A 72,089-nucleotide genomic window follows, 5' to 3' on the forward strand; every position below is an offset into this window, starting at 1 on the left:
CAGTCTTCATGTCATAGCAGAGAATCAGGCTTCACGTCACCCACCACTGGAACAGGCCACTGTCACACATTTAGGCCCCGGCACCCAGACAGAGGAGAGCGGTCCCGTAACAGAGAATCTGGCCTTATGTCAGCGCAGAATCTGTATTCATGTCATAGCAGAGAATCAGGCTTCACGTCACCCACCACTGGAACAGGCCACTGTCACACATTTAGGCCCCGGCACCCAGACAGAGGAGAGCGGTCCCGTAACAGAGAATCTGGCCTTATGTCAGCGCAGAATCTGTCTTCATGTCATAGCAGAGAATCAGGCTTCACGTCACCCACCACTGGAACAGGCCACTGTCACACATTTAGGCCCAGGCAGAGGAGAGAGGTCCCGTAACAGAGAATCTGGCCTTATGTCAGCGCAGAATCTGTCTTCATGTCATAGCAGAGAATCAGGCTTCACGTCACCCACCACTGGAACAGGCCACTGTCACACATTTAGGCCCAGGCACCCAGGCAGAGGAGAGAGGTCCCGTAACAGAGAATCTGGCCTTATGTCAGCGCAGAATCTGTATTCATGTCATAGCAGAGAATCAGGCTTCACGTCACCCACCACTGGAACAGGCCACTGTCACACATTTAGGCCCCGGCACCCAGACAGAGGAGAGCGGTCCCGTAACAGAGAATCTGGCCTTATGTCAGCGCAGAATCTGTCTTCATGTCATAGCAGAGAATCAGGCTTCACGTCACCCACCACTGGAACAGGCCACTGTCACACATTTAGGCCCCGGCACCCAGACAGAGGAGAGGTTCATTCAACTTTGGGTTGCCCCGCAATATAATGGTAAAATGAAATTAAAAATAGTATTGAATGAGGAAGTGCCCTGGAGTAGAATAATATATTGTTAAGGGGAGGTAGTTAATATCTAATCTGCACAAGGGATGGACAGGTCCTGTGGGATCCATGCCTGGTTCATTTTTATGAACGTCAGCTTGTCCACATTGGCTGTAGACAGGCGGCTGCGTTTGTCTGTAATGACGCCCCCTGCCGTGCTGAATACACGTTCAGACAAAACGCTGGCCGCTGGGCAGGCCAGCACCTCCAAGGCATAAAAGGCTAGCTCTGGCCACGTGGACAATTTGGAGACCCAGAAGTTGAATGGGGCCGAACCATCAGTCAGTACGTGGAGGGGTGTGCACAGGTACTGTTCCACCATGTTAGTGAAATGTTGCCTCCTGCTAACACGTTCCGTATCAGGTGGTGGTGCAGTTAGCTGTGGCGTGGTGACAAAACTTTTCCACATCTCTGCCATGCTAACCCTGCCCTCAGAGGAGCTGGCCGTGACACAGCTGCGTTGGCGACCTCTTGCTCCTCCTCTGCCTTCGCCTTGGGCTTCCACTGGTTCCCCTGTGACATTTGGGAATGCTCTCAGTAGCGCGTCTACCAACGTGCGCTTGTACTCGCGCATCTTCCTATCACGCTCCAGTGTAGGAAGTAAGGTGGGCACATTGTCTTTGTACCGGGGATCCAGCAGGGTGGCAACCCAGTATTCCGCACACGTTAAAATGTGGGCAACTCTGCTGTCGTTGCGCAGGCACTGCAGCATGTAGTCGCTCATGTGTGCCAGGCTGCCCAGAGGTAAGGACAAGCTGTCCTCTGTGGGAGGCGTATCGTCATCGTCCTGTGTTTCCCCCCAGCCACGCACCAGTGATGGGCCCGAGCTGCTTTGGGTGCCACCCCGCTGTGAACATGCTTCATCCTCATCCTCCTCCACCTCCTCCTCATCCTCGTCCTCCTCGTCCTCCAGTAGTGGGCCCTGTCTGGCCACATTTGTACCTGGCCTCTGGTGTTGCAAAAAACCTCCCTCTGAGTCACTTTGAAGAGACTGGCCTGAAAGTGCTAAAAATGACCCCTCTTCCTCCTCTTCCTCCTGGGCCACCTCCTCTTCCATCATCGCCCTAAGTGTTTTCTCAAGGAGACATAGAAGTGGTATTGTAACGCTGATAACGGCGTCATCGCCACTGGCCATGTTGGTGGAGTACTCGAAACAGCGCAACAGGGCACACAGGTCTCGCATGGAGGCCCAGTCATTGGTGGTGAAGTGTGTCTGATCCGCAGTGCGACTGACCCGTGCGTGCTGCAGCTGAAACTCCACTATGGCCTGCTGCTGCTCGCACAGTCTGTCCAGCATATGCAAGGTGGAGTTCCACCTGGTGGGTACGTCGCATATGAGGCGGTGAGCGGGAAGGCCGAAGTTACGCTGTAGCGCAGACAGGCGAGCAGCGGCAGGGTGTGAACGCCGGAAGCGCGAACAGACGGCCCGCACTTTATGCAGCAGCTCTGACATGTCGGGGTAGTTGCGAATGAACTTCTGCACCACCAAATTGAGCACATGCGCCAGGCAAGGGATGTGCGTCAAACCGGCTAGTCCCGGAGCTGCAACGAGATTTCGCCCATTATCGCACACCACCAGGCCGGGCTTGAGGCTCACCTGCAGCAACCACTCGTCGGTCTGTTGTTCTATACCCCGCCACAACTCCTGTGCGGTGTGGGGCCTGTCCCCCAAACATATGAGTTTCAGAATGGCCTGCTGACGTTTACCCCGTGCTGTGCTGAAGTTGGTGGTGAAGGTGTGTGGCTGACTGGATGAGCAGGTGGAAGAAGAGGAGGAGGAAGCTGAGTAGCGGGAGGAGGAGACAGGAGGCAAAGAATGTTGCCCTGCGATCCTTGGCGGCGGAAGGACGTGCGCCAAACAGCTCTCCGCCACCACTACATTTACCCAGTGTGCAGTTAGGGAGATATAGCGTCCCTGGCCGTGCTTACTGGTCCACGTATCTGTGGTTAGGTGGACCTTGCCACAGATGGCGTTGCGCAGTGCACACTTGATTTTATCGGACACTTGTTTGTGCAGGGAAGGCACGGCTCTCTTGGAGAAGTAGTGGCGGCTGGGAACAACATACTGTGGGACAGCAAGTGACATGAGCTGTTTGAAGCTGTGTGTGTCCACCAGCCTAAATGACAGCATTTCATAGGCCAGTAGTTTAGAAATGCTGGCATTCAGGGCCAGGGATCGAGGGTGGCTAGGTGGGAATTTACTCTTTCTCTCAAATGTTTGTGAGATGGAGAGCTGAACGCTGCCGTGTGACATGGTTGAGATGCTTGGTGACGCAGGTGGTGGTGTTGGTGGTACATCCCATGTTTGCTGGGCGGCAGGTGCCAACGTTCCTCCAGAGGCGGAGGAAGAGGCCGAGGCGGCGGCAGCAGCAGAAGAGGCCGAGGCAGCAGCAGCAGAAGAGGTAGCAGGGGGAGCCTGAGTGACTTCTTTGTTTTTAAGGTGTTTACTCCACTGCAGTTCATGCTTTGCATGCAGGTGCCTGGTCATGCAGGTTGTGCTAAGGTTCAGAACGTTAATGCCTCGCTTCAGGCTCCGATGGCACAGCGTGCAAACCACTCGGGTCTTGTCGTCAGCACATTGTTTGAAGAAGTGCCATGCCAGGGAACTCCTTGAAGCTGCCTTTGGGGTGCTCGGTCCCAGATGGCGGCGGTCAGTAGCAGGCGGAGTCTCTTGGCGGCGGGTGTTCTGATTTTGCCCACTGCTCCCTCTTTTGCTACGCTGTTGGCTCGGTTTCACCACTGCCTCTTCCTCCGAACTGTGAAAGTCAGTGGCACGACCTTCATTCCATGTGGGGTCTAGGACCTCATCGTCCCCTGCATCGTCTTCCACCCAGTCTTGATCCCTGACCTCCTGTTCAGTCTGCACACTGCAGAAAGACGCAGCAGTTGGCACCTGTGTTTCGTCATCATCAGAGACGTGCTGAGGTGGTATTCCCATGTCCTCATCATCAGGAAAAATAAGTGGTTGTGCGTTAGTGCATTCTATCTCTTCCACCCCTGGGGAAGGGCTTGGGAAACCCTGGCAGCAGAGTCTTCAAACAGCATAAGAGACTGCTGCATAACTTGAGGCTCAGACAGTTTCCCTGATATGCATGGGGGTGATGTGACAGACCGATGGGCTTGGTTTTCATGCGCCATCTGTGCGCTTTCTGCAGAAGACTGGGTGGGAGATAATGTGAACGTGCTTGATCCACTGTCGGCCACCCAATTGACTAATGCCTGCACCTGCTCAGGCCTTACCATCCTTAGAACGGCATTGGGCCCCACCAAATATCGCTGTAAATTCTGCTGGCTACTGGGACCTGAGGTAGTTGGTTCACTAGGACGTGTGGCTGTGGCAGAACGGCCACGTCCTCTCCCAGCACCAGAGGGTCCACTAACACCACCACGACCATGTCCACGTCCGCGTCCCTTATTAGATGTTTTCCTCATTGTTCCCGTTCACCACAATTTTGAGAATGGCAAATTTGGTAATGGTTTTTCAACCCAGAAAAAAAAGTGTGCCTTTACGGTCACTACAAATAACTTGACCAGCTAAAACAGTAGAGATTTGGTTAAATAGAGATGTGAGGCCTGTTTTTTTTTGCGCTGTGTGACAGGTATAGGTTTAATCACAGAATCAGATTTCTATCAGCACGCTAGCGTGTGTCTTAGGTTTTTCTGAATGACACTATCACTAGCTTCAATGTAAGATATTCTTTTTGGGATAGACTTCAAGTAGGCCTCAAATACCAGAAACTAGTTATTTTGAGAATGGCAAATTTGGGAATGGTTTTTCAACCCAGAAAAAAAAGGGTGCTTTTACGGTCACTACAAATAACTTGACCAGCTAAAACAGTAGAGATTTGGTTAAATAGATATGTGAGGCCTGTTTTTTTTTGCGCTGTGTGACAGGTATAGGTTTAATCACAGAATCAGATTTCTATCAGCACGCTAGCGTGTGTCTTAGGTTTTTCTAAATGACACTATCACTAGCTTCAATGTAAGATATTCTTTTTGGGATAGATTTCAAGTAGGCCTCAAATACCAGAAACTAGTTATTTTGAGAATGGCAAATTTGGGAATGGTTTTTCAACCCAGAAAAAAAAGTGTGCTTTTACGGTCACTACAAATAACTTGACCAGCTAAAACAGGAGAGATTTGGTTAAATAGAGATGTGAGGCCTGTTTTTTTTTGCGCTGTGTGACAGGTATAGGTTTAATCACAGAATCAGATTTCTATCAGCACGCTAGCGTGTGTCTTAGGTTTTTCTGAATGACACTATCACTAGCTTCAATGTAAGATATTCTTTTTGGGATAGATTTCAAGTAGGCCTCAAATACCAGAAACTAGTTATTTTGAGAATGGCAAATTTGGGAATGTTTTTTCAACTCAGAAAATATAGTGTGCTTTTACGGTCACTACAAATAACTTGACCAGCTAAAACAGTACAGATTTGGTTGAATAGAAATGTCAGGTCTATTTTTTAGGCGCTGGGTGACAGGCTCAACTTGCCCCTGATGTAATATATGGCCAAAAAATAACCACACTGTTGATGGTTAAATGCACTTGGGTGTCACAGGCTCAGCCTGCACCAGATGTAGTATATGGCCAAAATATAATCAGACTGTCGATGGTTAAATGCACTTTGGTGACACAGGCTTAGCCTGCAGCTGATGTAGTACATGGCCAAAAAATAACCAGACTGTTGATGGTTAAATGCACTTCGGTGACACAGGCTCAGCCTGCAGCTGATGTAGGATATAGCACAAAATAACCACACTATCGATGGTTAAATACACTTGGTGATAGCTTGTGCTGGCGCACCACAAGTCACAAAATGTCTGCCGATCACCCCAGAAAAAAAGTGATCTAAAAACGCTCTGGGCAGCCTCAAAAAAGTGAGCAAGTCAATAATAGCACTTCAATGATCCACAGCTGCAGATCGATCACAGAATGAAGTCTTTTGGAGGAGTTAATCTGCCTAATCTCGCCCTAACGTCGCAGCTGCAACCTCTCCCTATACTGATCATAGCAGAGTGACGTGCGGCGCTACGTGACTCCAGCTTAAATAGAGGCTGGGTCACATGCTGCACTGGCCAATCACAGCCATGCCAATAGTAGGCATGGCTGTGATGGCCTCTTGGGGCAAGTAGTATGACGCTTGTTGATTGGCTGCTTTGCAGCCTTTCAAAAAGCGCCAAAAAAGCGCCAAACACCGAACCCGAACCCGGACTTTTACAAAAATGTTCGGGTTCGGGTCCGTGTCACGGACACCCCAAAATTCGGTACGAACCCGAACTATACAGTTCGGGTTCGCTCATCCCTACATATGGGGTGTTTCTGTAAACTACAGAATCAGAGACATATATTATGAGTTTGTTTGGCTGTTAACCCTTGCTTTGTACCTGGAAAAAAAAATTAAAATGGAAAATCTGCCAAAGAAGTGAAATTTTGAAATTGTATCTCTATTTTACATTAATTCTTGTGGAACACCTAAAGGGTTAACAAAGTTTGTAAAATCAGTTTTGAATACCTTGAGGGGTGTAGTTTAAAGAATGGGGTCATTTTTGGGTGTTTTCTATTATTTAAGCTTCACAAACTGACTTCAGACCTGAACTGGTCCTTGAAAAGTGGGTTTTTGAAAATTTCTGAAAAATTTCAAGATTTGCTTCTAAACTTCTAAGCCTTGTAACATCCCCGAAAAATAAAATGTCATTCCCAAAATGATCAAAACATGAAGTAGACATTTGGGGAATGTAAAGTAATAACTATTTTTGTAGGTATTACTATGTATTATAGAAGTAGAGAGTGGAAATTTTCTAATTTTTCAAAATTCTTGGCAAATTTGGTATTTTTTTATAAATAAAAATGAATTTTTTTCACTCCATTTTACCAGTGTCATGAAGTACAATATGTGACGAAAAAACTATCTCAGAATGGCCTGGATAAGTCAATGCGTTTTAAAGTTATTCACACATAAAGTGACACTGGTCAGATTTGCTAAAAATGGCCTGGTCCTTAAGGTGAAAATGAGCCCGGTCCCTAAGGGGTTAAGGTCCCAAACAAGACCATCCAAATAATATAGCTTGTATTGGGGGTTTTTTGATTTTTTTTTTACATTTTTGCTGATCTTTAATTACACTTTTTTTTTTTTTTTTGATAGATTTCTGGCAACAGGAGAAAGTTTGACATCCCTCCATTATTAGTTTTGTCTCGGAATATCCAGTTTCCTTGATTGTTAAGGATACGTGCCGTGTTTTGTGGGAGCAGTTGCATGTGGAATTTATGCCACATCCAAATAGGCAACAGTGGATCGAAATTTCAGAACATTTTTGGGAGGCGTGCCAGTTTCCAGTAGACGGGAAACGCATACGTATTATCAAGCCCAAGGCACTGGTTCTGAGTACTTTAACTACAAAAAATATTTTTCATTTATATTAATAGCCATAGCTGATGCCCAGTACCGTTTTGTGGCTATCGATGTTCATATACCTAATGAATATAATCCATTGAGAAAATATTACAAATGAAAAAAGAGGGGATAGGGACATAAATACAAAAGAAAAAAATTTGTATTTATGTCCCTATCCCCCCTTTTTTATTTTGTAATATTTTCTCAATCGATCATGTTCATTAGGTATATCCCATTCAGTCACCTAATTTTTTTCAATTTGTCATTTTTATTTATTTATTTATTCATCTATATATTCAATGATCTACTTAACACATATATATCCTATATGGAATTGTTGTTAGTATATGAGTTTATTTATTTGTTTGCCTTTTTTTATTTTATATTCAAGTTTTATGCATCCATCCCGTATATCTTTCAGGTGATATTTCCTTGCCTGAGCGAGGCGCGCATGGGCCGCGCTCTGTACCCTCCTTACAGTGCGTCTCCATGCCAATGAACGTATCACATGATTCATCATGTAAACTCATGCATCACGGCATGATGCCTGGGGGTGGGATCACGGAGCTTCGGCTGCTGCGCTCGGTGAGGTCATATACATGCTCAGGTGAGTGAAATTCAATATTATCAGGGTCCTCATTGACCAGAGGGAAGTTCAAATAGTGGATTGCGCAGTGATGGCGTTACCCCCGGACGAAGGCGGCCGAAACGCGCGTCGGGGTAACGCCATCCCAGCATACAGATTCCACTGGTGTTTTAGGTGAGCCTGACCTGGCTACTCGCATACTACTCAGGCTGTTATCTCGCATGTCATGGTATTAGGCTATGCTTAGGGGAGATTAGGACTGTATACATTTCATCCACAAATTTTTTTTTGTGTGAGGACCTATGCAGTATTGGCTTTTTTTGCCATTTGTTGGTCCATTTCAGTCCTACCCATGTTACTCATTTTACTAATGCTGAGGGCTCACCTTATAATTAATGAATATGTTATGTATTTCATTTAAGGATTTTTTTTATGGCAACATATACAATATTTTTATCATGTAACAATAAAGTATTTTTCTCAATTGGTTGTTCATGAGCTCTAGTGTCTCTAGTTTCTGTCATATATTTAGTGAGGTTCAAACAAAAAAGAGACTGCGCTGCCGAAAGAATATTCCTTTTCTTTTCCTCTCTCCTCGGATTAAAGGGGAAGAGAACTAGGTTTTCACCAGGTTCACAGGATGTAACAAAATCCTCCTCAGATCTACAAGTGCCTGCAGAGTGCAAATAGAAACTCCATATGGTGAAGTACTGCCACTGTGTTTTACAACCGCAAGGAAGAATTATACTCACAAGATTCCATTCACAGTGTGCGTATTTATCACCACTTGTGTCCCCACATCTCCATAGGCTTCAGCAAACACCTTATCTGGTATTCCTTAATCTTCTCATAAATCCCGGTTTCCTCATAAACCAAAGAAACGCGGAGGATAGTGAAGCACTTAGGGGTGCGATTTAAAAAAAATCATTTATTATACTCACAAAATTAAAACACGGGCGAGTATTTCGCGCGGATGCGATGTGTGAGGTGAACGCATTGCATCCGCACTGAATATCGACCCATTCATTTCTATGGGGCTGTTCACATGAGCGGTGATTTTCACGCATCACTTATGCGTTGCGTGAAAATCGCAGCATGCTCTATATTCTGCGTTTTTCACGCAACGCAGGCCCCATAGAAGTGAATGGGGTTGCGTGAAAATCGCAAGCATCCGCAAGCAAGTGCGGATGCGGTGAGATTTTCACGCACGGTTGCTAGGAGACGATCGGGATGGAGACCCGATCATTATTATTTTCCCTTATAACATGGTTATAAGGGAAAATAATAGCATTCTGAATACAGAATGCATAGTAAAATAGCGCTGGAGGAGTTAAAAAAAAGAAAAAAATTATTTAACTCTTAGTCCACTTGATCGCGAAGCCCGGCTTCTCGTCTGTCTCCTTTGTTGAAAAGGACCTGTGATGAGCATTAATTACAGGAACAGGACCTGTGATGACGTCACTCCGGTCATCACATGATCTTTTACCATGGTGATGGATCATGTGATGGATCATGTGCTGACCGGAGTGACGTCACCACAGGTCCTTTTCCTGTAATTAATGCTCACCACAGGTCCTGTTCAACAAAGGAGACAGACGAGAAGCCGGGCTTCGCGATCAAGTGGACTAAGGTGAGTTAAATTTTTTTTTAAATTTAACCCCTCCAGCGCTATTTTACTATGCATTCTGTATTCAGAATGCTATTATTTTCCCTTATAACCATGATATAAGGGAAAATAATACAATCTACAGAACACCGATCCCAAGCCCGAACTTCTGTGAAGAAGTTCGGGTTTGGGTACCAAACATGCCGATTTTTCTCGCGAGAGTGCAAAACATTGTAATGCGTTTTGCACTCGCGTGAGAAATATTGCGGGTGTTCCCGTAACGCACCCGCACATTTTCCCACAATGCCCGTGTGAAAGGGGCCTAACAAGCATTCAGATCAGCCTGCACAGACGCCCTAGGGGCGTCTGTGCAGGCTGATCTGAATGCTTGTTATATTTTTAATTTTGTGAGTATAATAAATGATTTTTTTTTAAATCGCACCCCTAAGTGCTTCACTATCCTCCGCGTTTCTTTGGTTTATGAGGAAACCGGAATTTATGAGAAGATTAAGGAATACCAGATAAGGTGTTTGATGAAGCCTATGGAGATGTGGGGTCACAAGTGGTGATAAATACGCACACTGTGAATGGAATCTTGTGAGTATAATTCTTCCTTGCGGTTGTAAAACACAGTGGCAGTACTTCACCATATGGAGTTTCTATTTGCACTCTGCAGGCACTTGTAGATCTGAGGAGGATTTTGTTACATCCTGTGAACCTGGTGAAAACCTAGTTCTCTTCCCCTTTAATCCGAAGAGAGAGGAAAAGAAAAGAAAAGGAATATTCTTTCGGCAGCGCAGTCTCTTTTTTGTTTGAACCTTGGCTAAGTGACAATAGCCCACGTCACTATTTGCGGCTTGCAGCGCAGAGGAATTACCGTAAGACAACCAGAGACATTTCTCCTTTGTATTTTGATATATTTAGTGAGCTTTACCAAGTTATTTCTGTGTGGATAGTCCTTACATGTAGCCGCAATAATTACTGGTACTTTTTCGGCAGGGATACCCATGGTCATATGTGTGTTTTTAATGAAAATAGAAACTGTTGATGAGTTAGTAAAGGCATGTGTTGTGTTACACAACTACCTCCTCACAAAAGAACCGCTAAATGTCCAGGAGATTCCTGAAGACAGCGAGTTGGCCAGTATTGAAAGCTTTGGTCCGCGGACCACTGTAGGAGCTTCTAGGATGAGAGACTCCTTTGCTGAATATTTCTGCTCCGATGCAGGAAGAGTAGACTGGCAGGATCAAATAATTTTAATTATTTTTTTTTTTTCCCGAAAAATTAATTCCATTTGAATATATTCTTGATGTAGTTTGGTTGCGTGGTTATGTTGGTGGGTGGATACACTAGTGTGTATTGTTTTTCAAAACCTGTTTTGTAAAATGAGTTTGTTTCATAAACTTTTTTTAAAAACCATACATTGGTTGCATATATTGATCTCCCCACACTGGAGGACCAACAAATACTTGTGCCGCTCTTCCAGCACTGTGATATTGCTCTTCCAGCACTGTGAATACTGCTTGTCAACATAATCTTCCCACACTGGAGGAGCGACAAAAACTTGTGTTGCTCTGCTAGGGCTGGCAGATTATATCAGGCATTTAATCTACACACTACTGGTTGTGAACATAATCTCCCCACGCTGGAGGAGCGACAAATACAGTACTTGTGTCGCTCTGCTAGCGCTGCAAGGTTATGTCAGGACTCTCTTCTACACACTACTGCTTGTCAACATACTTTCCCCACGCTGGAGGAGCGACAAATACTCGTGTTGCTCTGCCCGTGACAGGAAATTTTAAGAGTTCTAAAAGAACCCGTTTTGCATCCACTTGTTTAAAAACCCTTTAAACAAAAAAACGAAAACATTTTCAAATACAAAATTTTTTTATTAAGAATAAATAAAATTTTGGAGAAAATAAATATATAAAAAAACATAAATTTTTAAAACGTATTTACAGTTGCCCATAAAAAGGCCTGGGGGAAGTAGAAGGGTAGAAGATGGAGGGCAGTGCACGGTTTGGGACCCCTCTGTCCTGTTGTTCTTCTGCCACTGTGGACAAATAAGTGCGTGTTGGGGGAAGTGCAACAGAGGGAGTATTTAAAGTTGAGGATTGGGCATGAGATGGAGTTTCCCAAGCTAGAGCAGAGGGAGTGGTGAAAGATTTTGCGGGATAGTAATGAGGAGGGGAGGGAGAAAAGTGGTGAGAAAATAGCTTGGGGGTTTGGGACTGGGATGGGGTATGGGAAGTGGGATGGGGGGATGGGGATGCTGGGAAGGAGGATGCGGCAGCTGGGAAGGGGGATAGGTGTGGGATGGGGGATAGGGCTGGGGCGGGGGAAGGGATGTGGGGCGGTTTTGCACTTGCAACAAGACGCAGTCCACTAGCCTTCTGGCCTGAAACAGTTGGTCGGACGTGAACTATTCCATCACGGGGAGTAACGATATCAAATAGTGATTCACCGGACTCATTTGCAACGTCAACACCGCCACCTCCTGAATACGCCGCAAATTATCCTCCAAAGCGGCAACTCTATTTGTGAATCCCATCAAGGACTCGTAAACAAGCCTTGTGAGATCCTCGTAGTCTGCCTGACGGCTCCTACTTGTCCTCTAGCGACGCATGAGGGCCTCGAATAGTGGGGCTAATGTGGCCATCGTTGCATAGCCAGAGGGCACAGGTAGGGGAACATTGAGGTCCTGACCAATTGCTTGAGCTCGACAAGGGGGACCCGCGGTGGCCGGCTCATCAGGGACCGCCTCCTGAGGAACTTCGGGCGCCCAAGTACTGCTTCATGTTCTGTAAAGCAAAAAAAAAAAAAAACACTATTAGCAATTTTATTTCAATGAAGAAACTCTGGATAGAGGTGAGAAAAGCGACTTCTGATACTACATAGGAAGTTTCATTGCAAAAAAAAAATTCATACAAATAGTGTACATAGATAGAACCCATACATTCTATTAGCGTACAGAGAAGTGTCTATGTACAGTATAAATTTTTTGTGTGAAAGCAACTTCAGATGTATAATCCGAAGCACGCTTCGCTCATTTCTACTCCACAAAATACTATGTGGATGTCCAAGACAGAGTACCAAATGACAGTCTGCCTGGTCCATACACATAGATTGGATAACATAATTCATAATCTCTATAAACATAATATCTTACCTTCACAGCTTTCGGGTTCTTCGTAGGAACCCCAAGGCGGCAGTATAGCTATATGCCTGACTTGAGGTTCCTCCCGAACAACTCGGGCGCCGAAGTTCCTAGTTAAAGTCTTTCTTGTAGCGGTCCCTGATTGACCGCCACCAAACCATGAGTGTCAACCCTGGAACAAAAATAAAAATAAAGGTTAGGCCTAGTTCACACGATAGTTTTTTTTGCGAGTGTACGGGCCGTTTTTTTGTGGTCCGTATATGGAACCATTCATTTCAATGGTTCCGCAAAAAAAACGGAATGTACTCCGTATGCATTCCGTTTCCGTATTTCCGTTCAAAGATAGAACATGCCCTATTATTGCCCGCAAATCACGTTCTGTGGCTCCATTCAAGTCAATGGGTCCGCAAAAAAAACGGAACACATACGGAATGTACTCCGTATGTCTCCCGTATCCGTTCCATTTTTTGCGGAACCATCTATTGAAAATTTTATGCCCAGCCCAATTTTTTCTATGTAATTACTGTATACTATATATGCCATACGGAAAAACGGAACAGAAAAACGTAACAGAAATGGAAACACAACGGAAACAAAAAATGGAACAACGGATCCGTGAAAAACGGACCGCAAAAAACTATTAGGCCCCTTTCACACGGGCGAGTATTCCGCGCGGATGAGATGCGTGAGTTGAACGCATTGCACCCGCACTGAATCCTGACCCATTAATTTCTATGGGGCTGTGCACACGAGCAGTGATTTTCAGGCATCACTTGTGCGTTGCGTGAAAATCGTAGCATGCTCCTCTTTGTGCGTTTTTCACGTAACGCAGGCCCCATAGAAATGAATGGGGTTGCGTGAAAAATCGCAAGCATCCGCAAGCAAGTGCGGATGCGGTGCGATTTTCACGCACGGTTGCTAGGTGACTGTAACGGTCACGTCCACACACACACAGGGGGAAGGGTAGTGACCACTGCGCTCCACCCTCACCCCTGGCCCTGCCTACTTGCCTCACGAGTCCTGATGACAGGGGACAACTGGACGGCAGTCCCTAACTTAGGATATGTGCAGGGAAGACAGACAAGACAAAATACGGAACATGAACGGACCGGGTCAGAACCAAGAGAGCTACGCAGTACAACGGATTAAGCAAAGAATGGTCAGGAGAAGCCGGGGTCAAATACCAGGAGAGTAGCGAAGTACAAGAGGAGTCCTAAGAGAGTAGTCAGGTGGGAGCCGAGGTCACAATACCAGGATGGATGCGCAGTACAGGAGGAGCAGGCAGAGGATCGTCAGGGAACAGGATCAGGTAAGTATTCAGTAGTCCAACAAATAGCCAGGAACCTAGAAATTAACAGGCAACCTGTGACCAGCAGGCTGCCTGTATTTATAGTGGGGAGTGAGGGTCATGTGACGTGGCCAGCGTCACATGACCGACAGACCAACCAGTCGAGCACCGAGTGATCAGCTCGGCGCTCAAGGCAGACTAGGAGCAGGGAGCCACCCAGCCAGCAAAGCTGCACTGGGAATGAGGTCAAGCACAGATCCTCATTCCCAAAGCTAACCAACAGGTCTGCGGGAAATGGGGAACCAAGTGCACCTTCGGAACCCCGTGACAGTGACGATCGGGATGGGGACCCGATCATTATTATTTTCCCTTATAACATGGTTATAAGGGAAAATAATAGCATTCTTAATACAGAATGCATAGTAAAATAGGGCTGGAGGGGTTAAAAAAATAAAAATTAAATTAAACTCACCTTAATCCACTTGCTCGCGCAGCCCGGCTTCTCTTCTGTCTTCTTTTTTGCTGTGTGCAGGAAAAGGACCTGTGGTGACGTCACTCCGGTCATCAAATGGTCCGTCACATGATCTTTTACCATGGTGATGGATCATGTGATGATCGGAGTGACGTCACCACAGGTCCTTTTCCTGCACACAGCAAAAAAGAAGACAGAAGAGATGCCGGGCTGCGCGAGCAAGTGGATTACGGTGAGTTTAATTATTATTATTATTATTTTTTTAACCCCTCCAGCCCTATTGTACTATGCATTCTGAATTTTTCCCTTATAACCATGTTATAAGGGAAAATAATACAATCTACAGAACACCGATCCCAAGCCCGAACTTCTGTGAAGAAGTTCGGGTTTGGGTACCAAACATGCACGATTTTTCTCACGCGAGTGCAAAACGCATTACAATGTTTTGCACTCGCGCGGAAAAATCATGCATGTTCCCGCAACGCACCCGCACCTTTTCCCGCAACGCCCGTGTGAAAGAGGCCTAAAAGCCATACGTTCGTGTGAACTAGACCTTAGTCTTTAAAATACATGATTTGTTGACATCAAAAATACTATTTAATTGAACCAGCCACAACATCAATAAAAATTTATTGTTAAACTATCCGTGGCAGTGACCCACATCAACTAGATAGTAAACCACTTCTGAGCAATAAAACATACGTGTATGCTATCTACAAATGAAATACTGTATACTTAAGGCACTGATCTCGTTGCCTGTCTCTGAGGTCCTGCCAATTTGGCACAATGGCCTCACATATCTCGTGTCAGAGGAGACGGGTTGCTTGGTGGCCTGCGTGGCTGCGGTCGGTGTGGTCCCACAATGGTGGTCACTCCTCCACTATCTGGATGAGGAGGTCATTGTCGATAAAAAAAAAAACTGCCGACATCCTCCTCATCCATTCTGGTGAAGACTCGGTAACCCTAAAAAATAAAAATTAACATAATATTTGATTTAACTTTTTAAATTACAAAGACTTTGATTGAAAATACTCACACGACCCCGACCGCCACGTGCTCCCCAACTTCCTCTGGCAGAGGCTTGACGACCTCTCTGAGAGGCAACGGGACGAAATGGCTGTAAAATACAAAAAAAATTATAATTTAAGAACATACAATAACATGTATCTTTGAGAAAAAAATAAATTTAAACACCTACCATTTGCTGTCCTCCACCCTCGACTTCCTCCTCTGTGGACCTTTCTTGGCCGGGATGCATCTCCTCCAGAGGTGATGACTGAGAAAAAAATAATAATAATTAGAATAATGACACAATATTACAGTTGGGTAAGCTACCCAACTTGACATACCGTATCATGTCGACGACGTTGTCGAGGAGAGCTCCCGGCCTCACTTGAAGAAAATATGCCTATAGAAAAAAAAATTATAATATTTGAACTTTACAGAAGACAACAGACCCACGAAAATATTACTTACTTGTCATTACTTACTTGTCATTCTTGTACGTAAGACTACTACTCCTGGCATCCACTATGTACTTATACTACCTGCAGTCCCTATGCAAAAGTACATAGGGACTACAGGTAGTATACTGTAAGTACATAGTGGATGCTAGGAGCAGCAGTACCTAGGACTACTACCCCTAGCATCCACTATGTATTTATACTACCTGCAGTCCCTATGCAAAAGTACATAGGGACTGCAGGTAGTATAAGTACGTAGTGGATGCTAGGAGCAGCAGTACCTAGGACTACTACCCCTAGCATTCACTATGTACTTATACTACCTGCAGTCCCTATGCAAAATTATATAGGGACTGCAGGTAGTATAAGTACATAGTGGATGCTAGGAGCAACAGTACCTAGGACTACTATCCCTAGCATCCACTATGTACTTATACTACCTGCAGTCCCTATGCAAAAGTACATAGGGACTGCAGGTAATATAAGCACATAGTGGATGTTAGGAGTAGTAGTACCTAGGTACTATTGCTCCTAGCATCATCTATGTACTTATAACATACAGCTACTATGTATAAGTACATAGGAGCTACTTATATTTAAAGGTTTTCTGTCACCCCACTAAAGTCATATTTTTTTTTTTGGCTACTTAAATTCCTTATACTGCGATATATCAGTCTATAATGCTCTTACTCATTTTCGTTCAGTAGTTTAATCAAAAAACGGACTTTTATAATATGTAAATTACCTTTCTACCAGCAAGTAGGGCGGCTACATGCTGGTAGCAGCCGCATCCTCTTCTCATAAAGACGCCCCCTCCTCATGTTGATTGACAGGGCCAGCGAACGCGCTCGTCCTCTGACTGGCCCTGTCTGCAATTCAAATCCCGCGCCTGTCTTCATTCGGCGCAGGCGCTCTGAGAGAAGGACGCTCGCCTCCTAAGTGCGCCTGCGATGATGTCTTCTCTTTCGGTGACGTCATCCACGCAGGCGCACTGAGGGAGTGCTGAGGAGGCGAGCCTCCTTCTCTCAGAGCGCCTGCGCCGAATGAAGACAGGCGCGGGATTTGAATTGCAGACAGGGCCAGTCAGAGGACGAGCGCGTTCGCTGGCCCTGTCAATCAACATGAAGAGGGGGCGTCTTTATGAGAGGAGGATGCGGAAAGTCAATGGGTCCGCAGAAAATCACGGAAAACGGAACAATGGCCACGGATGCACACAACGGTCGTGTGCATGAGGCCTTATAGACAGAGAAGGCTCCTATGATCTTCAGACGCAGTGTAGAAGCAGTTATTTTATCAGGCTGACAATCTCAGCTAGCTCTGAGACACCCCACTTCCTCTCAACTGTCTTCTGAGTCTCTGTAACCAGGGATGGATCTTGTCTGACAACAGACAGTGGACTGCAAGTTAAGTTAAGTTACAGTGAGACCCTGTCACAGCGGACGTGCACAGTATAAAACACACCAACCAAGCTCTGGACGAGAGACAGGGGAAGGGTCACCTCCTAGTTTATCCCTGACCTCTTTCCCTGCACTGCTCAGCCCACAGGCAGACCTTGAAGGTAGGTGTGCTGTGGCCTGAACTGACAAAACCCTGAACTCCCTGAGATGGTGAAGTGGGGAGATAGGAGCAGCCTGCTCGCACAGAACCTGGATGGGATAGATGACATCAACAACCAAACAATTAATGACACTTATCTTCTGAGAGCAGGAACTGACAGCCAACCTTCCCTCCAAACTTCCCAGACCAAAATGATCAGAATAATCCGCTCAGAGCACTTAGCTGGAAACCATTTAAACTAATGACTCCACCCAGTGCACCTGATGACAGGCAGATCCAGCACGGCATCAAAACAAATACTAAACTCGTGCTGCTATCCTGGCCGACCTCCGCACATCGTCAGAGTGGGGCATGACAGTACCCCCCCTTCTACGGGTGACCTCCGGACACCCTGGACCAACCTTATCAGGATGGGACCTATGAAAGGCCCTCACCAGTCGGCTGGCGTTGACATCTGACGCCGGAACCCACATCCTCTCCTCAGGACCGTATCCCCTCCAGTGCACCAGGTACTGGAGGGAACCCCGCAGAACTCTCGAGTCGAGAATCCTGGAGATCTTGAACTCCAAGTTTCCCTCGACTAGAACAGGAGGAGGAGGCAATGGCGATGGTACCACCGGTTTAACATTTTTTTTAGTAAAGACTTGTAGAAGACATCATGGATCCTCCAAGTCTGCGGCAGATCCAGTCGAAACGCCACAGGATTGATCACCGCAGAAATTTTATACGGACCAACAAATCTTGGACCCAGTTTCCAAGATGGCACTCTCAACTTGATATTCCTAGTGGACAACCACACCAGATCACCCACACACAGGTCTGGACCAGTCACACGTCTCCTGTCAGCCATTCGTTTATACCTCTCACCCATCCTCTCCAAATTCCCTTGAATCCTCCGCCAGATAGAGGATAAGGCAGAAGAGAATCTCTCCTCCTCTGGCATCACGGAGGAACCAGACCCAGAAAAGGTACCAAACTGAGGATGGAAACCGCATGCGCCAAAAAATGGCGACTTACCCGTGGACTCCTGCCTACGGTTATTCAATGCAAATTCTGCTAAGGACAAGAATGAGGACCAGTCCTCCTGATTCTCAGCCACAAAGCACCTCAAGTAGGTCTCCAGGTTTTGATTGGTACGCTCCGTCTGACCATTCGACTGTGGATGAAAAGCCGACGAGAAAGAAAGTTGAATGCCAAGTCGAGAGCAGAACGCCCTCCAAAACCTGGAGACAAACTGCGTGCCCCTATCAGAGACCACATCCGAAGGAATACCGTGCAATTTCACAATATTATCCACAAAAATTTGCGCAAGAGTCTTAGCGTTAGGCAGACTTGTTAGTGGTATAAAGTGAGCCATTTTACTGAAACGATCGACTACCACCAAAATCACTGTTCTCCCGGAGGAACTCGGTAGGTCCGTAATAAAGTCCATGGACAAATGCGTCCAAGGACGAGATGGAATAGACAATGGAAGAAGTGAACCAGGCGGTCGAGTATGAGCAACCTTTGACCGAGCGCAGGTTTCACAAGCTGTCACGTAATTCTCAATACTCTTACGCAACCCTGGCCACCAGAACCTCCGGGACACCAGATCACAGGTGGACTTACCACCAGGATGTCCAGCGAGAACAGTATCGTGATGTTCCTTGAACACCTTGTATCGTAGGCCCTCAGGAACAAACAACCTCCCTGGGGGACATGAACCAGGAGCCCCCTCCTGAGCTCCCAATACCTCCATCTCTAATTCAGGGTACAGAGCGGAGACCACCACTCCATCCGCCAAAATCGGCGCTGGATCTTCTGAATCACCTCCCCCAGGGAAGCTGCGAGACAAGGCATCTGCCTTGACGTTCTTGACCCCTGGGCGAAAGGTAACCACGAAATTGAACCTGGTAAAAAAACAATGACCATCTGGCCTGTCTAGGGTTCAGACGCTTTGCAGATTGCAGGTAAGCCAAATTCTTATGGTCTGTATACACAGTAACGGGGTGAGAAGCCCCCTCTAACCAGTGCTGCCATTCTTCAAAGGCCAACTTGATCGCCAACAACTCCCTATCTCCAACATCATAATTCCTCTCGGCGACCAAGAGCTTCCTGGAGAAGAAGGCACAGGGGACCCAGTTGCCAGGAGAAGGACCCTGCGAAAGCACCGCCCCAACCCCCACCTCTGATGCATCAACCTCGACCACGAATGGCTGAGATACAATAATTTGTAAACCCCAAAAACCGCATTAAAGCTTTCTGATTCTCCGGTCGGTTCCACTCCAGAACTGCCCGGACCTTTTCGGGGTCCATACCAAAACCGGAAAGTAGAGGTGGGACGAATCCAATTTTTTCCGAATCTGAATCCGAAAAGGTGCTCGAATATATCGAATCTTTCGAATCTCGAATCCTACGAATCCTGTACATAATTGTGTGAACGCACGGTGTAAGAAACAAAGTCAGACCGCGTCAGTTTGTCTGAACCTCCACCTCCCAGTCACGGTCGCACCCTATATGACCGCGATGACCCCTGCTCCTATCACTACAGAACATACAGGGTAATACAGCCTCATACCTCTTACATCCAGTGACGTCTCTTGTAGATGTTCTCTTTCCTCATCTTCTCCTTTCAGACCAGACACCATTTTTCAGCCATTTTTAGTCTCTGCAGCTTGACAAAAAAAAAAAATCTTAGTTTACTACTTTTCCATCATCCTCCCATCTTCTGGACAAATCATCCTAACACTCCCAATACTGTTCCGCTGTGCTCCCCAATACTATACTGCAGAAACAGATAATACCCCTGATAATACTAGTACCACACAGAGCCCCCCATATAAAATACCCCTTCTTTGTGGCCTCAGTAGATGCCCCCATAGTGCCCCCAATAATGTGCCAATAAGAAGTGGCCCCACAGTGCCACCCAATAATGTGCCAGTAAGTGTCCCCATAGATGCCCCCCTAATCATGTGCCAGTATCAAGTGCGGAGTGCCTCTCTCCTCCCCCCCATGTGCCGGTATCATAGTGCCATCTCCCCCCCCAATGTGCCAGTATCATAGTGCCACCTCCGCCCATAATGTGCCCGTATCATAATGCCACCTCCCCCCATAATGTGCCCGTATCATAGTGCCATCTCCCCCCCAATGTGCCCGTATCATAGTGCCACCTCCCCCCATAATGTGCCCGTATCATAGTGCCACCTCCCCCCATAATGTGCCCGTATCATAGTGCCATCTCCCCCCATAATGTGCCCGTATCATAGTGCCTCCCCCCAATGTGCCAGTAGTATCATAGTGCCTCTCACCTCTCCCCCTGGCATTCACAGATCCCCCCACCCTATAACAGTGCCATCCACAGACCCCCCCACCCTATAACAGTGCCATCCACAGACCCCCCCACCCCATAACAGTGCCATCCACAGACACCCCCCCACCCTATAACAGTGCCATCCACAGACACCCCCCACCCTATAACAGTGCCATCCACAGACCCCCCCACACCATAACAGTGAGATCCACAGACACCCCCCCACCCTATAACAGTGCCATCCACAGACCCCCCCACCCTATAACAGTGCCATCCACAGACCCCCCCCATCCTATAACAGTGCCATCCACAGACCCCCCCACCCTATAACAGTGCCATCCACAGACCCCCCCACCCCATATCAGTGCCATCCACAGACCCCCCCCATCCTATAACAGTGCCATCCACAGACCCCCCCACCCTATAACAGTGCCATCCACAGACCCCCCCACCCCATAACAGTGCCATCCACAGACACCCCCCCACCCTATAACAGTGCCATCCACAGACACCCCCCCACCCTATAACAGTGCCATCCACAGACCCCCCCACCCGATAACAGTGAGATCCACAGACACCCCCCCACCCTATAACAGTGCCATCCACAGACCCCCCCACCCTATAACAGTGCCATCCACAGACCCCCCCATCCTATAACACTGCCATCCACAGACCCCCCCCCACCCTATAACAGTGCCATCCACAGACCCCCCCCACCCCATAACAGTGCCATCCACAGACCCCCCCACCCTATAACAGTGTCATCCACAGACCCCCCCACCCCATAACAGTGCCATCCACAGACCCCCCCACCCCATAACAGTGCCATCCACAGACACCCCCCCACCCTATAAAAGTGCCATCCACAGACCCCCCCACCCCCATTGCCGCTCCAGTAGTTATAAAAGTGTAATTGTGATTAATAATCATGCGTCCCCCTCTGTCTGTAGTATTACATGATCCAATAAATCTTACTTACAGGGCTAGTACTGCTATCGTAACAGCCCGGCCGGGCAGACGAGCGGCAGCGTCACTGACTGACTTCACCTGCCTGAGCCGCCTGCTTTATGAATGAAGCAGGCGGCTCAGGCAGGTGACGTCAGTCAGTGACGCTGCCGCTCGTCTGCCCGGCCGGCCTGTTACGATAGCAGTACTAGCCCTGTAAGTAAGATTTATTGGATCATGTAATACTACAGACAGAGGGGGACGCATGATTATTAATCACAATTACACTTTTATAACTACTGGAGCGGAGGGGCCGGAGCACAGTGAACGCACCGGCCCCCAGCTCCGCCTCCCAGTCCCTCCCACCGGGTTCGTCGGATTTGTTTCAGGCAAATTACGTCGGGATTCGAGTCCACGAATCCCACGAATCCAGCAAGATTCGAGGGATTCGTGGATTCGACGAATCCCCCGTCCCATCTCTACCGGAAAGCATGTATCCCAAGAATGGAAGCTCTTGCACCGCAAACAAACATTTCTCCAATTTGGCGTATAACTTATTCTCCCGAAGGATCGTCAAAACCTGTCTCACATGATTCTGATGGGTCTTCAGATCAGGAGAATAAATTAAAATGTCATCTAGGTAGACTACTACGAACCTCCCCACCAAGTGATGAAAAATATCATTGACGAATTGCTGAAATACCGCTGGCGCATTCGTCAACCCAAAAGGCATTACCAGGTTCTCAAAATGACCCTTGTGCGTATTGAAGGCCGTTTTCCACTCATCCCCCTCCTTGATCCTGATCAGATTGTATGGTCCTCTCAAATCCAACTTGGAGAACACCTTGGCTCCAACAATCTGATCAAAAAGATCAGAGATCAAAGGCAGGGGATATGGATCCCAGACTGTAATACGGTTCAGCTCCCGGAAATCCAAACACGGTCTCAGTGATCCATCTTTCTTCTTCGCGAAGAACAAACCTACCGCCGCTGGAGACTTAGATGGTCTAATATGACCCTTTGCCAAACTCTCGGCGACATACCTTCGCATGACCTCTCTCTCGGGTTGAGAGAGGTTGTAGAGCCGAGACTTAGGCAACTTAGCCGCCGGAATGAGATTCACTGGACAATCATAGTCACGATGAGGGGGCAACTCCTGAGCCCCACCCTCCGAAAACACGTCCGAAAAATCCGAGAGATACTGAGGCAAGGCCGTTACAGACACTTCAGAAATAGATGTGACAAGACAATTATCCGAACAAAACTTGCTCCAACCAATGATTTGTCTCGCTTGCCAGTCAATAATTGGGTTATGTCTAGACAACCATGGCAACCCCAAAACTATTGGAGCTGGCAAATCCTTCATGACGAAACAGGAAATAATCTCAGCATGTGAATCACCCACCCTTAAATGAATACCATGAACAACGTGAGTAAGGCTCCCTTGAGAAAGAGGGGAAGAATCAATAGCAAAAACACGAATCTCGTTCTCTAACGTGCAAGTACTTAGTCCCAAACCCTCAAGAAACAGAAAGTCAATTAAATTTACCCCAGCACCACAATCAAGAAAAACATCAACAAACACATTTCTAGACTCTAGCGCCACCATAGCTGAAAGGAGAAAACGGGAACTGCAGGGAACTTGCATACCAGTCTGCTCCACCACACCATTCATGTTCCACCCCGACTCAGTAGCCCACCTCCTAAACTCTGTGCAGTATACCTCAGCAGTATGTTTACCCTGTAGTAAGTTACGTAATTTTGACTCTGCCATCGAAACTTGATCTGGGTCATCGTAAATCAATCCCAGGGCTTTAAAAAAAAATCCTCCACCGACCGGAGAGCCAGAGAACCGGGCGGCAGGGAAAAAGCCCAGGATTGCGCGTCCCCTTTAAGCAAAGACATGATGATACCCACCCTCTGATCCTCATTACCTGATGAACATGGGCACAATCGAAAGTACAAATTACATGACTCTTTGAAACGAAAAAAAAATCATCAGTACCCCCTGCAAATTTCTCAGGAAGAGCGACTTTAGGCTCCCCAACAATTTGACCTGTACCTGAAGCCAACACCCTCTGACACTGTGTGACCGTACTACGCAGATCCGCAACCTCCAGGGACAAACCATGCATGCGGTCAACCAGTGCATCAATTGACGCCATCACATAAACGCTGAGCAATGGCAGTCACAGTATGGCGGATTATAATGTCACGGCGGACGTGCACAGTAGAAAAGATAACACACCAACCAGGCTCTGGACGAGAGACAGGGGAAGGGTCACCTCCTAGCTTATCCCTGACCTCTTTCCCTGCACTGCTCAGCCCACAGGCAGACCTTGAAGGTAGGTGTGCTGTGTCCTCCAGCCTGAACTGACAAAACCCTGAACTCCCTGAGATGGTGGGGAGATAGGAGCAGCCTGCTCGCACAGAACCTGGATGGGATAGATGACATCAACAACCAAACAATTAATGACACTTATCTTCTGAGAGCAGGAACTGACAGCCAACCTTCCCTCCAAACTTCCCAGACCAAAATTATCAGTATAATCCGCTCAGAGCACTTAGCTGGAGACCATTTAAACTAATGACTCCACCCAGTGCACCTGATGAGAGGCGGATCCAGCACGGCATCAAAACAAATACTAAACTCGTGCTGCTATCCTGGCCGACCTCCGCACATCGTCAGAGTGGGGCATGACAGACCCCTAGTGGGGATAACTTTACAGCTTTTTTCAGGTGGATGCAGGTATATATTTTAAATGAAGTGATTTAGACATTTGCAAATTACACCATTCTCTATTAAAATTAAATTAAATTGTCTGAAAGTACAATGACTCTTTAACCCCTTAAGGACTCAGGGAATCTCAGCACAGGATTAGATGAATGCACTAATGTATTCCTACTATATTGCTTTGTGATACGTAAATAGAAAGACTGTTATACACGACTTTTTTGGAAAATAAAAATATATTCAAAAAAAAAAAAGGACTCAGCCCAATTTCACCTTAAGGACTTGGCCATTTTTTGCTAATCTGACCAATGTCACTTTAAGTGCTGATAATTTTAAAACGCTTTGACTTATCCAGGCCATTCTGAGATTGTTTTTTTTTCGTCACATATTGTACTTCATGACACTGGTAAAATGAAGTAAAAAAAATGCATTTTTATTTATAAAAAAATACCAAATTTACCAAATATTTGAAAAAAAATTCTCTACTTCTATAATACATAGTAATACCTTCAAAAATAGTTATTACTTTACATTCCCCTTATGTCTACTTCATGTTTGGATCATTTTGGGAATGATATTTTATTTTTTGGGGATGTTACAAGGCTTAGAAGTTTAGAAGCAAATCTTTACATTTTTCAGTAATTTTCAAAAACCCAATTTTTAGGGACCAGTTCAGGTCTGAAGTCACTTTGCGAGGCTTACATAATAGAAACCACCCAAAAATGACCCTATTCTATAAACTACACACCTCAAGGTATTCAAAACTGATTTTACAAACTTTGTTAATCCTTTAGGTGTTCCACAAGAATTAATGGAAAATAGAGATACAATTTCAAAATTTAACTTTTTTGGCAGATTTTCCATTTTAATATTTTTTTTCCAGTTACAAAGCAAGGGTTAACAGCCAAACAAAACTCAATATTTATGGCCCTGATTCTGTAGTTTACAGAAACACCCCATATGTTGTCGTAAACCGCTGTACGGGCACACAGCAGGGCGCAGAAGGAAAGGAATGCCATACGGTTTTTGGAAGGCAGATTTTGCTGGACTGGTTTTTTTGACACCATATTCCATTTGAAGCCCCCCTGATGCACCCCTAGAGTAGAAATTCCAAAAAATTGGCCCCATTTTAGAAACTACGGGATAGGGTGGCAGTATTGTTGGTACTAGTTTAGGGTACATATGATTTTTGGTTGCTCTATATTGCACTTTTTGTGAGGAAAGATAACAAGAAATAGCTGTTTTGGCACCGTTTTTATTTTTTGTTATTTACAACATTCATCTGACAGGTTAGATCATGTGATATTTTTATAGACCAGGTTGTCACGGAGGCGGTGATACCTAATATGTATACTTTTTATTTATTTATGTAAGTTTTACGCAATGATTTCTTTTTTGAAGCAAAAAAAAATCATGTTTTAGTGTTTCCATAGTCTGAGAGCCATAATTTTTTCAGTTTTTGGGCAATTACCTTTGGTAGGGTAATATTTTTTCGGGATGAGATGACGGTTTTATTGGCACTATTTTGGGGTGTGTGTGACTTTTTGATCGCTTGCTATTACACTTTTTGTGATGTAAGGTGACAAAAAATGGTTTATTTAGCACAGTTTTTATTTTAAATTTTTTACGGTGTTCATCTGAGGGGTTAGGTCATGTGATATTTTTTTAGAGCCGGTCTATATGGACGCGGTGATACCGAATATGTATACTTTTTTTTATTTATGTAAGTTTTACACAATAACATCATTTTTGAAACAAAAAAAAAATCATGTTTTAGTGTCTCCATATTCTGAGAGCCATAGTTTTTTCAGTTTTTGGGCGATGATCTTAGGTAGGGTCTCATCTTTTGAGGGATGAGATGACTGTTTGATTGGCACTATTTTGGGGTGCATATGACTTTTTGATCGCTTGCTATTACACTTTTTGTGATTTAAGGTGACAAAAATGGTTTATTTAGCACAGTTTTTTATTTTTTACGGTGTTCATCTGAGGGGTTAGGTCATGTGATATTTTTATAGAGCCGGTCGATACAAACGCGACGATACCAAATATGTATACTTTTTTTTTTATTTATGTAAGTTTTACACAATAACAGCTTTTTTAAAACAAAAAAAATGATGTTTTAGTGTCATATTCTGAGCCATAGTTTTTTTATTTTTTGGGCGATTGTCTCAGGTAGGGGCTAATTTTTTGCGGGATGAGGTGACGGTTAGATTGGTACTATTTTGGTGGGCAAACGCCTTTTTGATCGCTTGCTGTTGGGGTTAGGTCATGTAATATGTTTATAGAGCCGGTCGATAAGGACGCGGCGATACCTAAGGCCTCCTGCACACGACCGTTGTGTGCACCCGTGGCCGTTGTGCCGTTTTCCGTTTTTTTTCGCGGACCCATTGACTTTCAATGGGTCCGTGGAAAAAACGGAAAATGCACCGTTTTGCAGCCGCATCCGTGATCCGTGTTTCATGGCCGTGAAAAAAATATGACCTGTCCTATTTTTTTCACGGCCAACGGTTCACGGACCCATTCAAGTCAATGGGTCCGTGAAAGAACACGGATGCACACAAGATTGGCATCCGTGTCCGTGATCCGTGGCCGTAGGTTAGTTTTTATACAGACGGATCCGAAGATCCGTCTGCATAAAGCTTTTTCAAAGCTGAGTTTTCACTTCGTGAAAACTCAGAACCGACAGTATATTCTAACACAGAAGCGTTCCCATGGTGATGGGGACGCTTCTAGTTAGAATACACTACAAACTGTGTACAAGACTGCCCCCTGCTGCCTGGCAGCACCCGATCTCTTACAGGGGGCCGTGATCAGCACAATTAACCCCTTCAGGTGCAGCACCTGAAAGGGTTAATTGTACTATCATATCCCCCCTAAGAGATCAGGGCTGCTAGGCAGCAGGGGGCAGACCCCCCCCCTCCCCAGTTTGAATATCATTGATGGCCAGTGCGGCCCCCCCCCCCCTCTATTGTAATTATTCGTTGGTGGCACAGTGTGCGCCCCCCCCCCTCCCTCCCTCTATTGTAATAATTCGTTGGTGGCACAGTGTGCGCCCCCCATCGGCCCCCCCTCCCTCTATAGCATTAACAACATTGGTGGCCAGTGTGCGGCCTCCCATCTCCCCCCCCCCCCCCATCATCATTGGTGGCAGTGGAGTTCCGATCGGAGTCCCAGTTTAATCGCTGGGGCTCCGATCGGTAACCATGGCAACCAGGACGCTACTACAGTCCTGATGGCACCACCGCCGCCGCACCAGGTAAAAGCCGCAAACCGCAGGTCTGAATTGACCTGCGGTTTGCAGCGATCGCCGACGCGGGGGGTTCACGGGACCCCCCCACGCATTTTGCCAAGGTGCCTGCTCAATGATTTGAGCAGGCACCGGGTTCCGATCACCGCCCGCCAGGTGGCGGTGATCGGAACTATAAATGATTTACCGGTACGTCATGGGTCCTTGAGGACTCGGGAACCATGCCGTACCGGTACATCATGGGTCCCGAAGGGGTTAAATGAATCATTGCCCATTGGTGGCGTGAGACAATCTGGGACCACTTCCTTCAACAACAACAGCGCTTGTCCTGAATCTGATCACAGATTCCTTAAAGGGGTTGTCTCGCTTCAGCAAATGGCATTTGTCATGTAGACAAAATATCCAGGGGCTACAACCACCCTGCAATCCAGCAGTAGTATTGATTGCGAATATTCTAATCACGAATTTATCGTGAATATATTACATTGCCGATTTTCGCAATCAAGTAAATAATGACTGGAAATCATGAATTCTCGAATTTGCTAATTTATGGCGAATAATCAGCCAAAAATTTGCTAAATATTGCGAATTCGAATATTGCCGCTCATCACTAATGTTCACCCCCTCAAGGTTGAACAAAGGGGGGAGGTGTGTAGGAAGGCGCAAGGGGCCGTCATTGATGAAAGGTATGTGTCACCGAGGTTCCTGGCCTCGGTAAGGTAAGAGCCGGTAGTTTTAAGTGTCAGCGGCAGCTAGTGTTGATTGACACTGTTTGTTGTTAACATGGCTGTAAAGCTGATCCGGGCCAGCACTTACTGGGAGTAGCCAAAGTGCTGGGTGGGTGGCTTCTTACCACGCTCCAGGACAGGTCTTTATTGGCCTATCAAAAACCCAGCCAGCAGTCTCATCTGGGTGTGGATGATCCTTCATCTGACAGGGAAGCTGTGGAGACTCTGTTTTGGGATCTGTGAATCAGTGCCATGCTAAAGGGTTGAAAGCCGCATGCTGGAAAACAGGCACCTAAAGCCTGCTGTAGACAGATGGGGAAAGACTGTTAACCAGGTGAAGATTTTGTTCTATGGACATTGCATGGTGTGAACAAACACCAAGACTGTCTAGTTCAGGCATGCTCAACTTGTGGCCCTCCAGCTGTTGCAAAACTACAACTCCCATCATTCTTGCACAGCCTACAGCTATCAGCTTACAGCAGGGCATGGTGGGAGTTGTAGTTTTACAACAGCTGAAGGGCCACAGGTTGAGCATCCCTGGTCTAGGTCATTTTGTGTTTCCTTATGTGTGAAAAAACACTGAACTGTTTAAGTTAAAGACTTTGTGATTGCCTCTATACTGCGTCCGCTAGCCTGTCTACCAAAGCAAAACCCCACATGGTGGAAAAGGAGGAGCCAGCCGAGGAGGAGACGGAAGATGGAGTAGGCAGAGGAGAGGAAGAGGCCGGCCTGCATGCAATCCGTTGCGGTAACACCAAATCCACATGGGTGCCACGGGTTACATACTTGTCGGCCGTCAGAATGTTCACCCAGTAGGCATTAAAAGTTATGTACCTTCCCTGCCCGTGTTTGCTAGACCACGTGTCTGTGGTCAGATGTATCTTGGCAATAACACTGTGTGCCAGAGATACAGAAAAATTTACTTGCCGCTGAACGTGGCCATATAGTTTAGGGATGCCCTTCTGGGAGAAAAATTTCCTTTCTGGGGACCTTCCATTGCGGTGTGCCAATGGCCACAAATTTTCTAAAGGCCTCCGACTCCACAAGCCACACTAGATGTAGTCAGCCTATATACGTCCATCACGCATACCAAGGGACTTACGGCCACTACAAGGTTCTTAGAAGTAACTGATACTGACAGAGAGGTGGTCTCCCTCTGTATGGACCTTCTACAATTAGTTCTTACAGATAACTATTTCATGTTTCAAGACACATTCTATGTCCAGAAATGCTAATGGGTACATGGCAATGTTTGAGGAGGAACACATATTGTGCATTGCCCAACTACGGTTCCAGGTAATTGAACAGGTTAAAATACCTAGGAGAGGCGGTGACACTAGCAGAATACTTAAAAACAGAGAAGCGTTCTGGATCCATCAATTCCAGACGCTGGAACCGAAGGGTCTCAACCGTGAATTTGAACCAGAAAGCTTTACTTACAAATGGATGTGGTTTATATCTTGATACGCTTACACACCATTGCCTTAATCATCCGGTTGTTTTTAATTTATTATCCTTATTAATAGACATGTGTATCAGTCATTGTATGAATTAATTGATATTATTTCTGTGGCGAAACCAACCTCGCCACTGGGTTTTGGAGAGGCCTGTTTAAAAGCCTCTTGCCTCAGGATTATGGCCCATACTAACTTTTAAACCCCTGAACCTATTCAAGTGAATTTTGGATAGGTTTGTCCCCAAGTTATACTGTTTAAATTGATGTAAGTTATATGTATGGACAATGTAAACTCACAAAGTTGTAACAATTTATAATAAGTGTAACTTGTCAGCTTGGGAGGAATATGCTGGGTGTGTTTCTATTGTGCCATTGTCCCATTGTGTGTTTAAATGGTGATGTCTGTCCTGTTGTATCCACATGTGTATTGGCGATTTCCCTTTGTCCTGAGAGATAATTGGATTGCTCCTCGGTTGTCTCAGGGACAGAGAGGAGGAAACCATGATGCATTGTGGGGATATGTTGTATCTGACCTGTGTCGCAGTCTCCCTTCTGGTCCTCTGGGGGCGTGAATGATTGGTTGCTGTACTTACATTGTATGTGTTGTAAATTACTGACTGGTTGTATTTTAAAACCCTGTGGGCAGTACTATGTTTGTGGTTTATGAATAAAAGAGGCTGTACTTGAAGTACAGTCAGACCACTGCTTGACCCTCAACACGGAGCCTTGTCTCATTATTGGGGGGATCCGCTGTATGCTGTTAGAGACTGATTGCCAGGAGTGTAAGCTGATTCCTGTTCGTCTGCTAGCAGCTATTCGTGAGGTTCCAGTTTGGAGTGCTATTTTGTATCCAGTTCGGGGGTTTGGTGTTCTGCAGCAGCTGTGCCTGTCTCTCAGAAAGGGGCATATCGCCTAAACTGATTTTAACCCCTTGTCTGCTGAAACGGTCCGTTACAATTTCCCTTACAGATGAGGTACTAAGCCCCCTTGCCTGTGATGAAGCTGCACTCTGTATCCTTTTATAGTCGTCCTTCACCCATTCAGTCAATCACATAATACATCTTTCTCTTGAAGCTATGATCATATTTCCCCTGTACATCACTAGAGCTTTGAGCCATGATTATAATCCCTCCGAGCCAGAATTAGACTCCTCCTGAGCCAAGATCACACTCCCTTTGAGCCATGATTATACCTTTTCTACATAACACTAGAGCTCCCCAGCCTCCGCTCCTACTTCTCTAGCGCATGCGCAATAAGAGACAGAAACAGCGCCCACCATCTTTGAATTCCCTATGCCCGAGCTTCCCGCACTCCGGCGCATGCGCAACAACGGCGCAACGTCACTTCCCCTACCTCCGGTTCTCTCCCTGGCATACGGCGCCGCCGCGCTCCGCCCCCCCAGACAGACCCTGCTTGGTAGGCTATCACCGAAATGAGGAGGCAGCAGGCCAGCTGTCTCCACTCGACTCGCCCCCACACTGGCAAACTCCTACTTAAAGACACGCGCCACATTTCCCAACATGACGCCAAAATACAGGGCAGCAGCCTACATCCCACAAGCGCACTCCAGGCCACTGAGCCCCCAAACCTCGGACCTTAGTCCATATTACTATACCAGCACTAGCGGCTCATCCAGGTAAGGATACCTACATCTCCATAAACATGTCTATCTCCCTGTTTACTTTGAAGCCACCAATATCTGCATGCTCAAGTTCTAAATGTCCTCACAACTGCCTGTACCTCGTGCTCAACCTTGTTCTCTGTATATACTCTATGCTCCATGTCTGCATGAACTCCTATTACTGCATGTAATATCCTGCTGTTTCCAATAAGATAGTCTGATGTGTTTACCATGATAGTCTGCTCCTACCAAGATATAAGAATGCCTCTTCCCTTAACAAACGCTATCTATGTACTTCGGCAAATGAATACCATTCGGATATATCATGGATATCCTCTAAAGTATACTTACAATCTGTGTGGGTGCCCGTCACACCTAGCACATGACCGCCCGGGATTCTTCACCTGAATAGGATGACCACCCGCCAATTCAACTCTAATTTATTGCTTTGTTTTGTATAACTATTCCAGTGTTCTGAGGAAGGCTATATGCCGAAAAACGTTTTGTGAACTGGAAAACAGCCTATGCATCAATACCTGCAATCTGTATTTTGTGGACGCAAGTATATGGAAAACCTCTATCGCTATTTTGTGGAAGCTGATATATGGCAGGCCTCAATCAGTTGTTAGTTGAAGCTGGTATATCGCCCTCAAGCAGTAATTTTGTGGATGCAGGTATATGGAAAACCTCTATCACTATTTTGCGGAAGCTGATATATGGCAGGCCTCAATCAACTGCTAGTTGAAGCTGGTATATCACCCTCAAGCAGTAATTTTATGGATGCAGGTTTATGAAAAACCTCTATCACTATTTTGTGGAAGCTGATAAATGGCAGGCCTCAATCGGTTGTTAGTTGAAGCTGGTATATCAAATCCAGCAATCTGTATTTTGTGGACGCAGGTATATGGAAAACCTCTATCACTATTTTGTGGAAGCTGATATATGGCAGGCCTCAATCAGTTGTTAGTTGAAGCTGGTATATCACCCTCAAGCAGTAATTTTGTGGACGCAGGCATATAGAAAACCTCTATCACTATTTTGTGGAAGCTGATATATGGCAGGCCTCAATCAGTTGTTAGTTGAAGCAGGAATATCAAAACCCGCAATCTGTATTTTGTGGACGCAGGTATAAGGAAAACCTTTATCATTATTTTGTGGAAGCTGATATGGCAGGCCACAATCAGACGTTAGTTGAAGCTGGTATATCACCCTCAAGCAGTAATTTTATGGATGCAGGTTTATGGAAAACCTCTATCACTATTTTGTGGAAGCTGATATATGGAAGGCCTCAATCAGTTGTTAGTTGAAGCTTGTATATCACCCTCAAGCAGTAATTTTGTGGATGAAGGTATATGGAAAACCTCAATCACTATTTTGTGGAAACTGATAATTGGAAGGCCTCAATCAGTTGTTAGTTGAAGCTGGTATATCACCCTCAAGCAGTAATTTTGTGGACGCAGGTATATGGAAAACCTCTATCACTATTTTGTGCAAGCTGATGATATATGGCAGGCCTCAATTAGTTGTTAGTTTAAGCTGGTGTATAGCCGTCAAGCAGTAATTTTGTGGACACAGGTATATGGAAAACCTCTATCACTATTTTGTGGAAGCTGGTATATGGCAGGCCTCAATCAGTTGTTAGTTAAAACAGGTATATCAAAACCCGCAATCTGTATTTTGTGAAAGCAGGTATATGGAAAACCCCTCTCACTATTTTGTGGAAGCTGATATATGGAAGGCCTCAATCAATTGTTAGTTGAAGCTGGTATATCATAACCCTCAAGCAGTAATTTTGTGGACGCAGGTATATGGAAAACCTCTATCACTATTTTGTGGAAGCTGATTTATGGGAGGCCTCAATCAGTTTGTGTATATTATTAGACAGCACGCCATAGACAGATATTGCGATAATCAGTGACTTTTAGTCAGCCGGACATGACATTTATAACAGTAGTTTCAGGCAACGTTTCGGGCTATAAGTAGCCTTTCATCAGGCTAAAGTAAAAAGCTGGTATATCACCCTCAAGCAGTAATTTTGTGGACGCGGGTATATGGGAAACCTTGATCGCAGCCCTCAATTTGTATTTTCTGGAAGCATACAAATGCCCTATAATACACTATCTATGTTAGAAAGTATATTAAAAGTATATCACACCCCTCTGTGTATTACACCTATCGATAGCACAACGTTACCAGTCCTTAAAAGGACTTTTGTGGCCCTATTAGCTAGCGTATGTTGTCCCCAAGTTCCGAACAGCCTGTCCTTGCTCCAAAATGCAACCTCTCCCTACACTGGCAAAATACATCATGTAAAATGGCTGCCAGATTGGGTTCTATTATAGGGTTGGGGGTGTGTCCATGTGCTGAATCGTCTCAATAGGCTGTCCTGTCCCACCTGAACGCGCAAAGTTCACCGCGAACCGACCGCCGGGCGAACCGCAAGGCCATCACTACATGTATTGTCCCTGCCCTAGCTACAGCTCCACACGTCGGCGCTGCCGTGCACTTTGGCAGACACCGACAGGCTCAAGGACTGGCCCACTGTCACGGGTAGAGTCACGGGAATCAAGATAGATCGGAGGTGCACCCCGTGAGCTGCCACCCGGTCCCCTGTCCCTGCCTACTTGCACCACCCGCCCTAGGTGACGGAGCGCAACTGAGCGACAGTCCCTAAGCTACTAAGTGCAAGCAGAGAAATAGAGACAGCAGGGAAGAGGACAGCCACTGAGAAGTTACAATAAGCGGACAAGAGGTAGAACATAAACGGAAGGCGAGGAGGGTCAACTAGCCGAGGTCAGTCCAGGAGGTCACGTCAGAACAAGGAAAGAGGCAAAGACAAATCCGTAAACAAGCCGAGGTCAAAATCCGAGAGGTAGCCTCAAGGTACAGGGAGCAGGCAGAAGAGGTGTCAAGAGGCGGATCGAGGTTCAATTCCAGAGGTAGCTTAATAACAATAAAGTACACAGCCTATAGGATGAAAATCACAGGCAACCTGTAGCCAGCAGGCCGCCTGTATTTATAGTGGGGAGTGAGGGTCATGTGACGTGGCCAGTGTCACATGACCGACAGACAGACAAGTTGAGCACTGAGTGATCAGCTCGGCGCTCAAGGCAGACCTAGGAGCAGGGAGCCTCCCAGCTAGCAAAGCCGGCCAAACACAGATCCTCGCTTCCGAAGCTAAGCAGCAGGTCTGCGACTGATGGGAGACCGAGTGCGCCTTCGGACAGTAGTGGTGCCGGGTTTCACTGAAGCAGCAGTGGTAGCAGTCAGTCAGTGTAGAGTGTTGGGGGTAAAATCACCTACTTGGCGGTGTGGCAGTTTTTTGTTAAGCTGCCGGAGGAGGTGAACATGGCCATTTGTACAATCTGTGTGCAGAAGGTGAAGTGTGGCCAGGGTGCCAATGTTGGCACCATGGCCCTGCGTCAACATATGCAGCATCACCATAAAGTGGCCTGGGAGAACCATGGCTCTGATGTGGTGGTCCAGCCTGCTGCAGCACCCAGTGGCATGCACCTGATTTCAGGCAGTCAAGGCTCCACCACCTCATCCAAAGGAAGCTGTCTGTCCTTCCCATCATCTGCTGATCCTGATGCTCCTGCTCTTCCTCCTACTCCTCGTCAGTCATTACGTCAGCAATCGATAACAGAAGCCATTGCCAAGAGATAATAGTATGCATGCACTCATCCAACGGCGCAGAGGCTGAATGTGCTTCTGGCCAAGTTGCTGGTGCTGCAGTCCCTCCCTTTCCAAGTGGTGGACTCTGCACCTTTCAGAGAATTGATGGCTTGTGCCGAGCCGAGGTGGAGAGTTCCAAGCCGTCATTTCTTTGCCAAAAAGGCAGTACCAGCCCTGCACACGTACAGTACAGACCAAAAGTTTGGACACACCTTCTCATTCAAAGAGTTTTCTTTATTTTCATGACTATGAAAATTGTAGATTCACACTGAAGGCATCAAAACTATGAATTAAACACATGTGGAATTATATACATAACAAACAAGTGCGAAACAACTGTAAAGAAAAACGAGTGGCCATCATTACTTTAAGAAATGAAGGTCAGTCAGTCAGCCAAAAAATTGGGAAAACTTTGAAAGTAAGGGCTCATTGACCATGAAGGAGAATGATGGGGTGCTGCGCCAGATGACCTGGCCTCCACAGTCACCGGACCTGAACCCAATCGAGATGGTTTGGGGTGAGCTGGACCGCAGAGTGAAGGCAAAAGGGCCAACGAGTGCTAAGCATCTCTGGGAACTCCTTCAAGACTGTTGGAAGACCATTTCTGGGGACTACCTCTTGAAGCTCATCAAGAGAATGCCAAGACTGTGCAAAGCAGTAGTCAAAGCAAAAGGTGGCTACTTTGAAGAACCTAGAATTTGACATATTTTCAGTTGTTTCACACTTGTTTGTTATGTATATAATTCCACATGTGTTAATTCATAGTTTTGATGCCTTCATAGTCATGAAAATAAAGAAAACTCTTTGAATGAGAAGGTGTGTCCAAACTTTTGGTCTGTACTGTACCTGCACTGCTGAACGACGAATAATATATATTTTTTTGCCACTAATACAAGCCAACAAAATGCTTTAGAACATAGAACTGCACCACACAAGTTAAAAAAAGATGTAGAAATACTTTCTTTTAATAAACCCTGTTAATGGCTGTATTAAACAGCACGTGCACCCAATAGCAAGAACAGTTTGCTGGAATAACAGAGCTTTATGATGGCAATTTGGATCCCCAGTCAGTGCAGCAAGGTGTAATAGGACTGTTTCCATTACCCAGGCTGTAAACTCCCCTACTGAACCCTGTTCTGCTTCAATACTGTGGAATGATTCCTCCCTATCCTTTCCCTTAACTTCTATACAGCAAAATAAAAGTTTTAAATTCTTTTCTACCACTGTCCCTAGCGCCTGCTGATGTCTCTCGCTGCACTAAGTACACTGGAAAATGGCTAAATCCAATATGGCTGAGGCTATTTATTGGGCTGTGACATCACAGGGCTGGCTGGCTGCTGATTGGCTCCATGCATGGCATTGTGGGTGATCCCTTGGTCCCAGAGTTCCTTGCTCCATGTCCTAACACGTGCAGCAGCCATTTCAGGAAAAATTGCGATTCGTTACCACTAAGCATGAGGAAATTCGGATTCGGTGCGAATCAAATTTTTCCTGAAATTAAGATCGAATTCCACTTTGTGAAATTTGATTTGCTCATCTCTAATTCCAACGGGTAGAAACGTTGCATATCAGCCTAGGTTGGGGGACGCCTTTCTGCCGCTGCAGCTCAAGTAGGGTGTGCTTTGCGGTCCACGAGTGACTGAAGTACATGCAAAAGTTTCCTGGCCGGTTTCAGGATGTCGTGCAGAAGGTGAAAACTTCAGGACCCACTTTACAACCAGATTGAACACTTGCGCCATGCAGGGAGCATGGCTCAGCCCTCCTTGATGCAGCGCCGACACCATTTTCTTCCCGGTTGTTAGTCACCGTAGTTCCGATTTTGAGTTGTCGAGGAGAAAGCCAGGATTCGATTTCTTGATATAGTACCCGGAGCAGTTCCTCCCCAGTGTGACTCCGTTTTTCCAGGCAAATTAGGTGCAGATGAGCTTGACACTGCCGTGCCCTGCACATGTGGTATGCTGGAGGAGGACATGGTGAAGGATGAGGAGGCAGAGCCGGACATTAACGCAGGACCAACGGCGTGAGAACGCGGAGGCGGAAGTGGCATCACCTGGCCACGTTGCTGGTGTGGCTGGGCAGGAACCACATTTACCCAGTGGGCCGTAAAGGACATATATTGTCCTTGACCCTAGTTACAGCTCTACAAGGCATCGCTGCGTGCAAGCTGCCACCCTCTTCTCCTGATGATGATGATGATGATGATGAAGTCCCTTCTTCGCAAAGCTCCGAAGTGCGATACATCATCATCATCCGCTACTGTCTGCATGTCACTGATGTCCCCCTCAACTGTCTCAGGGCCACCTGCTCCCATGCGACTCTCATCATCACTACTTGCCCGCCTACCAGAGCAAGCTGTAGCTGCAGACTGTCCTCTAGTAGCTTGTCCTCACTGAAAATTGGAGCCAAGCCTACAGCATATAATACTTCTCGCGCTGAGGGAAATGAAAATGACAGAGGAAGGTTGAGAACAGGTGGGGGCACAGGACCTCCTCCAGAGTCATGCCAACTAAGCATCGTGTCAGAGGAACCCACCAACTCTTGGCTGAGGGTCACTGATGTCACTTGCAACAATGAAGAAGACCAAGTCAACCCTTCAAATACCGCTGGGTTGCTGGTCAAGACATGACTTCTAGATGACACCTGGAGCTCAGGCCTCTCGCTGCGACTCCTGCTGCCATCCCCCCTTCTTCTGCTGCCTGCGACAGAAACATTTTGGCCACTGCCCGTTCCCTTTGAAGGCCCTGTCACCTGTCTATCTGACATACTGTATAATAAAATAATTAAATTAAAATTAATATAATACCCTCCAAAAAAGGCTGTAGTACAATGTAACTTCAACGCTAAACGGCATTTAAGACATATTATTTTTTTTCTGATTAATAAACTCCTCCAAAAAAATAAAATAACAATCACAATTCACCGAAGAATGGATAATAGGAAGTAGGTTTATTTCCCTTCAATGCACCCCGTAAATAGCTGTAGTAAAATGTAACTTCACCGCAGAAAGGCAATTAGGACGTATTCTTTTTCCTATTACTACACCACCAAAAAATAAATATAACAATCACAATTCACCGCAGAACGGCGAATAGGATGTACGTATCTTTCCTATTAATACACCCCGTAAATGGCTGTAGTACAATTTAACTTCACCTCTGAATGGCAATTATGACATATATTTTTTCCTTTTTTTTTCTATTAATAGACCCCAAAAAATTTATATAACAATCACAATTCACCGCAGAACGGTAAATGGGATGTACCGTACATATATTTCCTTTTAATACACAATGTAAATCTCTGTAGTACAATGTAACTTCACAGCAGAACGGCAATTAAGACATATTCTTTTTCCTATTACTAGACCCCCAAAAAAGAAATATAACAATCACAATTTACCGAAGAACGGCTAATGGGACGTACAGATGTAGTAGAGTTAACACACATGCTTTATGAGACGTGTTATCTAAACTAAATGCGTTAAGCAAACAGCTTCAATTGCATTTCAATGGCTTTTGTTTCAAGATAACGCGATGAGTTAAGAAATTTGAGTTAACAGTTTGTCTGTTAACTCTGCTACATCTGCACGTATATCTTCTTTTAATACACCACGTAAATGGCTATAATACAATGTAAAAGACACCCAAAATAAGAGCAAATCATCATAAAATGCTAAAATAACGGGTTAACCAAGATTATGATTATGGAAAGGCCCACCAATATGGGGCGTTGACAGGGAGGGAGGTTGATAGTTTTCAAGGGATAAAAGATCCATGCTTTGGGCATATAGAAGGGAGCTGGAAGGAATTTGAGGGGAGCTAGAGAAGGAACTGGAAGAGGAGCTTTACTGGAAGTATTACTTTACTGAGAGAGTAGTGGATGCATGGAATAGCCTTCCTGAAGAAGTGGTAGCTGCAAATACAGTGAAGGAGTTTAAGCATGCATGGTATAGGCATAAGGCCAGCCTTCATATAAGATATGGCCAAGGGCTATTCATAGTATTCAGTATATTGGGCAGACTAGATGGGCCAAATGGTTCTTATCTGCCGACACATTCTATGTTTCTATGAGCTGGAAGAAACTTGAGGGAAGCTGGAAGGATCTTGAGGGGCTGGAAGGAGGAGAAGATAGAAGGAACTTGAGGTTAAATAAGTGTGCACACCCTCTTATAACTGGGGATGTAGCTGTGTTCAGAATTAAGCAATCACAATCAAAATCATGTTAAATAGGAGTCAGCATACACCTGCCATCATTTAAAGTGCCTCTGATTAAACCTAAATGAAGTTCAGCTGCTCTAGTTGGTCTTTCCTGAAATTTTCTTAGTCGCATCTGACAGCAAAAGTAATGGTCCACAGAGAGCTTCCAAAGCATCAGAGGGAAACTCATTGTTAAAAAGTATCAGTCCGGAGAAGGGTACAAAAGAATTTCCAAGGCATTAGATATACCATGGAACACAGTGAAGACAGTCATCATCAAGTGGAGAAAATATGGCACAACAGTGACATTACAAGGAACTGGACGTCCCTCCAAAATTTATGAAAAGACGAGAAGAAAACTGGTCTGGGAGGCTACAGCAACATTAAAGGAGCTGCAGGAATATCTGGCAAGTACTGGCTGTGTGGTACATGTGACCGTAATCTCCTGTATTCTCCATATGTCTGGGCTATGGGGTAGAGTGGCAAGTCGAAAGCCTTTTCTTACGAAGAAAAATATCCAAGCCAGGTGTCACGGCTGAGGATGGGGAAAACCCTCAGCCGTGCGGTATCAGAAGATGGATGGTCAGAGCATGGCCAGGACAGGAATAAGGGAGAAGGTCACCTCCTACACATCCCTAATTCTGACCCTGTCTCCTAGCCATATGAGCCGACCCTGAGGGTGGGAGGGCTCATACACTGGAACCTGATATTCCTGCTCGCCCTCAGGGTGGCCCTCTACTAGGAGCTGGGTAGACAGCCCGTTCCTCCTGGACACGGAGGAACAGGAGTCGAAAGTGGCCAAGCTACATAGAAAGGGGAACATGAACAGACATATGGCAGTGACAGGTAAGTGAGACTAGTACCCAGTAACCCACGTGCAAGTGCTGCTGTCCACAAACAACACAAAGGACACCGCACACACAGACATCACACGGGAACCCAGGAAACCATATACTGCAATAAACAAAGACCAAACAAACATCTACTAAACACCATACATAAACTTAACAAGATTTATGACCACAAGGGTGGCTCTCAGTGGCAGATGGTATAAACCAGGAGAGTGCCTCCAGCTTACAAACAAGGCTGGAGTACCTCTCAGCTTCCACTGAGGCTAAATAGCCCATGTAGCCACACCCACAGTCAGACACACCCAGTGCACACACACACTAGACAGGAAGTTAACCCTTCCAACACCAGGGAAGGGAAGACTTCAACTTAAAGGTGAAGTGCACACAACACATATAACACCCCGTGCACACCGATAATATACACACCTATAAAAAGAGGTTGCCAGGTGAAACCGCATGCACAACATAGCTAGCTGCTACGATACAGCTCAGGCTGCTATGCTGCCACATAAATAATGTTGCCAGCGGCAACCACAGGTGAGGCAAATACTACAGCCCTCACCTGTGATTGACAACCAGACCAAACCGCTGACAACCGCATGCGACCACAAGAGTCACGACCATGAGCATGGTCGTGACACCAGGCTACATTTTGCAAAAACACATATGAAGTCTCCCAAAAGCATGTGGGAAAAGGTGTTATGGTCTGATGAAACCAAGGTTGAACTTTTTGGCCATAATTCCAAAAGATATGTTTGGCTCAAAAACAACACTGCACATCACCAAAAGAACACCATACCCACAGTGAAGCATGGTGGTGGCAGCATCATGCTTTGGGGCTGTTTTTCTTCAGCTGGAACTGGGGCCTTAGTTAAGCTAGAGGGAATTATGAACAGTTCCAAATACTAGTCAATATTGGCACAAAACCTTCAGGCTTCTGCTAGAAAGCTGAACACGAAGAGGAACTTTATCTTTCAGCATGACAACAACCCAAAGCATACATCCAAATCAACAAAGGTATTGCTTCACCAGAAGAATATTAAAGTTTTGGAATAGCCCAGCCAGATCCCAGACCTGAATTCGATTGAAAATCTGTGGGGTGATCTGAAGAGGGCTGTGCACAGGAGATGCCCCCGCAATCTGACAGATTTGGAGTGTTTTTGCAAAGAGTGGGCAAATCTTGCCAAGTCAAAATGTTCCATGCTGGTAGACCCAAAAAGACTGAATGCTGTAATAAAATCAAAAGGTGCTTCAACAAAGTATTAGTTCAAGGGTGTGCGCACTTATGCAACCATATTATTTTATTTTTATATTTTTCTTCCCTCTACCTAAAAGACTTCAGTTTGTTTTTCAATTGAGTTGTACAGGTTATAGGTCACATTAAAGGTGGAAAAAGTTCTGAAATGATTTATCTTTGTCTCATTTTTTTACATCACAGAAACCTGACATTTTAACAGGGGTGGGTAGACTTTTTATATCCACTATATACACCATTTAGACATACAGTCACCTACCTCTGTCTCTGATTCACACAAATAAATCCCTCATAATATATACAATATAATGCAATATAATGCATGTATTATTTCTAAAACCAGTTTTTCTTACTCTAGTAAATAGGAGAATCATTGTAATAATTAGAGATAAGCGAATTGAATCCCACGAAGTGGAATTCAACCCGAATTTCTGGATAAATTCGATTTACCTAGAAGCCGAAATTCCTCGTGCTTTGTATTCAGTAAATCGATTTAACCTGAAATAGTATAAAAAAAAAAAAAATTAAACTTACCTCCTTCATTTGCTTGTGACTAGAGTTGAGCGAACACCTGGATGTTCGGGTTCGAGAAGTTCGGCCGAACTTCCCGGAAATGTTCGGGTTCGGGATCCGAACCCGATCCAAACTTCGTCCCGAACCCCATTGAAGTCAATGGGGACCCGAACTTTTGGGCACTAAAAAGGCTGTAAAACAGCCCAGGAAAGAGCTAGAGGGTTGCAAAAGGCAGCAACATGTAGGTAAATCCCCTGCAAACAAATGTGGATAGGGAAATGAATTAAAATAAAAATTAAAAAAATAAAAATGAACCAATATCAATTGGACAGAGGTCCCATAGCAGAGAATCTGGCTTCACGTCAGCAGAGAATCAGTCTCTTCATGCCATAGCAAAGAATCTGGCTTCATGTCAGCAGAGAATCAGTCTCTTCATGCCATAGCAGAGAATCTGGCTTCATGTCAGCGCAGAATCAGTCTTCATGTCATAGCAGAGAATCAGGCTTCACGTCACCCACCACTGGAACAGGCCACTGTCACACATTTAGGCCCCGGCACCCAGGCAGAGGAGAGAGGTCCCGTAACAGAGAATCTGGCCTGATGTCAGCACAGAATCTGTCTTCATGTCATAGCAGAGAATCAGGCTTCACGTCACCCACCACTGGAACAGGCCACTGTCACACATTTAGGCCCCGGCACCCAGACAGAGGAGAGCGGTCCCGTAACAGAGAATCTGGCCTTATGTCAGCGCAGAATCTGTCTTCATGTCATAGCAGAGAATCAGGCTTCACGTCACCCACCACTGGAACAGGCCACTGTCACACATTTAGGCCCCGGCACCCAGGCAGAGGAGAGAGGTCCCGTAACAGAGAATCTGGCCTGATGTCAGCACAGAATCTGTCTTCATGTCATAGCAGAGAATCAGGCTTCACGTCACCCACCACTGGAACAGGCCACTGTCACACATTTAGGCCCCGGCACCCAGACAGAGGAGAGCGGTCCCGTAACAGAGAATCTGGCCTTATGTCAGCGCAGAATCTGTCTTCATGTCATAGCAGAGAATCAGGCTTCACGTCACCCACCACTGGAACAGGCCACTGTCACACATTTAGGCCCAGGCACCCAGGCAGAGGAGAGAGGTCCCGTAACAGAGAATCTGGCCTTATGTCAGCACAGAATCTGTCTTCATGTCATAGCAGAGAATCAGGCTTCACGTCACCCACCACTGGAAAAGGCCACTGTCACACATTTAGGCCCAGGCACCCAGGCAGAGGAGAGAGGTCCCGTAACAGAGAATCTGGCCTTATGTCAGCACAGAATCTGTATTCATGTCATAGCAGAGAATCAGGCTTCACGTCACCCACCACTGGAACAGGCCACTGTCACACATTTAGGCCCAGGCACCCAGACAGAGGAGAGCGGTCTCGTAACAGAGAATCTGGCCTTATGTCAGCGCAGAATCTGTCTTCATGTCATAGCAGATAATCAGGCTTCACGTCACCCACCACTGGAACAGGCCACTGTCACACATTTAGGCCCAGGCACCCAGGCAGAGGAGAGAGGTCCCGTAACAGAGAATCTGGCCTTATATCAGCGCAGAATCTGTATTCATGTCATAGCAGAGAATCAGGCTTCACGTCACCCACCACTGGAACAGGCCACTGTCAAACATTTAGGCCCAGGCACCCAGGCAGAGGAGAGAGGTCCCGTAACAGAGAATCTGGCCTTATGTCAGCGCAGAATCAATAACTTGACCAGCTAAAACAGTACAGATTTGGTTAAATAGAGATGTGAGGCCTGTTTTTTTTTGCGCTGTGTGACAGGTATAGGTTTAATCACAGAATCAGATTTCTATCAGCACGCTAGCGTGTGTCTTAGGTTTTTCTGAATGACACTATCACTAGCTTCAATGTAAGATATTCTTTTTGGGATAGATTTCAAGTAGGCCTCAAATACCAGAAACTAGTTATTTTGAGAATGGCAAATTTGGGAATGGTTTTTCAACCCAGAAAAAAAAAGTGTGCTTTTACGGTCACTACAAATAACTTGACCAGCTAAAACAGTAGAGATTTGGTTAAATAGAGATGTGAGGCCTGTTTTTTTTTGCGCTGTGTGACAGGTATAGGTTTAATCACAGAATCAGACTTCTATCTGCACCCTAGTGTGTGTCTTAGGTTTTTCTGAATGACACTATCACTAGCTTCAATGTAAGATATTCTTTTTGGGATAGATTTCAAGTAGGCCTCAAATACCAGAAACTAGTTATTTTGAGAATGGCAAATTTGGGAATGGTTTTTCAACCCAGAAAAAAAAGTGTGCTTTTACGGTCACTACAAATAACTTGACCAGCTAAAACAGTACAGATTTGGTTGAGTAGAAATGTCAGGTCTATTTTTTAGGCGCTGGGTGACAGGCTCAACTTGCCCTGATGTAATATATGGCCAAAAAATAACCACACTGTTGATGGTTAAATGCACTTGGGTGACACAGGCTCAGCCTGCACCAGATGTAGTATATGGACAAAAAATAATCAGACTGTTGATGGTTAAATGCACTTGGGTGACACAGGCTCAGCCTGCAGCTGATGTAGTATATGGCCAAAAAATAACCAGACTGTTGATGGTTAAATGCACTTCGGTGACACAGGCTCAGCCTGCAGCTGATGTAGGATATAGCACAAAATAACCACACTATCGATGGTTAAATACACTTGGTGATAGCTTGTGCTGGCGCACCACAAGTCACAGAATGGCCGCCGGTCACCCCAGAAAAAAAGTGATCTAAAAACGCTCTGGGCAGCCTCAAAAAAGTGAGCAAGTCAATAATAGCACTTCAATGATCCACAGCTGCAGATCGATCACAGAATGAAGTCTTTTGGAGGAGTTAATCTGCCTAATCTCGCCCTAACGTCGCAGCTGCAACCTCTCCCTATACTGATCATAGCAGAGTGACGTGCGGCGCTACGTGACTCCAGCTTAAATAGAGGCTGGGTCACATGCTGCACTGGCCAATCACAGCCATGCCAATAGTAGGCATGGCTGTGATGGCCTCTTGGGGCAAGTAGTATGACGCTTGTTGATTGGCTGCTTTGCAGCCTTTCAAAAAGCGCCAAGAAAGCGCCGAACACCGAACCCGAACCCGGACTTTTACGAAAATGTTCGGGTTCGGGTCCGTGTCACGGACACCCCAAAATTCGGTATGAACCCGAACTATACAGTTCGGGTTCGCTCATCCCTACTTGTGACGGGCCGCCAGCCTCCATCTTGCTTGAAGATCTCTTCCGAAATCCCATGCAGTGCGAAATTACATCTTCATGCCAGCCGATGTGATGATTTTAAATGTCACTACGCCACCGACAGTAATCTTGCACCGCACAGGATTTCGGCCAAGATCTTCAAGCAAGATGGCGGCGGCCAGGAACCTCGGTGAAGTAAGTATTTTATGTGTCAGCAGCAGCTATTGCTAATTGACACCTTGAGGTTTAGCATGGCTGTCATAGCTGATCCAGCACGGCTCTTACTGGGAGTAGTCAAAGTGCAGGGTGGGTGACTACTCCCCATGTTCCAGTCTGGGTTTTGCCAGGTATAAAAACCACCCAGCACTGCCAGGTGAGTGGATTTACCTCCCTCTGACAGTGGAGCTCAGGAGTCTGTATGCTGTGAACTGAGGGCTGTGCTAGCATTTGAGGTTTGAGCCGGACTGGAGGACTCAAGCCCCTCTAAAGGCGAACAGGCCGCCTATGGACTGAAATGCTAACAGGGTGTGAATTAACACCCAGGAGAAAAGGTGACTTTAATTGTTTATGGACTTTCCTTGTACATTTTGTTATATACCAATGTGTGAATAAACATCGCTGTTTGATTCAAGAACTGCGTACTTTACCTCTATACTGCATCCGCTAATCCTAACTACCAGAGCGAATCCCCATAATTGGTGGAGGATGGGGCAATTGCAGTGAGGCTGGCGTGAACGCCGATATATTTTTGGGTTTGCATTTTTGGGCACAGTTGTATGTCGTACACCAAACCAGCTGTATTTCAACCTGTCCCCAACGACAAAATGGAGGCTGTTGTGAAGGCACTCATGGAGGCTAATTTTTAGCAGCGAGAGACCAACCTGCACCAACGGGAGGCTAATAAGCAGCAGCAAGAGACCAACACGTGATGGCCTTGCAGAAACCATGTCAACCCCAAGTGTCCACGATGCCCGGAAAGCAGTCCATGCAGCGATCCCTAAGATGACACCTGCAGACAACATCGAAATCTACCTGGCGATGTAGGAGAAAGTGGCCACCAGGGAAAAGCTGCCCCGAGACCAGTGGGCTGAGATCGTCGCTCCTTTCCTGGCATCAGAGTCCCAGCGGATGTATTTAGACTTTCCGGACGATCAAGCGCCCAACTACCCGAAGGTAAAGGGTGAGATTTTCGCAAGACTGGGGGTGAATGTTTTGGTCCGGGCCCAACAGGTACATCACTGGGGGTTTAAGCCGGCTGAGCCTGCGAGACCCCAGTATCATGACTAGTGTTGGTCAAGCACCAAAGTGCTCAGGTGCTCGAGTAGAACACCTCGGGATGCTCGGGTTCTCTGCCAAGTACCCGAGCACAATGGAAGTCAATGGGAGAACCCGAGCATTAAACCAGGCACCCCCTGCTCTGAAGAGGGGAGGGTGTCTGGTTCACATGGAAAGGTCAGAAATTTATGGAAACACCACTGAAATGGTTCAGGAACAGCATGGGGAGGATGACTGGATGCATCTTGGACTCCCAGATCGCTGCTGGGAATGATGTTGTCCAAGTAGTACGACACTTTTACAGACTGACAATAATACGCACCAAACCGAAGATAAAATCGATTTTAGAGGAAAAAATGTTAGGAAACATTCTTTCCTGTATATTTAATTGTATATAAAGTGCAAGTGCTGCCAAAAATTGCAAGGAAGAGACACTCCAATACAACCTGTATATCAATAAATAAAGGAGGGCCTCATTCACATTGTGGTACAATTGTTCGTGTAGTGGGACTCCTACACTCATAAAGTCTATGCACTAAGGCAGTGATGGTGAACCTTTTAGAGACTGAGTGCCCAAACTTCAACCCAAAGCCCACTTATTTATCGCAAAGTGCCAACACGGTAAATTAACCTGAATTCTACAGTCAAACATAGTATATCTTCCATGTACTCTATCATTTAGCTATAATAGCCTGCTACACTCGTGCGCTGCCTGTGCTGTTCATAGCGAGCCCTGCGCTGATGAAGGGCAGGAAAAATCTAAGTCATATTAGTGTGCCATAGACTTTTTCCAGGTTGCGTGTTCCCACAGAGAGGGCTCCGAGTGCCGCCTCTGGCACCCGTGCCATAGGTTCGCCAACACTGCACTAAGGGAAAGAGCTGCCAAAAATTACAAGGAATCGGCACTCCAATACACCCTTTATTATATATAAAGGAAGGCATCATACACACCCTTGAAAAATTATGATTGATGGCCTGCTGGTGACCCTCAAAAACATTAGGAGCAAGGGCCTGCTGGTGACCCTCTAAAACATTAAGGGTGAGGGCCTACTGCTGATCGTTAACGTTATACTCCTTTCTCCTCCTTTCATCAACGATAGATTGCCGTAATCTCGCGATGCGCGAGCTCGCGCATGCGCAGTGCCGGTATAGTGTTCCTTCCCTGTGCTGGCATCAGCCTCAGGGAAAGAATTGCGCATGCGCGAGCTGCGAATCTATCGTTGATGAAAGAAGGAGATTCGGAGGACATAGGCGGTGCTGGGCTCCTTCACAGGCGGGCGTGGCTGGGCTCCAGGAAGGTTTGTACAGTCCCTTGGACACATACAAGACTAATTTACATATCTCTAAAATCCTTTTTTAAAGAAAATAAAAGCACACAGCCCTATAGGACAGGTATATTGCGGACATGCTAGAGGCGATCTAGCCGTGCATGTCCGCAGCTCCTATAGCCCAAAACTTGGTGACAGAATCCCTTTAAAGTGTTGCAATCAAACTTTTTATTTTTAAGTTTTGCAGTAGTTTCTTCCAATAGCCCAATATTTATCCTTAGTACAAACAGAGTATTTCGACCAGACGTTTTGGTCATTTCAGACCTTCATCAGTGGTCAAATTTTTTTATCTGTAACAATATATAGTACAAAATGAGTTGGGATGAAAAAAAATGAAATTTTAAAAAAAAATGAAATTTTTTGTTATATTCATGTATGTAATAATCCAATTCGTTGCTGGATACATAGGTAAATTGACACGTAATAGAACAACCACAGACGTCATGGAGAGGAGTTAAATCATGCAGGATTGATGAGAGTCAGGATATATAGAACAGAAAGTACACAGAGGTGTTTCTGTACAGAATATGGCCAGATAGATGTTGTCAGAAAATCCCATATAGTGTATCTCAATGGGGTATGTTAGTGACATCCATCTTGGTCGTAAGTGGAAACCATAAGTGGATTTAGTGTATGCACTTAGCCCAATTGTGTATATACTGGGTTATTGACCACATCTATCCGTGTATCCTATACAGAGTTTGTTATATATGGGTAAGTAATAGCGTCTGGACGGGGTCTGCTGGACACATAGGAGTATATTGTCGCATTATATCAATAGATGGCTATATAGATACATACCGTTATGCTTAACAAGGTATCACATGTTGCGTACATTCAAGAGATTCGTTTTAAATATAGCTTATATACAAATAGCAGTACCGGAATGGTATATACAGTTGCAAGAAAAAGTATGTGAACCCTTTTTTTTTTCAATATTTGTATCTTTATTGTTTTTCTTAATAAAACAAATGTAAAAAGGTTATCTGGTCACAGCAGATGGGTACATATAACAGGTATATTTAGATCAATACATCGCTTCGATACTAAACAGCGTATATACATATAAAGGCATCTAAATCTCGAAGTTCCCTCAATTAGTATCGATTCACTGTCACATATATCAAGACCAAAACCCATCCCTGCCCCTGACTTCCAAAAAAAAAACAAAAAAAAACCCCCGTATATCCCCCCACCCAGCGTACCTGGCCTGGTACGGCCGCCACGAGGGGCGTTAGGGCGCTCGTGCCCCTCTATTTGGTATTTTTCAAACCTTCATAAATGTCAAGTCCTATTTAATGTGGACTGTTATGATGATATTCATTATTTAAGAGTGCACGACAATTTATTTGTTTAGTATTAGGCCATAACCACATCAACAGCAAAGAGGGGGGTCATCAATTCCAGTCAGGGTGTGCCCCTCTCGCCACTTTCCCCATCTATCTATCTATACTCCCATTGCTGTGGCGTAGCTCACCCCGCGCCGTTTCATACCCTCAAAGTCTGTTATTCGTGTCATTAAGTTTTGCCATTCATTTATTGATGGCGTCCTATCTTTCACCCATTGTCTCATGATTATTACCTTGGCCAATAAAAATCCCTTCAGCCAATACGCCTGTTCGTTTTTGGTAGTTCTTTTCTTGTACTCGGGAGGGAGAAGTCCAAGCACAACTGCCTGGATAGTTAAGGGGGGGTGATTCCCACTTTGTACCGCCATCGCCTGGAATATACTACCCCAAAAGAGCTTAATAACTGGGCAATCCCACAGCATATGTACTAACCCTGCGGCTACCAGGGAGCATTTCAAGCAACTGAATTCTTGTCCCTTGTTACTATACATTTTAGATAAAAGACTCGGGGTAACATATAAACGGTGTATTATTTTAAATTGTGTCAACTGGTGTTGTCTCGAAGGCGAAGCCTTCTTGATGTTTTGATATATTTCCCGCCATTGTGAAGAGTTACATTCCCCTATATCCACCTTCCATTTATCTACGCTTTTAAATTTAGTGACCGTGCTAAGTTCCTCAATAAATCTCTTATATATTAGTGAGATCTTAACTTTATTCCCTACTATATTATAACAAAATAATAGAAACCTCTGAGTGGCTGCTATAAGAGGTATTTTTTTCAGTGTGCAAGCTAATGCGTGTTGTATTTGAAAATATCTATATTGTTCTAATGCGGTTATTGGTGTGTGTTGAAACAGTTCCCCTATTAATTTAATTTTCCCTTTCGTGTATATGTGTGAAAGTAACGTGATACCTTTTCGAGTCCAGTAATCATTTTCGTTAAGTGCCAAGAATTCTGTTAGCGCAGGGTTATCCCATAGTGGGGAGAAATCCAGAATTTGGGGGGCCTGGATAAGTACCTTGATTTTATTCCAGGTCTTCTGTAGCGCAGCCCCGATGGGGCAGCAAATATCTGTACGCTCCAGAAGCCCAGATTCCAGTATACTAAATATATTATATGTATGCTGTTGAAGTTGCCCAGAAATATGGGATAATAATACTCCATCCCCGGTATTGACGCACCACTGTAGTTGTGAACACAAGTAGTAGATTTGAAAATGGGGCAGGCCTAGGCCGCCATCACTTGCCGCCATTCGCAAGTATTGTAGCTTAATACGGACCCTTTTTCTGCCCCATATCAAGTCATTTATCAATCGATGTAAACCCTTTGGAATGATATGGATTTCTGCACAAATTGGTCATAAAATTTGATCTGATCTTTATCTAAGTCACAACAATAGACAATCACAGTCTACTTAAACTAATAACAAACAAAGAATTAAATGTTACCATGTTTTTATTGAACACACATTGTAAACATTCACAGTGCAGGTGGAAAAAGTATGTGAACCCCTAGACTAATGACATCTCCAAGAGCTAATTGGAGTGAGGTGTCAGCCAACTGGGGTCCAATCAATAAGATGAGATTGGAGGTGTTAGTTACAGCTGCCCTATAAAAAACACACACCAGTTCTGGGTTTGCTTTTCACAAGAAGCATTGCCTGATGTGAATGATGGCTCACACAAAAGAGCTCTCAGAAGACCTACGATTAAGAATTGTTGACTTGCATAAAGGGTTATAAAAGTATCTGCAAAAGCCTTGCTGTTGATCAGTCCACGGTAAGACAAATTGTATATAAATGGAGAAAGTTCAGCACTGCTGCTACTCTCCCTAGGAGTGTTAGTCCTATAAAGATGACTTCAAGAGCACAGCGCAGACTGCTCAATGAGGTGAAGAAGAATCCTAGAGTGTCAGCTAAAGACTTACAAAAGTCTCTGGCATATGCTAACATCCCTGTGAGCGAATCTACGATACGTAAAACACTAAACAAGAATGGATTTCAAGGGAGGATACCACAGAGGAATCCACTGCTGTCAAAAAAAAACATTGCTGCACGTTTACAGTTTGCACACGAGCACCTGGATGTTCCACAACAGTACTGGCAAAATATTCTGTGGACAGATGAAACCAAAGTTGAGTTGTTTGGAAGAAACACACAACACTATGTGTGGAGAAAAAGAGGCACAGCGCACCAACATCAAAACCTCATCCCAACTGGGAAGTATGGTGGTGGGGGCATCATTGGTTTGGGGCTGCTTTGCTGCGTCAGGGCCTGGACGGATTGCTATCATCAAAGGAAAAATGAATTCCCAAGTTTATCAAGACATTTTGCAGGAGAACTTAAGGCCATCTGTTCACCAGCTGAAGCTCAACAGAAGATGGGGGTTGCAACAGGACAACATCGCAAAGCATAGAAGTAAATCAACAAGAGAATGGCTTAAACAGAAGAAAATACACCTTATGGAGAGTCCTGACCTCAACCCGATTGAGATGCTGTGGCATGACCTTAAGAAAGCGATTCACACCAGACATCCCAAGAATATTGCTGAACTGAAACAGTTCTGTAAAGAGGAATGGTCAAGAATTACTCCTGACCGTTGTGCACGTCTGATCAGCAACTACAGAAAATGTTTGGTTGAAGTTATTGCTGCCAAAGGAGGTTCAACCAGTTATTAAATACAAGGGTTCACATACTTTTTCCACCTGCACTGTGAATGTTTACATGGTGTGTTCAATAAAAACATGGTAACATTTAATTATTTGTGTGTTATTAGTTTAAGCAGACTGTGGTTGCCTATTGCCGGTCTATTCTTGTGACTTAGATAAAGATCAGATCACATTTTATGACCAATTTGTGCAGAAATCCATATCATTCCAAAGGGTTCACATACTTTTTCTTGCAACTGTATTGCCTCCATGGATGGCGACATACAGCAAGGTTAAGTGAAGTTAATGGCTCTCTGCATTTTCTAGATGCATTGTACAATATATGCCAGGTACATGCTCTGAATATATCTGAAAATTATATATATACACGCCAGGTATATCAGCAAGAGGACAGTTTTCTATTGGGTATAACAGGCTCAAAGCCGCATTGCATTATAGTGCCAAAAACAGAGGCTCATTGATGTGAATATATATAAAAGACAGACATGAAAAATATATATATATGCCAGGTATAACAGCAGAAACATAAAGGCAGTGCTCCAATCGGTATTACCAAAGACATGATGCCACATTATATTATATAATATTTCCCAGGCTGAGGTTCACTAGATAGCAAGTGTCTATAGGGAGGATGCCAGGGTCTTTCATCACCTAAAAAAGACATATACAGGGAGTGCAGAATTATTAGGCAAGTTGTATTTTTGAGGATTAATTTTATTATTGAACAACAACCATGTTCTCAATGAACCCAAAATACTCATTAATATCAAAGCTGAATATTTTTGGAAGTAGTTTTTAGTTTGTTTTTAGTTTTAGCTATTTTAGGGGGATATCTGTGTGTGCAGGTGACTATTACTGTGCATAATTATTAGGCAACTTAACAAAAAACAAATATATACCCATTTCAATTATTTATTTTTACCAGTGAAACCAATATAACATCTCAACATTCACAAATATACATTTCTGACATTCAAAAACAAAACAAAAACTAATCAGTGACCAATATAGCCACCTTTCTTTGCAAGGACACTCAAAAGCCTGCCATCCATGGATTCTGTCAGTGTTTTGATCTGTTCACCATCAACATTGCGTGCAGCAGCAACCACAGCCTCCCAGACACTGTTCAGAGAGGTGTACTGTTTTCCCTCCTTGTAAATCTCACATTTGATGATGGACCACAGGTTCTCAATGGGGTTCAGATCAGGTGAACAAGGAGGCCATGTCATTAGATTTTCTTCTTTTATACCCTTTCTTGCCAGCCACGCTGTGGAGTACTTGGACGCGTGTGATGGAGCATTGTCCTGCATGAAAATCATGTTTTTCTTGAAGGATGCAGACTTCTTCCTGTACCACTGCTTGAGGAAGGTGTCTTCCAGAAACTGGCAGTAGGACTGGGAGTTGAGCTTGACTCCATCCTCAACCCGAAAAGGCCCCACAAGCTCATCTTTGATGATACCAGCCCAAACCAGTACTCCACCTCCACCTTGCTGGCGTCTGAGTCGGACTGGAGCTCTCTGCCCTTTACCAATCCAGCCACGGGCCCATCCATCTGGCCCATCAAGACTCACTCTCATTTCATAAAACCTTAGAAAAATCAGTCTTGAGATATTTCTTGGCCCAGTCTTGACGTTTCAGCTTGTGTGTCTTGTTCAGTGGTGGTCGTCTTTCAGCCTTTCTTACCTTGGCCATGTCTCTGAGTATTGCACACCTTGTGCTTTTGGGCACTCCAGTGATGTTGCAGCTCTGAAATATGGCCAAACTGGTGGCAAGTGGCATCTTGGCAGCTGCACGCTTGACTTTTCTCAGTTCATGGGCAGTTATTTTGCGCCTTGGTTTTTCCACACGCTTCTTGCGACCCTGTTGACTATTTTGAATGAAACGCTTGATTGTTCGATGATCACGCTTCAGAGGCTTTGCAATTTTAAGAGTGCTGCATCCCTCTGCAAGATATCTCACTATTTTTGACTTTTCTGAGCCTGTCAAGTCCTTCTTTTGACCCATTTTGCCAAAGGAAAGGAAAGTTGCCTAATAATTATGCACACCTGATATAGGGTGTTGATGTCATTAGACCACACCCCTTCTCATTACAGAGATGCACATCACCTAATATGCTTAATTGGTAGTAGGCTTTCGAGCCTATACAGCTTGGAGTAAGACAACATGCATAAAGAGGATGATGTGGTCAAAATACTCATTTGCCTAATAATTCTGTACAGGGTGTAGTTAGCTCTTTACCTGTTCTGGTGGGGAGATTAGGTCATCAGTAGAGTTGAGCGAACACCTGGATGTTCGGGTTCGAGAAGTTCGGCCGAACTTCCCGGAAATGTTCGGGTTCGGGATCCGAACCCGATCCGAACTTCGTCCCGAACCCGAACCCCATTGAAGTCAATGGGGACCCGAACTTTTGGGCACTAAAAAGGCTGTAAAACAGCCCAGGAAAGAGCTAGAGGGCTGCAAAAGGCAGCAACATGTAGGTAAATCCCCTGCAAACAAATGTGGATAGGGAAATGAATTAAAATTAAAATTAAAAAAATAAAAATGAACCAATATCAATTGGACAGAGGTCCCATAGCAGAGAATCTGGCTTCACGTCAGCAGAGAATCAGTCTCTTCATGCCATAGCAAAGAATCTGGCTTCATGTCAGCAGAGAATCAGTCTCTTCATGCCATAGCAGAGAATCTGGCTTCATGTCAGCGCAGAATCTGTCTTCATGTCATAGCAGAGAATCAGGCTTCACGTCACCCACCACTGGAACAGGCCACTGTCACACATTTAGGCCCAGGCACCCAGGCAGAGGAGAGGTCCCGTAACAGAGAATCTGGCCTTATGTCAGCGCAGAATCTGTCTTCATGTCATAGCAGAGAATCAGGCTTCACGTCACCCACCACTGGAACAGGCCACTGTCACACATTTAGGCCCCGGCACCCAGACAGAGGAGAGCGGTCCCGTAACAGAGAATCTGGCCTTATGTCAGCGCAGAATCTGTCTTCATGTCATAGCAGAGAATCAGGCTTCACGTCACCCACTACTGGAACAGGCCACTGTCACACATTTAGGCCCAGGCACCCAGGCAGAGGAGAGAGGTCCCGTAACAGAGAATCTGGCCTTATGTCAGCGCAGAATCTGTCTTCATGTCATAGCAGAGAATCAGGCTTCACGTCACCCACCACTGGAACAGGCCACTGTCACGGTCACTACAAATAACTTGACCAGCTAAAAGAGTGCAGATTTGGTTGAATAGAGATGTGAGACCTGTTTTTTTTTGCGCTGTGTGACAGGTATAGGTTTAATCACAGAATCACACTTCTATCAGCACGCTAGTGTGTGTCTTAGGTTTTTCTGAATGACACTATCAATACCTTCAATGTAAGATTTTCTTTTTGGGATAGATTTCAAGTAGGCCTCAAATACCAGAAACTAGTTATTTTGAGAATGGCAAATTTGGGAATGCTTTTTCAACCCAGAACAAAAAGTCTGCTTTTACGGTCACTACAAATAACTTGACCAGCTAAAACAGTGCAGATTTGGTTGAATAGAGATGTGAGACCTGTTTTTTTTTGCGCTGTGTGACAGGTATAGGTTTAATCACAGAATCACACTTCTATCAGCACGCTAGCGTGTGTCTTAGGTTTTTCTGAATGAAACTATCAATACCTTCAATGTAAGATTTTCTTTTTGGGATAGATTTCAAGTAGGCCTCAAATACCAGAAACTAGTTATTTTGAGAATGGCACATTTGGGAATGCTTTTTCAACCCAGAACAAAAAGTGTGCTTTTACGGTCACTACAAATAACTTGACCAGCTAAAACAGTGCAGATTTGGTTGAATAGAGATGTGAGACCTGTTTTTTTTTGCGCTGTGTGACAGGTATAGGTTTAATCACAGAATCACACTTCTATCAGCACGCTAGCGTGTGTCTTAGGTTTTTCTGAATGACACTATCAATACCTTCAATGTAAGATTTTATTTTTGGGATAGATTTCAAGTAGGCCTCAAATACCAGAAACTAGTTATTTTGAGAATGGCAAATTTGGGAATGCTTTTTCAACCCAGAAAAAAAAGTGTGCTTTTACGGTCAATACAAATAACTTGACCAGCTAAAACAGTACAGATTTGGTTGAATAGAAATGTCAGGTCTATTTTTTAGGCGCTGGGTGACAGGCTCAACTTGCCCCTGATGTAATATATGGCCAAAAAATAACCACACTGTTGATGGTTAAATGCACTTGGGTGACACAGGCTCAGCCTGCACCAGATGTAGTATATGGCCAAAAAATAATCAGACTGTTGATGGTTAAATGCACTTGGGTGACACAGGCTCAGCCTGCACCAGATGTAGTATATGGCCAAAAAATAATCAGACTGTTGATGGTTAAATGCACTTGGGTGACACAGGCTCAGCCTGCAGCTGATGTAGGATATAGCACAAAATAACCACACTTTCGATGGTTAAATACACTTGGGTGACACAGGCTCAGCCTGCAGCTGATGTAGTATATGGACAAAAAATAATCAGACTGTTGATGGTTAAATGCACTTGGGTGACACAGGCTCAGCCTGCAGCTGATGTAGTATATGGCCAAAAAATAACCAGACTGTTGATGGTTAAATGCACTTCGGTGACACAGGCTCAGCCTGCAGCTGATGTAGGATATGGCACAAAATAACCACACTATCGATGGTTAAATACACTTGGTGATAGCTCGTGCTCGCGCACCACAAGTCACAAAATGGCCGCCGATCACCCCAGAAAAAAAGTGATCTAAAAACGCTCTGGGCAGCCTCAAAAAAGTGAGCAAGTCAATAATAGCACTTCAATGATCCACAGCTGCAGATCGATAACAGAATGAAGTCTTTTGGAGGAGTTAATCTGCCTAATCTCGCCCTAACGTCGCAGCTGCAACCTCTCCCTATACTGATCATAGCAGAGTGACGTGCGGCGCTACGTGACTCCAGCTTAAATAGAGGCTGGGTCACATGGTGCACTGGCCAATCACAGCCATGCCAATAGTAGGCATGGCTGTGATGGCCTCTTGGGCCAAGTAGTATGACGCTTGTTGATTGGCTGCTTTGCAGCCTTTCAAAAAGCGCCAAGAAAGCGCCGAACACCGAACCCGAACCCGGACTTTTACGAAAATGTTCGGGTTCGGGTCCGTGTCACGGACACCCCAAAATTCGGTACGAACCCGAACTATACAGTTCGGGTTCGCTCATCCCTAGTCATCAGGGCTCGGATGTGTGGCGTTTTTTATCGCGCCCGTCCGTGCCTTAAATGTATTGGCTCTCTGTAGTTCCGGTCATGTGACCGGAAGTCACGTGACGGCTGGGACGCAAGCGTGCATTCCACAGGGGCATCACGTGATCGGAAAGGGGACGGTATGCGTTCCACTGTAGGATTCTCCTGTCACAATGTATACTTGGCAATTTACAGACTATTAGGGCACTGTTTATATAGCGAGGAGGACAGTATATGATATAAGGCATAATCATCTTGTCATTCTATTTCTCTATGGAGACAAAAGTGGTGTATATTTCACTTTGTGATATATGGCCCTGATCCATTATAGGAGATTAAATGGAGGGGGATTTATAGACAGAAAAGGGGGACATGGAGAGGGGGAATGAAGGATTAGCAATTCAGAAACAAACAGGGAAGAAATGAAAGAGATCTATGGATTATGGGAATAAGAGTTAGTGGAAGAGTAGGGGAAGAGATAATCTCACCCTCACCAGATGCAGACATAATATTTTTTTCCTCAGCGGGTCTGTAGGAAGAAAAACAAAGTAATGTTAAGACCATATTCCCATCATCATCTAATTAATTCATACATTAATAAAAATGTCACATTCGCGGTTCAGTCCATTAGGGGAAAGTGTCCCTAGTTTATGGATCCAAAATGCCTCCCGCTGTCTTAAGAGGAGTATCCGATTGCCTCCTCTCCTGGATGGGTCAATTTGGTCCAAAATTTGGAAACGCAGTTGTGAGATTTGATGTTTTTTGTCCACGAAGCGATGTGGTATGGGTAAGAAAGTGTGCCCAAGTCTGATGGTCGACTTGTGCTTGCTTATACGGTCCCGTATGTGTTGCGTCATTTCTCCTACATAGGCGAGTCCACATGGGCATTTTATAAGGTAAATGACAAAACTTGAGTCGCAGGTATAGAATCCACAGATCGGAATCCTCTGTCAAGTACCTGGATGTGTGGCGTATTCGCCTTTTATTATGCTGGAACATTGGGCAGTGGAGACATGGGTATGTACCTATTCGTCTGCTCCGTAAGAAAGTTTGTTTCAGTAGTTTAGAAAAACTACCTATGTCTGCTTTTACTAACTTATCCCTGATGTTGGGAGATCTTTTATAACATGTCAGAGGGGTTTGATTGAATTCTTTTATGGTGGGATAGGCTTTGGCTAGGAGTGGCCAGTGCTGTTTAAAGGCCCGTTGGATTTTTGGCATTAAAGGATGGTATGTGGTTACACATGCGATTCTATTTTTGTTGTTTGTTTTCGGTCGCGGCTCTTGGATCTCAGTAAAATCTTGTAGGATATATCTTAGGATGGCCTCTGGTCACCGGTTTTGGTGACGCCCGACTTCAACAGGGAGTTCGTGGTACAGACAGATGCCACAGAAGTAGGCCTTGGTGCTGTACTTTCAGGAAGTCAACAGGGAGGAGCATCCCGTTGTCTTTTTAAGCCGCAAACTCACCCCAGCCGAAACCAGGTATAGTATAGTGGAGAGAGAGTGCCTGGCAATTAAGTGGGCACTCGAGTCTCTCCGCTACTATTTGTTGGGGAGAAAGTTCTGCCTGATGACCGACCACTCCCCTCTCAATGGATGAGCCAGGTCAAAGAGAGAAATGCCCGAGTCACCAGGTAGTTTCTGTCCTTACAGAACTTTAAGTTCTCCATGGAACACAGGGCAGGCCGGTTGCAAGGAAATGCGGATGCCCTGTCCCGGGTATACTGTATGGCAGGTGTTCACTCCCTCAGGGTTGAACAAGGGGGGGGGTATGTAAGAAGGTACCTGGAATCATTGTGGGTGAAAGTTATGTGTCACAGGTTCATGGCCTCGGTGAAGTAAGAGCCAGTATTTTATGTGTCAGCAGCAGCTATTGCTAATTGACACCTTGAGATTTAACATGGCTGCCATAGCTGATCCGGGACGGCTCTTACTGGGAGTAGTCAAAGTGCTGGGTGACTTTTATTGTTTATGGACTTTCCTTGTGTCTGAACAAACATCAATCCACCTGCATTTTGTGATACACCTTCCTGGCCTCGGTGAAGTAAGAGCCGGTATTTTATGTGACAGCAGCAGCTATTGCTAATTGACACCTTGAGATTTAACATGGCTGTCATAGCTGATCCGGGACGGCTGTTACTGGGAGTAGTCAAAGTGCTGGGTGACTTTTATTGTTTATGGACTTTCCTTGTGTCTGAACAAACATCAAGCCACCTGCGTTTTGTGATACACCTTATCTGCATTTTGTTATACACCAATGTGTGAATAAACACCGCTGTTTGATTCAAGAACTGTGTACTTTACCTCTATACTGCATCTGCTAGTCCTAACTACCAAAGCGAATGCCCACAGAGTACATTATGCTATATATATATTGCATATTATTATGCATGCACAAATAAACTGATTACCGGTATATATATATATATATACTGTATACATATATATATATATATATATATATTCTTTTAATAAAATATTTTAGCATGGTGTAAAACACTAAGCATTGCTACATGTATAATGCATGAACCCTAGATTAAACATTTACTTCTCCTCTTCAGTGTATGGAAATCACATTGCACATGATTTGTTGCATAGATCAAGTGGGTTAATGACATGGGGATTAGTAGAGTAATGAAGTTTCTTTAAAGTAGCATGTAAATTGCCATTTTATTCCCATCTTCATCATGAAAGCAGCCATTTTCCAATTTGCCAAGAACATTTGCTTACCAATGGACAATCCCTAGAAACATCCATATTTGAAGTACAAAGTAGTTAATGAAGCTTGGTCTTGGAAAAAAAATGCCTCTCCCAAGATGCAATTAAATTCTTACAACCACATGAACACCATAATTCTACTTCACTAATAAAAAATAGATATACTGTATATTTATTATGAATATATATTAGAAAGATGTACATTTATATTTAATAGTCAATCCAATAGTCCACATCATTTAACTATATACCATTATATATACCATACATTTTAGCATTGTTTGAATCAATGAATACACAGATGAGCAAATTTCTTGAAATTCGTTTTGGGTTTGGGTTGAATGAATTGGTCTGCAGATTTGATTTAGGTCTGAATAAATTTGACCCGAATCAAAACTTCCCTGCAAAGACCCGGTTAACACTTCTTGTAAACTTTTTTTGTAGCCAGCCAAGAGTCTATAAATTCTTGTTTGTGGGATGTTCATCCATTCTTCCTTACATAACTCTTCCAGTTCTATGAGATATCTGGGCCATTTTGCATACACTGCATTTTTGAGGTCTTTCCACAGATTTTTAATGATGTTCACATCAGGGGATTGTGAGGGCCATGGTAAAACCTTCAGCTTGTGCCTTTTGAGGTAGTCTATTGTGAATTACGGTATGATGTGTGTTTAGGATCATTATCCATTTGTAGAAGCCATCCTTTTTTCAACTTCAGCTTTTTTACAGTTTAAGTTTGCTTACAGAATTTGCAATTTGGAATTTCATTTAATTCTCCACCCATGAAATATTCCCTGTGCCACTGGCTGCAACACATCCCCAAAGCATGATCAGGGGCGTAGCTATAGGGTATGCAGAGATAGCAGTCGCTACCGGGCCCAAAAGACTGAGGGGGCCTAAATACCATTATGCCACATAAGAAGACACTGGTATTATAGAAAGTGCATGCTGGTCAAGTTACACCTCTGGCTGGAGGGGAGGCGTTAGGTAAAATATTTGGCATGCAGGGGTACCATTAAAATTTTTGCCTAAGGCAGCACAAAGGTTATGTGCTTCACTGCCCCTGGCCACAAAGCTCTGAGGGAAGGGGGACCCAAGCTGAAGTAGGGCTCATGAGCCTTTAACTACACCCCTGCCAATAATTATTGATCAAAGAGGTGTTCTTTTCATGACATTCTGTGCCCTTTTTTCTCCAAACATATGACAAAAGAGTTCTATTTAAACCTAATTGGACTTGTCTCCAAAATGCATCATTTAGATGTTCTATTGAAAACTTCTGACATTGAATTTTGTGGTGAAGACGCAGGAGAGGTTTTCTTCCTGTGACTCTTCCATGAAGACCATATTTGTGCAGGTGTTGCTGAACAGTAGAACAATGTACTACAACTCCAGAGTCTGCTAAGTCTTCCTGAAGGTCTTTTGCAGTCAAGCAGGGTTTCTGATTTGCCTTTCTAGCAATCCTATGAGCAGATGTCTCTAAAATTTCCAGACCTTCTTTTCACCTCCACTGTACTTGTTAACTGCTATTTCTTAAGTACTTTTCAAACTGAGAAAATGGCAACCTAAAACTATTGTATTTTTCACCATATAAGATGCACCTGTTTTAGAGGAGGAATATTTTTCATTAGACCTCGGATAAGACCACCAATCAGACCCTCAATGTTAATTAGACATCAGCCTAGAGCCCCAAACAAACCCCCAAATCAGACCTCAGATCAGACCCGTAATGTTAATAAAACCCCATTCAGACCTCAGGTCAGACCCGTAATGTTAATAAAACCCCATTCAGACCTCAGGTCAGACCCTCAATCAGACCTCAGATCAGACTGAATGTGAATAAGACCCCAATTCAGACTTCAAATCAGACCTCAGATCACACCCCTCAGTGTGAATAAAACCCCTATTTAGACCTCAGATAAGACCCCCATGTTAATAAGACCCTCCATATTAATCAGACCTCAGAGCAGAAAAAATAAAATAAAAAAATTACCTCTCCTGCTCTGGACAAAGTCACCATTCTTTAAATCCAGGCATCTTCCTGTTCTTCCTGCCGCTCTGTGCTGTGACCTGACTTTGCACAGCGTGAGGTCACAGAGCACGCTAATGTATTAAAGGGCTTCTGTCACCCCCAACCCCCAATTTTCAGTTTTGTCTTATTATATTTGTTAATGTAAGCAGATTCCATATATGCCCCACTTACCTCGGGCTGTGCAGTAATTACAGTAAAAAACATACTTTTATTATATGTAAATTTCTTTACTACCAGAAAGTTGGGCGGACTTGCTGGTAGCCGCCGCATCCTCTGTTTGAAAAAACGCCCCCTTCTCCACTTGATTGACAGGGCCAGCGAGCGCTCTCTCCTCCTCTCGCTGGCCCTGCCTGCAGCCTCAAATCCCGCGCCTGCGCCGTACCGGTCGTCATTCGGCGCAGGCGCTCGCCGGCCCTGTCAATCAAGTGGAGGAGGGGGCGTTTTTTCAAACAGAGGATGCGGCGGCTACCAACTTGCTGGTAGTGAAGAAATTTACATATAATAAAAGTACGTTTTTTACTGTAATTACTGCACAGCCCGAGGTAAGAGGGGCATAGATGGAATCTGCTTACATTAACAAATATAATAAGTCAAAAACTGAAAAATGGTGGTTGGGGGGGTGACAGAAGCCCTTTAAGATTGTCCATATTGCCTTCTTTGCTGGCTTGATTCATTTTTCCAATGCACTATTGTTTCCAGGGGTCATGACCACCCTGCAATCCAGCAGTGGTAGCATTGCTTGCAAACTATAGGAAAAAGCCCTGACCTCTGTGGTGGTGCTTAGGCTAGCACTTTTTTGTATAGTGTGCAAACACGACAACTGCTGCTGGATAGTGATGAGTGGCATAGGCAATATTCTAATTTGCGATATTTTGCAAATTTTTGGCCGAATATTCGTCATAAATTCGCAAATTCGAGAATTTGTGATCTCCAGTCATTATTTACTTGATTGCGAAAATCGGCAATGTAATATATTCGCGATAAAAATGTGCGATTAGAATATTCGCCATCAACACTAAGGGGTAGGCAACTTTCCTATTGGTTGCTAGGGATGTTGCTAAGTGCCGATATTCACGATAAATTCAAGATAAATTTGCGATTAGAATATTCGCAATCAACACTATTCAAGAATACGAATATATAGCACTATATTCAGAGGCATCGGTCTGTACCACAAACTCCCTCTTGAAGTCAGGCGTCACCAATACCAGGGACCCACACAGGGCAGACTTCAAAGCGGGGAAAGCCTTTTTTTACCTGCTCATTCCACTGAACCGTCACTGACTTGTGTCCCTTCAATAGTGCGGCAACTGTAGCAAAATTGTGTTCACCTGAGGTTTGATAATTCTGCGCCCAATTACATACCCCAGGTACTTGGTCTCTTCTAACCCTATTGAGCACTTTTTTGGATTAGCGGTTAATCTGGCCTTCCAAAGGGAGTGCACTACAGCCTGTACTTTAGGTCGGTGACTTTCCTAGTCGGTGCTGTGGATAACGATATCGTCCAGGTACGCCAAAGCGTACCAACGATGTGGAACGGGTACAATGTCCATTAGCCTTTGAAACGTGGCGGGAGCGCCATGTAGACTTAAGGGTAATACCTTGTACTGATACAGCCCCTCTGCCGTGATGAAAGTAATTTTTTCCTTGGCAGCCTCCGTCAAGGGTACCTGCCAGTACCCTTTGGTGAGGTCCAACACAGAAAAATACCGGGCTTGGCCCAACCTCTCAATAAGCTCATCCACTCGGGGCATGGGATACGCGTCAAACTTGGACACCTCATTCAGTTGGTGGAAGTCATTACAGAACCACAATGTCCCATCCGGCTTGGGTATCAAGACTATCGGACTGGCCCATTTACTTTTTGACTCCTCGATGACACCTAGGTGGAGCATTAGCTGCACTTCCTTTGTGATGGCTAGTCGCTGAGCCTCGGGTACCCGGTATGTTTTTAACCGGACTTTTGTCTGAGGCTCAGTGATAATGTCATGTCGGACTATGGAAGTGCGTCCAGGAAGGTCCGAGAACACATCCATGTTCCGACTAATGAACTCCCTGGCTTCCTGAGCCTGTTTAGAGGAGAGGCTGTCAGCAATTTTCACTGTGGCAACAGCATCCTTTTCTTCAGACAGAGGGGTCCTTATGTGTCCCGACTCGTGACACCACCAGCAAACCACCGGAGCTGGGTCTGCAGGGAATACATCCCAAACGAGTTTGGCTGGCACCGGCCGCCGGGTCTGGGGTGGAGATTTCCGGCGTTTAACTGGCCCCCTCCCACAAGAACCCCCCTGCAGATTTCTGGTGGCCTCGTAGCGCTCCACCAGGTCGACCATTTCTAAGGCATTACCAGGAGACACCTGGCCAATCCAGTGCTGGAGAGGGTACGGCAAAGCCCTCCAAAGCACATCCGCCAACAGACGGTCCAGCATAGCAGTGGGAGTCAATATGTCAGGCTGTAGCCATTTCTGCATGGTCATAATATTGTGGTCTGGCAGGTTCAGCTGAGTTAAATTCCCACTGGTGCACCCGCTGAGCCCGGACCAATACATTCACCCCCAGTCTCGCCAGGGTCTCACCTTTTACGGTCAGGTAGTCAGACGCTTGATCATTGGGAAGATCAAAAAACACTTGCTGGGGTCCAGATGCCAGGAACGGAGCGACGACCTCAGCCCACTGGTCTCGGGGTAACTTCTCCCTCACGGCCACCTTTTCAAACATCTCCAGATAGGTCTCGACGTCATCCGAGGGGGACATCTTAGGGATCGCCGCACAGACAGCTTTCTAGGCATCGTGGACGTTCTTGGATGCTCTGGCCGCTTGCAACGCCATTAGTGGTTAGTTTCCTGCTGCTGCTTGTTAGCCTCCCGCTGCTGCAAGTTAGCCTCCAAGAGGGCTTTCACGACCGTCTCCATTTTGTCAGAGGACACGGGTCGTAACCTTGCCGGCTTAATATAGGACATGCATTTGTGCCCAGGAAAAATCAAAACTTTTCAGCCTTCAGGCCTGCCTCACAGCGTTTGCCCGCATCTGACACCAATTGTGGGTTTTTTCTCTGGTAGGCTAGCGGACGCAGTATAGAGGCAATCACAAAGTCTTTAACTTAAACAGTTCGGTGTTTATTCACGCATAAGGAAACACAAAATGACCGTTTACAGTCTTGGTGTTTGTCCACACCATGCAATGTCCATAGGACAAAATCTTCACAGCAGGCTTTAGGTGCCTGTTTTCCAGCATGCGGCTTTCAAGCCTTTAGCATGACACCAATTCACAGATCCCAAAACAGAGTCTCCACAGCTTCCCTGTCAGATGGAGTATCATCCACACCCAGCTGAGACTGCTGGCTGGGTTTTTGATAGGCCAATAAAGACCCGGCCTGAAGTGTGGGGAGCAGCCACCCACCCAGCACTTTGGCTACTCCCAGTAAGAGCCAGCCCGGATCGGCTTTACAGCCATACTAACAACAAACAGTGTCAATCAGCACTAGCTGCTGCTGACACTTAAAACTACCGGCTCTTACCTCACCATGGCCAGGAACCTCAGTGACACATACCTTCCATCAATGACGGCCCCTTGCGCCTTCCTACAACTGCTACTGCCTCTTCCGCTGCACCCCCCAAGCTCCCCAAAACCTATTCGACGTGCCAGGTGAGACTTTGCCATGCTGTGCTGCGGCTGTTGTGCCTGGAAGCCAAGAGTCACACCGGTCCTGCACCAGTTTCAGCTCTGCGGTCACAGGCCGATCAGTGGCTAACCCCGCTCAATTTGACAGTTGGTAAAGTGGTGTGTGACAATGGTGCCAATCTGCTGAGCACACTGAAACAGGGCAAAATGGCACATGTCCTGAACTTAGTCGTGCAGTGATTTGTTGCCAAATACCCCGGGGGCCCGGACGTCTTGCGGCAGGCCAAGAAAATCTCTGGCCATTTTAGAAGATCTTACACAGCCATGGCTCGCCTTGCTGACATTCAGCGGTAACACAACTTGCCCGTCAGATGTCTGATTTGTGACTGCCCAATGCACTGGAACTCCACCTTGTATATGCTTGATAGGCTGCTCCAGCAGAAACGTGCCATTAACGACTACCTGTATGAACTCTGTGGCAGGACAGGTTCTGGGGAGCTTGGTTTCTTTTCAACGCGCCAGTGGCTGCTTATGCACAACACATGCAGACTTTTGCGGCCATTTGATGAGATCACCAAACTGGTCAGTAGCAGCCAGGGCACCATCAGTGACATCGTACTTTACTTCTTCTTTCTGGAGCGTGCATTGCGTCCTGTCATTGATCAAGCCGTCGAGGAGCAGGAGCTAGAAGATGAGGAAGTCGCAATGCTGAATGAATTCCCAGGGGGGGGCTACTCCATCTGAGACAAGTCAGCAGGAGTCTGAAGAGGAGTCAGAGGAGGATGGTGGCTGGGGGGAGGAGGAGGAGCAAGAAGAGCAAGCTTTAAACTTTTCGGGGATCCCTGGTGTTGTCCGTGGCTGGGGGGAGGAGACCGAGGACGACATTCTCCTGGGCGATTAGCAGGAGCCAGGGCGCTCCACCACTTTCAATTTAGTGCAAATGGGGGCCTTCATGCTCCAATGTTTGAAGAGGGACCCCCGTATAAAAAGCATAAAGGTCAAGAACCAGTACTGGGTGGCAACGCACCTAGACCCCGGTACAAACACAAAATGGCGGACATGTTACCAGCATCACATAGAGCTGTCAGAATGCAGCATTTCCATGCCTTGCTGTGAGAGATGTTACATTTTTCTGTTGCGGGCACTGGCAGAGGAATTTCCACCCACAGCGAAACAATCCTACCGCCAAAGTCAATATAAAAGGTGATCACGCTGCCAAATTTCGCCTCAATGAAAGAGAGTTGCCGACTAATCACAGTTAGCTTTGGCACCACCAAACATCAGAATCCCCCACAGTTTGGAAATCCTCACCAGAGCAAGACCTTCTGTGGGAGTTTAAAGATTGATGCACATAGTGAAGTACCGCCAGATAGACCATATAAAAGGAGATTTATTATACTCACAAATTTTAAAGTTAAACGTGCATTGAATAAAACGTTTACACGTCTACAAGTGTGCCCGACCTAGGTTTCGCCTGGTTTGCTTCATTAGGGGCGAATGTCACACCCTCCAGGGAAGTGTGTTTATATAGGCAGGGAATTACAAACAAACCCCCATCCCCTCTTTTGTTATCATAAAAAGCCATAGATGAAATTATAACATATATTAATACATATAGAGGGGTTCCGTTTTTTTTCACGCGCCTTAAAAATGCATGCAATCCACATTTCACCCACGCGGAAAAATGCAATCGCGCATACAAAACTGACAGCACTCGCAAGCAAAATTGCGCGATTTTCCCTGAACGCACCCGCAACGCATCTGGACCTAATTCGTGACGCTCGTGTAAAAGAGGCCTAAGGCACCAAAATACCTTGTCCCGGCCCTGTTGACACAACTGGGTTCTCAGACACACTGGCAAGCATGGCAAACTGTATGCTCGGTTTCTTTCATGCTGACAAGTGTATCATTAGCATCAAGCAAAGTGATGACTACTGGCAGGAGTTTATGTTGTGCATGGCTGTGCTGGGAGTGTGGTCATGCTGATCAGTCAAGTCCCCACTAGTTGACTTAGCTCCTGGCTCCTGGCTCAATGTCCAATCCCATTGCTAGGTGGGTTTTTAAGTCTGCTAATTATTCATGGACAGTTGCTGGTAATTAAGTATATGTATCTGTAGGCAGGAGTGTAGCTAATGGCTCATGGGCCCTGGTGCAAGAGTTCAGCTTGGGGCCCCCCTTCCCTCAGTGCCTTGTGGCCAGCGGCAGGAAGCACATAGCCTTCGTGCTGCCCGAGGCAAAAATTGAAACTGCACCCCCGCTCCCATGCCATATTCTTGATTTAACCCCCTTCCCTTGAGCCAGAGGTGTAACTTGACCAGCATGCACTTTCTATAATACTGGTGTCTTCTTATGCACCACAAGGGTCTTTGGGCCCTCTCAGGCTCCTAGACCCGGTAGCGACTGCTACCTCTGCACCCCTTATAGCTACGCCCCTGTCTGTAGGGTATATGTAACCAAGCCTAGTGCTATCTGAGTGATGTTAATATTAATCATAGGAGCCCTTCAGCAGCAAATTTGCACTATTTTATTGTATTCACAAAATAAAAGCAAACTAAGTGTTTTTTCATTGCAAACCACGTTTTGTATTTGTATTATATCTGATGCATTCCAAACCTTTAGAAACATCATGTAATCTCAGCCAGAAGCCATCTGGTTTTGTATCTGTAAATGTAAGCAGAACTTCCCAAATCTTAGTCTTTTCCTAACAAGGCTTCCTGCAGGCAATTACACAGAAGAAAACCCCAGCAACAGATGATCAAAGCAAACTTCATACCTTATACTGGAAGTTAACATGCAAAGGAAACTATTTGTAATGTGGTTATTAACTGTGTCATGCCTTCTACAAAAGTGCTGTGAAGATAACATCAAAAACAACAGCCCTGTAATATTTCCTTGTATTGCACAGTTCAGACATGTCACACAACCTCCAGTGCACAGATACAGTCATACACAATGTCATGTAATAGCAATATGGATTAGAAAGTGACATCAGGAATATACATTAAACTGATGAATCAATTATTCAGACGCGGCAGATTTTGTGGCAGAAAATTCAGTGACTGAAAATTAGTTCCATTCATTTGAATGGGGTAGCAACAGGGCCGTCTTTGCCACAGGGCAAAAGGGGCAGCTGCCCCGGGCCCAGTTGCTCCTGGGGGCCCAAGGGAACTCTGTTTCCCGACTCCCATTCATTAGTGACTGCGTCGCTAGGTTAAAACATTCAGGGCCTGGGCCCCTGATGTTTTGTCCCAGGCCCCGAATGTCCTGCCTGCCTGCTAGAATCGAATACACTGGGTGTAGAGGTGAAGGACCTGTGGTGACATCACAGGTCATGTGATCAGCAAAGCAGGCTGTGATAGGATGACCTGGATGATGTCACCATCATGTGACCAGTGCAGGGTTGGACCGGAGTGAAGAGGAGGAGGAGCCTAATGCTGATGTCTGATGAGGACTGGAGAGGTAAGTGAAGGGACAGGGAGAGGCAGAGCAATGCTGGGAGTTGTAGTTATTTAACTGGGATGTATGTTAGGGCTGAAGGGAGGGATGTTATTGACATGGAACTGTGTGCTTGAGGTGGCTGGGGGAGGGAGTGATGTTATTTACATGGGACTGTATGTTGAAAGTGGATGATGGGGGGGAATGATGTTTATGTACATGGGACTTAATGTTTAGGCTACGTTCACACTTGCGTTTGGGGATCCACTTGTGAGATCCGTTTCAAGGCTCTCACAAGCAGCCCCAAATGCATCAGTTTAACCCCAATGCATTCTGAATGGATGCGGATCTATTCAGAATGCATTCGTTCGGCTCCGTACGGCGTTCCGTTTTGGAGGCGGACCCCAAAATGCTGCAAGCAGCGTTTTGGTGTCCGCATGGCCTTGCGGAGCCAAACGGATCCGTCCTGACAATGTAAGTAAATGGGGACGGATCCCTTTGCATTGACTCAAAATGGTGCAATTGTAAATGGATCCGTCCCCCATTGACTTTCAATGTAAGTCAGGACGGATCCGTATTGGGACTTAGAAATTCAAATCCAATACAAATGAATCGGTCCAGAACGGATGCATTCGTTTGTATTATCGGTGCGGATCCATCTTGTACATGTACAGGACAGATCCGCACGAACGCAAGTGTGAAAGTAGCCTTAGGGGGTGATGTTTACATGGGACTGTGTGTTGGAGGCGGCTGGGGAGGAGGTGATGTTATTTACATGGGACTGTATGGTGGAGGGAGGATTATAACTGCGGGGGGCACTGCAGATCCAGGGGACATTATAGGCGGTCTTATTACTTCTGGGGGCTCTATAGGTGGGTCTTATAGATCCGCCTTATTTCTACTAAGCGCACTATGGGGGCCTTATTACTACTGAGGGGTCTGTAGGGAGCTTTATTACCACTGGGGGAACAATAGGGGGCCTTATTTCTACTGGGGACTCTGTGAGGGTATTATTAATATGGGAGGGCTCTTCTAATAATGGGGGCATTGTTGAGGAGCATTATCACGGTTGGGGCAGTGTTACTATTGAGGGCATTCTAGAAGGGAATTACTATTGGTGGGACTATAAGGAGCACTATTACTATGGGGGGCAGTAATGTTTCTTCAGGATAGTATTTGGGGGCAGGGGCGTAACTAAAGGCTTATGGGGTCCGGTGCAAGAGTTCAGCTTGGGCCCCCCTTCCCTCAGTGCTTTGTGTGTCTTCTTATGCGGCACAAGTGTCTTTGGGCCCCTTCATGCTCCTGGGCCCGGTTCGAACGCGCTGTAAAACGCATAACCGATGCAAACCAATGCTTCCCTATGGGACTGGTTCACATTTTCGCGTTTTACAGCGCGTTCGAACGCGCTGAAAAACGCCCGACGCATAAACAAGTTCTTGAGCTACTTTGGGGCGTTTTGTCGCGCGTTTGCGTCCATAGGACACTGCTGTCAATCACACAAACGCGCGTAATACGCGCGTTGACTATGGACAAAAACGCGCACAAAAACGCGTGTTAAACGCGCATATCAAATACGCTCAGGTCTGAACCCAGTGTGAAGGAACCTTAAGTATAAATGATTGAACACTAAACGCAAGAGGTGGAGAAGCAGTTTCAGAAATATCTTTCACAGTCCAACTGCTATACTTATTACAGAAAAGTTAAGTAAATAGATTAATAACTGTGCTCGATCACATAGGGATTAGGGATGAGGGAAATAGAGATTTTCTTGCCTCTATGTTGAAGGTGATTACAAGAGTTAAAGAATCAGCCAAAATTAATCATGGAAATTTTCCTTGTGCCTTACAATCAAATTACAGTGTATTGTGCTTGGTACTGGCCGAGCATCAGCCAGATAATTGTTAACAAGCGGTTGCGATGATCTGCCGGGGTAAAGGTGCTGCCAATTGATGAACGAGAATCATTGCTCAGTTACTAAAATCATTTTTCTGCCGGCAGCAAACAATGATTCTAATTTGATGCTAATGCCATCACTAGAGATGAGCGAATCGAAGTTGACAAAGTGGAGTTCGATCCGAATTTCAGCAAAAAATTTGCACCGAAGTCGAATTTCCTCACGCGTCGTGGTAATGAATCACATTTTTTACTACATTGGCTGCTGCATATGTTAGAAAATGGAGCTAAGAACTCTGGGAATGAGGGGTCACCCACAATGCCATGCATGCAGTCAATCAGCAGCCAGCCAGCCCCTGTGATGTCACAGCCCTATAAATAGCCTCAGCCATCTTGGTTGCTGCCATTTTCCAGTGTACTTAGTACAGGGAGAATAATTTTCCACAAAAGATGGCGGAGACAGCACACCAAATGAAGTTGCTATTTGAGTTTTATTCGTACAGTAGTACACACAATTATATTTTACGGGCCCTAATACGGTACCCTTTGTCAAGCTATAAATGTAAAAAGATATGATAATAGTATATGCTAGAAATAAATCCATATCACAATACATAATTATCTCATGTTACAAAGACACAGAAAATTCATCATAGGAGTAGTACGTGAAGCACTAAGGTAAGTAGAAAGGGAAGTACCAACACAGGACCAAGGAGTGAAGGTAAATAACAGGCCAGATAAAAATGGACCAGATAAAAAGTCAGAGTGCATGAAGTAACAGAAAAAAGGGGAGAGAAAAGAAAAGCAGGGGACACAAAGCAATTAATAGATAGGAATATCCTATAAGTACCACAAAAATATATATATTAGCAATTTACATAGGAGTGACCAATTACAGCTAGCAAGGCTACTGGTGAGTAAACGGCAACACATAGAACACAATAATGCTACCCTGTGTACCAGTTATAGAAACAACAGGTTCCATGTGCAATGTTAGACAAAAACAAGGAGAGACACAGTGTTATATGCCAGAGAGATATACCTTGAGCCTGGGTTATGACAGGTATGGCGTGGTGCTGCTAGGACGCTGTAATGACCGGCGTCACGCAAAGGGAGGGAAATGGGAAGGCCCTGTCCAAGGGAGAGGGAAAGGTGGTGACCCCTGACTCACCTTGCGGCTGGCTCCTGACTGCCCTGACGTCCCTAGACGGGTTCCTCACCCGTACGCCGATCACGTGCCTAAACCCTGGCTTTCCCTAAGATGAGCCCTATGTAGTGAACGGGGCGGTGGGATCACTAGTCCGCACCACTGACACTAAGAGGAAAACACCAAGGAGAGGACAGACAATACAGACAAACATATAATCCCAGGT

The sequence above is a fragment of the Bufo bufo genome, chromosome 4 (genome assembly GCF_905171765.1).
Source record: "Bufo bufo chromosome 4, aBufBuf1.1, whole genome shotgun sequence".
Lineage (NCBI taxonomy): Eukaryota > Metazoa > Chordata > Amphibia > Anura > Bufonidae > Bufo > Bufo bufo.